The sequence below is a fragment of the Quercus lobata genome, unplaced genomic scaffold (assembly GCF_001633185.2).
Source record: "Quercus lobata isolate SW786 unplaced genomic scaffold, ValleyOak3.0 Primary Assembly Scq3eQI_257, whole genome shotgun sequence".
NCBI classification, from domain to species: domain Eukaryota; kingdom Viridiplantae; phylum Streptophyta; class Magnoliopsida; order Fagales; family Fagaceae; genus Quercus; species Quercus lobata.
Genome location: NW_022154832.1, coordinates 1 through 52,410, shown reverse-complemented (window position 1 = coordinate 52,410; position 52,410 = coordinate 1). Strand labels below are relative to the sequence as shown.

At 36.6% G+C, this 52,410-nt stretch overlaps 3 protein-coding genes, 2 long non-coding RNA genes and 2 pseudogenes across 7 annotated transcripts; 5 read left to right on the top strand and 2 right to left on the bottom strand.

The window, feature by feature from the left end:
* The first annotated feature begins 18,004 nt into the window (after positions 1–18,004).
* Positions 18,005–22,109, top strand: LOC115973464 (annotated as a pseudogene).
* A 709-nt stretch (positions 22,110–22,818) lies between these two features.
* Positions 22,819–23,171, bottom strand: LOC115973467. The gene is made up of 2 exons (XR_004087722.1): positions 23,081–23,171; positions 22,819–23,013 (listed from the first exon to the last, which is right to left on the bottom strand). It is a non-coding gene; the product is annotated as an uncharacterized LOC115973467 (long non-coding RNA).
* On the top strand, positions 22,960–26,226 carry LOC115973460 (purine permease 21-like). The gene is made up of 2 exons (XM_031093727.1): positions 22,960–23,032; positions 24,895–26,226. The coding sequence occupies exons 1-2, from the start codon at positions 22,996–22,998 to the stop codon at positions 26,085–26,087; spliced, it is 1,230 nt and encodes a 409-aa protein (XP_030949587.1). The 5' UTR covers positions 22,960–22,995; the 3' UTR covers positions 26,088–26,226.
* Positions 26,227–32,742: 6,516 nt separating this feature from the next.
* Positions 32,743–37,079, top strand: LOC115973462 (probable purine permease 10). Of its 2 annotated transcripts, none has more exons than XM_031093729.1 (2): positions 32,743–32,891; positions 35,757–37,079. In XM_031093729.1, exons 1-2 carry the CDS (start codon positions 32,855–32,857, stop codon positions 36,902–36,904), a joined length of 1,185 nt encoding a protein of 394 aa, XP_030949589.1. In that variant the 5' UTR covers positions 32,743–32,854; the 3' UTR covers positions 36,905–37,079. The 2 variants fall into 2 exon arrangements, with proteins under 2 accessions (XP_030949589.1, XP_030949588.1); XM_031093728.1 differs by having other exon boundaries at positions 35,754–37,079.
* Positions 37,080–38,016: 937 nt separating this feature from the next.
* LOC115973465 (probable purine permease 10) lies at positions 38,017–41,332 on the top strand. Its single transcript, XM_031093730.1, has 2 exons — positions 38,017–38,108; positions 39,994–41,332. The coding sequence occupies exons 1-2, from the start codon at positions 38,072–38,074 to the stop codon at positions 40,998–41,000; spliced, it is 1,044 nt and encodes a 347-aa protein (XP_030949590.1). The 5' UTR covers positions 38,017–38,071; the 3' UTR covers positions 41,001–41,332.
* Positions 41,333–41,426: 94 nt separating this feature from the next.
* LOC115973466 lies at positions 41,427–51,784 on the bottom strand. Of its 2 annotated transcripts, none has more exons than XR_004087720.1 (3): positions 51,649–51,784; positions 51,475–51,564; positions 41,427–42,611 (listed from the first exon to the last, which is right to left on the bottom strand). It is a non-coding gene; the product is annotated as an uncharacterized LOC115973466 (long non-coding RNA). The 2 variants fall into 2 exon arrangements; XR_004087721.1 differs by lacking the exon at positions 41,427–42,611 and adding an exon at positions 43,843–45,013.
* On the top strand, positions 45,777–51,468 carry LOC115973461 (annotated as a pseudogene).
* Positions 51,785–52,410: the final 626 nt, after the last annotated feature.

Here is a 52,410-nt window from a genome sequence, read left to right as displayed (position 1 = left end):
CTAGGATGGGTGACCTCCTGGGAAGTCCTCGTGTTGCAACCCTCTCTTTTTCTTCGGATTTTTTTTGTCGTTTACGTCGGTCCAGGACGCTCGCTTCGTAGGCTTAGTCTGCCCCAGGCCAAAAATACGAGCCGCCGATCTCGTTTTGGGTGCTAATTTGGTGGCGGCGATCTCGAAATGCCCTCGGGCTGCAGCTCCCTGGTGTTAGAGCGCATCGCTGCATTCGGATCCTTTATAAGGAATTAACGCGCTTATGCTGATGGGTGCGATCATACCAACACTAATGCACCGGATCCCATCAGAACTCCGCAGTTAAGCGTGTATTTCCGACACAATTCCCACCCCAACCCCCACCCCCCCCCCCCACCCCCTCCCCCCCCCTATGACCTGAAGGCTTTGATCCAGGCTGTTCCGTTTTCAACTATGACTAGGGGAAGTGATAAGTTGGCTTGGGCAGGCAACCCGAGGGGTTCTTTTGATCTAAAGAGTGCTTACTCTATGTCTTTGGCGGATGATAATAATCCTAGGCTCAAATTGGGGTGGGTTTGGAAGCTAGAAACACTCCCTAGAATCAAATCTTTCATATGGCGTTGTGCCCATAATAGTATAGGGGTGAAAGGGTGTTTGGTGAGAAGGGGTATGGGGGAAGATGATATTTGCCCCATTTGTCGAGTGGATCCCGAGTCTATTCTGCATGCTATTAGGGACTGTGCAAGGGTTAAGGATGTATGGATTCAACTGGGCGTTGGGTGGCAAAACCGATAGTTTTGGAATGAAGATTTGTAGGATTGGTTGAGCTCCAATGGGAAGGATAACAGTAGCCTTGGGGGACTTCAATGGAGGATTTTATTTCCTATTGCTGTGTGGTGCATCTGGAAGTGTAGAAATCAGTGTGTTTTCAACGGGAAAAGCTATAATCCAAGACTTGCTGCTTGCATTCATGATCAAGCCTTTGAGTTTCTGTATTATGTTGTTCCGCCTAGACAAGCTGTGTGCAATGTGATTAAGAGGATTCGTTGGGAGAGGCCTCCAATTGGTTGGAAGAAACTTAACACTGATGGCTCTAGTTTGGGAAGCAATGGTCAAGCTGGTTGTGGTGGCACCGTGAGAGATGAGCATGGGAGGTGGCTAGTTGGTTTCTCTAAGTTTATCGGTTCAGCAAGCGCCTTTGTAGCTGAAATGTGGGGTCTTAGAGATGGCTTAGTGCTGTGCAGCAACCTTAATATCCAATGCCTTTTAGTTGAAGTTGATTCCAGTGCTCTTGTTCTTGCCTTGCTTAATCCCAAGTATGATAACTTGGTAGTTTCTCCTTTATTGGATGATTGCAGACATCTCTTGAGCTGTTTCCTTCAGGTTCAGATTAATCATTGTTTCCGGCAAGCAAATCGTTGTGCTGACGTTATGGCTAGAATGGGTTCAGCCCAGTGTTTAGATTTTTCTGTTTTTCAAAGTCCGCCTGTGGACGTTTTGGAAGCCTTTGAGGCTGATCTGAATGGTTTGTGTTTTGACAGGTCTTGTCCTGTTCGTGATGTAGCTCCTTAGTTTTTGTTTATTGAATCGTCTTTTATACCAAAAAAAAAAAAAAAAAAAGACATTGAATAAACCTTTTAGCATATCACGTGTGCACCATAGTACAAAACTATACAATACAAATGTTCAAGAAACAACACGTCATAGTGCCGAACAAATTGTGGTGGTTCGAGATTTATTTGGACCATGATACTCGTTGGTGGAATGGTCTCACTTTTACAACAACTCTTTGATACAAGAGATAAAGAGTAAATAAATATATAGGCTGTGCCTGTAGGAAATTTATCCTCTTCTTAGCACCGAGTTATTTGGGTGAAGAGTTCTATGGAAACTGAACGTTCTTAATGAGTGCAAACATCTGTTATGCTAAGCTTGTACTAACTCACTACCAACCATGGCAAATTTGCATCGGAGAAGACTTCGAGTACCAAGGAAAGAGCAACAAACTCTGAGACTGAAGCTCTTGCCGTGGCATTGGTTATGGGGTTGAGATGGATTACTACGATGGAATTAAGAGTGATAATTGCGGAAGGTCATATTCAGAGTCACGCCAGTGCCATATGCTTTCAAGATCACCATGTCTTTCATCTTTTGGAAACTCGTTGGAAGAGGGTAGAGGATGTGCCATGCTGTTCGTGAATTTGCAATGGCAATGGCAATTAATCTAAAAAAGGGCCAATAGTTGGGCAAGAACTTCAGCACATTATGCCTTTTGCATTGAAGAAATGGAACAAAGTCTATTAGTTAGAATAGCTGGTAAGCTTGAACTGCTAAACTTTTGGTGGAGTAAATCTAATAACATTCCATGATGTCCCCCACATTCAAATTCTCCTGATTTTTAGTTCTAAATTAACATTTTCTGCTACATTTTGATCAAGGATTGCCTCAAAACACTTGCCTTGAATATGAACCAACGCCGCAAACCCTGCTGGCTGCCAACTTTAGTTTCCTCCATTGTATGTATTCAATAGGAAAATTTAATTGTAAGCGATTCTTTCGTGTATTCATGCAACACAATCCTTATATTTATTTCGAGTTTGTGACGTTAGTTTCATATTTTTCGATTTTTATTCCAGTAGGAAATTAAAGAAAGCTGGGAAGTTTGTTTTCCTTGGGGACCAAAAGCATGGCAGTTTGATGCTTCACACTCTTAATGCCGCTTGTGAGCATTTTTGGTTTTGGTTTACTTATTAGCACCGTGAGCATATTTCAAACCCTAAATAGGTTGCCAAAAGTTGTAGCAAAGTAGTCAAAACACGGATTAGGATCCGGTGCAATACCCTTCATTCATCTCCTCTTACAAATTTTTTTCACTTGTCACCTTTTTAGCTTTCACTTTTTACCTTTCTTATTTATTTTTTTTTTTTTAAGTTTTTTGAATTAATAGTTGAGATTAAAAGTTGCCTTTTGCAACTATCAATTACAACCATTCATAGGAATTGCATTAGGTGAAATACTCTAGGTATTGCAATACCCTAGGCATTGCACCTGATCTCAATACTCAAAACATGGCAATGTTTATGTCTTTTTATAAATGAAAATTACTAAAAGGAGCAACCAGCTTGGAAAACTCATCAAGGTTGCCAATATTATCAAACCCTAAATAGGTTTCCAAAAGTTGTAGCAAAGTAGTCAAAACACAGATTAGGATCCGATGCAATACCCTTCATTCGTCTCCTCTTACAAATTTTTTTCACTTTTCACCTTTTTAACTATCACTTTTTACCTTTCTTAATTATTTTTTTCTTAACTTTTTTGAATTAATGGTTAAGATTGAAAGTTACTTTTTGCAACTATCAATCTCAACCATTTATAGGAATTGCATCAGGTGCAATACTCTTGGTATTGTAATACCCTAGACATTGCACCTAATCTCAATCCTCAAAACATGACAATATTTATGTCTTTTTATAAGTGAAAATTACTAAAAGGAGCAACCAGCTTGGAAAACTCATCTAGGTTGCCAATATTATTGTGCGTACCCAAAATTTATGGCTATTGGGCTTAACTTCTACTTGGGCTCACAATCTATTTGTTTTGTGGGCTTTAGGGTTTCCTACTGAGGGTGGTCCTATGCTCAGCAAACCTAAATATACTTCTATTTCCTCGCACCTTTTTCTTTTCCTAACAGAATCACTCCCTTGCTCTCTCGAAGTGTTTACTCTCTTTTCCTAGCACTCTTCCCAGAATTACCAACCCCTTTTTCCTCACTCTCTACTCCTATTTATAGGCTAGGATGAGTGGAGGAGTTATGATTACTTCTCCCTCTTAGTGCAAATAGAGGTCCAATTCCATCATCTCAAAGTGGATGTTTCATCAGAATTGTGGGAGTGGTATTAGAATTGATTCCCACTTTTGACGTCTACTTGGTAGTGACGTTTGTTAAATGCACGGCCGGGCGGCTGGGCATGGTGCGCCTCCAAGCAAGGACTCTCCCATCCAGGTCAGAAACGATCGGGGGAGTTTGCTTGAAGTGTGCATTATGGTCTTATATTGGGTTCCCGGGCCCAAGTTGTGCTCGGAGGAATCTGGGCCGAGGCTTAGGGTCCAAGTACAAGGACGGTTGTATGACATACTATGGGGCTTAGTCCCGAGGAACATGGGTTCAAGGGCCCAAGCCCTATATCAGGGGCCCAATTCCCATATAATACCCCCCTTTGATTCGTGCCCTGTTACCGAGAATGAATCAAGGACAATCAAGCGGTGGTAGTGGTTTCCTAAGAATCTTAACCGTCAGTTGGTAAGTGATACAAATGCCCATCAATGCCACCTTAAAAGAAGCGTCGCGCCAGACTATCACGTTTCAGCAGTAATTATGAATTGCCGGTTCGTGAACCGTCTGATGGTTCCTAAACTAAGCCCACGCGTGTGGGAGTTATTTAGAGGGATAGGAGAGGTTTTCCTACCTCTTTTGCATTAAATGCTTTTTATTCCTTCGTTGGCTCCTATAAATAGTTCTCTCTGAATCTCTACTTTACTTTTACATTCTTCATTCTCCAAACTATCTCTCTGCCGAGCATATTGTTTTCGTGCGCTCATCTTCCAGCCCAAGACACCATTCCTTCCTAGAGTCCCAAAGTAAGTCCTCTTTGCCTTTCCTTTCATATCCTCTTCTTCTTTTAATCTTAGTTTGGGAATGGGTTTTTCTCACCTTCTATTTTCAGAGGCATCTTTGGCTAGCTTTTGGGCAACCTACAACGTCCCTAGAGACGTTTATATCGCCTACTTTCATGAGGGCGATATCAACCTCCGTAGGCGTACCAGCGTAAACACCGTCCTTTTTCCCTTTGATAGCTATTCTCGAGGGTGGGGTTGGATTCCCAGTCGACCCTCTTGTTATAGGCACCCTTAAGTTTTATGGTTTATGTCCCAACTAACTCCCCCTAATTTTTACCGAGTGGTGAGTTGTGTGAGTAGGTTAAACCACATATTCGATCTAAAGTTAAACCACCACAATATTAACTTTATGTATAATTTGCGCGGAAATATTAGGTCTGATTATTACCTAAAAACCAGAGATATGCGGGTACAGCTGATATAATGCCTTCCCGATTCTAACAGAAACTCGGCAGGGGAATTCATCCAGGTGAGCGGCAATTGGTTTGCCGACGAGCTCCCTTACCTGTTCTCGTTGTACGATGTCGGTCAATACTGAGAACTCTCATCTACTTTAAGTTTGCATCTTTTAATTAGTTGCTCATGTATTGAACTAATCAGTCTTTTTTGTTGATCTGCTGCAGAATCAAAAAGGTTCCAACCATATCTCCGAGTTATACATGTACGAGAATTTTGTACTTAGATTAGAAATTTTTGTTCATATGGACGGATAGCTCCGAGCATCCCATTTGATACTCGGGGTCGACCTTGTATATTTGACTTGGCAAGCATTCAACTAGGCATTGCTTGTAGATAGCCTACTTCTATCATACATAGACGTCCAGCACGCAAACTTCCTCTCGCCCTCTTTAACCACTAGTGAAGCTCAGGACCTTGGCCTTAGGTATATCACCGCAAAGGACCGTGCGCCCGTACGAGACGAATCGGAGGAGCGTGTATCCCTAAGCCGTAAAGTCCACGTGCCTATTAAAGCACCAAACGCCCCCGCCCAAGTAGCCGAGCCAGTAGAAGCCAAGATTGATCAGGACACGGACATGGTGACTAGAAGGAAGATGATAGTTGATCGTTTCATACCCGGCAGCCCCAAGGTAGGGACCATGCTCCCCCCACCCCGCCACCCCCCGCCGCCAGCCGTCCTAAGAAGAAACAACGGGTTGGTGATCAACCCCCCAAAGTCCCTAGCGATGCTCCGGGAAAGACTCCTTCCCGAGGAGGGATTATGATCTAAGAACCAGTGGGTGATTCCCCAGCCTCCTACCAAGGGTAGTAAGGACGTGGTATCCTCATCTTAGTCTATGGACATCTGGCAGCCCACTTTCAAGTTTGGTGATGGGCCTCTGCCAGCGTCGGCCAGCATCAAGGTTTGGGCACATGGCCAAGGGGGAAGGGTAGCCAAGAGCTTGGTGCATGGCCTCTTGCTTCCCGAAGATGTCCATTTCTTCTCAGACGGGACTAAAGATTCCTTAGCACGGCGACTACAGTGGCATACCGTGGCGGTAACTTTCTTCTCCTTTACTTCTTGTTCATTTTAATGCATAAATAATTTCTTAGCCCTTATATTCATTACTTTTGTCACCAGTTCACTTAGTTGACTCATCCTCAATGAGAGAATGAAGGAGCTCATCAAGGACGCTGATCGAGAGAAAGCGTTGAAAGATGTTGCCAATGCCACAGCTAAGGAAAAAAAGTAAAGCTGCCGAGGTCGCCGAGAAAAAGACTCAGTCCTCGGAGAAAGCCCGGTTAGTTGCAAAGGAGAAATTAACCGATGCAGAGGACAGACTGGGGGGGTGTTGAGCTCAAATTGGCGAAGGCAACCAGCCTAAACCTGGCCCAAGCCGATGAGATAGCTAACCTAAAGGTGGCCCTTGAAGCCTATGAAAATAAGTGGTATGACAAAGGCTTCGTGGATGCCTAGAAATTAGCAAAGCCTGTTGTTCATCAACCCAAGTTTCAAGGGTTCAATGAGGGATGGCTGGCAACCCTCCAGGCAATAGAAGTGCCCGAAGATTCCCTATTAAGGAATCTAGAGCAAATACCATACCCGGCTCCCCTTCCCCCTGTTTAGAGCAAAAAAAATGCTGCCGATGAAGAGGACACCCCCAGTATGAGGGAGTTGGTGAAGGCAATCGATGCCCATGTTCACCCCGAGGTCACCAACCACCCTAACATCGCCAAAGACGTTCACTTCTAGTAGCCACTAGCCGAGGACGTGCTAGAGTAGCAGACTGATGACATAACCCAACTCTTACCTGCTGATCCCACTATCTGATACTTATACTCTTCACTAGTTTCTTTTATATGTTTTTATCCGCGTTTACTTTTCCTATATTGGTTTGTTTTGCCTAAAGTCATTGGGTTGTGGTGACAGAACAATATTTTTATTTTTCTAAGTTTTATTTCCCTATAGTTGCTAGGTTGTGGCAACTAAAAATTGGTTTAAACTTTATTTTATTGTTTCAATTGCGTTTATTAATGTTTGCTACTAAGTTATTTCTTCAGTCATGCTCTTTGATTGTTTTTATCTTTTTATCTATATATTCTAGACGGCTAGGTATGTTACTTCCTGGACCTTCCTGGAATAGGTCACCTATGTCTAGAAAGAATTGACCTTTCGGCGATAAGTACTAGATTTGACATGTGTTGATTCTTTAAGAAGATGCAGGGCAATTACCTTCCTCGTGATTTGGTGTTGTATCTGAGATTGTGGCTTTAGCCCTCCCTAAATGGTTTAACGTACTCCCTGTGTGCCTGGCGACTAGAATAGAGTTGAAGAGCTTGTTTCTATTCTTAGAATAGACCACTATATGGTTCATGTCCGTCTGGGAACCGGCCTTCTGCCTTCGAATAAAATTTAGGATTAGGTTTCAACCTGCCCGGCCATTATGGTCAAACCCTGGAAGTGGGTTTCTACCCTTAGAAAAATTTGGTGTACGGTTTCCATCCGCTTGGTGATGAAAATCAAGTCGAGAATAGGCTTCTATCCTTAGAAAAATTTGGCGAAAGGTTTCTATTTGCTTGGTGATGAAAATCGAGCCAAGAACAGGTTTTTGTCCTTAGAAGAATTTGGCGTAAGGTTTTCACTTGCTTGGCGATGAACATTGAGCCGGGAACAAGTTTCTGTCCTTAGAAAAATTTGGCATACCTACTTGGCAATGAATATCGAGTCGGGAACAAGTTTCTATCCTTGGAAAAATTTGGTGTAAGGTTTCCACCTTCTCAACGATGAACATCGAGCCAAGAACAGGTTTCTGTCCTTAGAAAAATTTGATACAAAATTTCCTCGTGTGCGTTAACCGGAGCTTAAAGAGTTAATAACGATAAAATCATAAGTGCAGATACACCTGCATGGACAAACATCGCTTTTGTATTAATTAACAGTATGCACATATAATATTACATTTAACATGTGCCCCTGTGTTCTGGTACTTAATGGTAGAATTTCTTCAATTTGTGGGCATTCCATAGTCGGGAAAGTGGTCTTTCGTTCAAATCCTCCAAGTAATATGCCCCTGCGCCTGCAATGGCAGTGACTCTATATGTCCCTCCCAGATTAGTGCTAACTTCCTTGCATTGACGTCTTGTGTATTCCCCACTACCTTCTGAAATACCAGATCTCCCGCTCCAAACTCCCTTTTCCTCACGTCCCTATTATTATCTGCAGACAAGTTTTTGTTGATATTTTGCCAGCCGTATAATCGCTGATTCCCGACGTTCTTCCAGCATGTCTAACTATTTTATCATCAACTCTGAATTCTCGACGGGACTGAATCCTGAGACCCGGGCACTACACAAGCTCACTTCTACGAGTATGACTACTTCTGCTCCGTATGTTAGGGAAAACAGGGTTTCTCCCATAGATCTTCTCGGGGTAGTTCAGTATGCCCACAGAACACTGGGTAATTCATCCATCCACCCATCTTTGGCACCTTCTAACCTCCTCTTCAACCCATTCACAATAGCTTTGTTAATGGCCTCGGCTTGGCATTGCTTTGTGGGTATGCCGGGGTGGAATACCGATTTGTGATGCCGAGGTTGCCACAAAACTCACGAAAAGCCTTACTATCAAACTGCAACTCGTTATCTGACACTAAGGATTTCGGTACTCCAAATCTTGTCACTATATTCCTCCACACAAACTTCTTTACACCCACATCTCAAATGTTCGCCAATGCCTCTACTTCCACCCCTTTGGTGAAGTAATCCATGGCCACTAGGACAAACCTTCGATTTCCTGTTACTTGGGGGAATGGACCAACAATGTCTAGCCCCCACTGTGCAAAGGGCCAGGGCCTACTAATGGGATTCAAGTTCCCAGCCGGTTAGTGGACTATAGGGGTGTGCCTTTGATATTGCTCACATTTCCACGCATACTCATTAGCATCCTTCTGCATTTGCGACCACCAAAATTCTTGGGTCATTGCCCGGTAAGCTAACGACTGGCCCCTTACGTGTGTGCCACACACCCCATCGTGCAACTCGGCCAGTAGTTCTTCAACCTTGCTAGGGTGCAAGCATTGCAGGTAAGGCCCACCAAAAGATCTTCGATATAGCTCATGATCAGTAGATAACTAGTAAGCAGCTGTTCAATGTACTTTTTATACTTCCTTCTCTTCATCGGGTACCTGATCCTCAGCTAAGAACTTGATGATTGGATCCATCCAACATGACCCAACCATTGCCACCAGTGAAACACCTGCCCCTACAATGATACTTGGTTCTGCTACCAGCTCTACCTTTATTAACTGAGGAGTTCCCTAATCGATGACGACGCTAATGTGGTCAAAGAGTCGGCATGCCGATTCTGCCCCTTTGCCACCTAAACCATTTTAATGCTCGGAAAGCGGTCCATAGTTTGCTTCACCAGCCGTAAGTATTTCATCATCTGGGGGTCCTTAGCCTCAAACCTTCCTTGTACCTGATTGACCACCAACCGAGAATCTGAATAGACTTCTACCTTCTTAGCACCCAGGTCTAATATAACCCTTAACCCGGCCAGCAAAGCCTCATACTCAGCTTCATTATTGGAGGCCCTAAAGCTTAACCTAAAGGAGTGCTCCAACTTTATTCCTTCCGGGGTGATGACTACGACCCCAGCCCCGGCTCCTAATGCGCTAGATGCACCTCTATATTGCAAATTGTCTCCTTTCCCTCCCTCAAGGAAAACTCTACAACAAAATCAGCTAAGACTTGGCCTTTCACCGAGCTCTTTGGCCTATACCTAATATCAAAAGAACCCAGTCGAGTCCCCCACTTTGCTATTCCGTGAAGTCGAATCTTTTCAACAATGACTGCAGGGGGTATTCGGTCAATACGTAGACGGTGTGGGCTTGAAAATAATGGGGTAACTTTCGCGTATCATGTACTAGTGCTAACACTAACTTCTCCAATGGCAAGTATCTCGTCTCAGCATTAACTAGGGTTTTACTGATGTAGTAGTCTGGTTGTTGTACTCCTTGGTCTCTCAAAAGTACGGTACTTACGGCGTGCTTGGATACTAAGAGATACATGAATAAATCCTTCTCGGGCTCTGGGGCTGTCAATATCGGTGCCCACACCAGATATTCTTTCAGCTCCTGAAAGGATCTCTCACACTCTTTACTCCATTGGAATCCCTTCTACTTCTTTAAAAACTAGTAAAATGGTCGGCAGCGGTCAGCGAACATGAAAATGAACCGATTAAGTGCAACCAACCTGCTAGTCAATACTTGAACTTCCTTTGGATTGCTCGACAGTTTGAAGCGTTTCACTACTTCAATCTAGTCGAGGTTAACCCCGATTCCTTGATTAGTGATCAAATACCCAAGGAATTTTCCAGCCCCTACTCCGAAAGCATACTTCTCGGCATTGAGTCGTAGTTTGTGCCATCGAAGTATGTCGAACACTTCTTTGAGGTCGCCAATGTGCTGCACTTTCTGCTTACTCTTTACCACCATATCATCGATGTAGGCTTCAACGGTGTGCGGATTTTATCTCTGAACATTCTGGTCATCATCCGTTGATATGTGGTACCAGCGTTCTTCAACCCAAATGGCATCACAATATAATGGTAGTTAGTGTCGGGCGATATAAACGTCGTCTTCTCCTGATCCTCGGTAGCCAAGGCAATTTGATGATAACCTTGAAAAGTATCAAGAAAGCTCATCCTCAGGTGCCCATACGTGGCATCTACCAGCTAATCAATTTTTGGCATATGAAACGGATCCTTCGAACATGCTCGGTTAAGGTCAGTAAAGTCAACACAGACCCTCCATTTTCCATTCTTCTTTTTTACCACTACGGTATTTGCAAGCCACCCCGAGAAAAATATCTCCTTTATAGCTTTGGCTTCCTTCAGTTTCTTAACCTCTTACCTAACGACTTCAACATGCTCCTTAGCCGCTCTTCTCGATTTCTGCTTTTTGCGAGGGCACAACAGATCCATATTAAACTTGTGAACTATAAACTTAAGGTCCATCCCGAGCACCTCATATAGGCTCCAAGCAAACACGTCTATGTTCTGAACAAGAAATAGCAGCATCTCTACCTTCTCTTCCTCAACTACACTTGCTACTATTAGAAAATTCCTGCCCTCGTCCGATAATATCCTTACTTTCACCAGATCCTTAACACCGCTTGCTCCGATCTCATTTTGGGGCTCCTGTAATTGCTACAGGGAGTCTCCTCAATCGACTCCTTTGGTTTAGCTCCCTGGTCAACAACAGCCACCAAGCACTGCCTGGCCACTTGCTAATTACCTCTTACAACGGCAATGCTTTTCTCAGTGCAGAACTTGACCTTTACATGCAGGGTGGACGGTACCACCCCCATTGCATGAATCCATGGCCTTCCAAGAATAACTGTGTATGGAGAAAACAAAGCGACCACTATGAATGTTACCATCGTCTCATTGCCCTCCATGTTTACGAGAAGCGAAATCTATCCTTCTGGGATCACCATCCGACCATTAAACCCCATCAAGGGCGTATCATACTTAGATAGGTCATCCTTCAAACCAAGCCCCCTATACAGGTCGGGATACATCACCTTAGCACCACTCCTCTAATCTATTAGTACCCTCTTTACTATGAAGCCATTTATCTGGGCTATAACCACCAAAGCATCGTCGTGCGGTTGGATTGTGCCTTCTAGATCATCATCATCATTAAAAACAATGGGCTCCCGAGTATATTTCAACTTCTTCTCAGAGGGTTAGTCGCCTGTACAACTTTCCCCCGGTGCTATGGCTAGTACCCCCGTTCTTCTAGACCTCTAGGAGCTTCTCGAAGCTGCGTGGATAACTTTTATCACTCCCAACAGGGGTGGGAGGGGATTCCCTCGCGGCCCTACGCCCTGTCTGAATTCTTGATTCCTTGGGTTCGATACAAATTCCTTTAGATATCCCACCTTCACCAACTGCTCTAGATGATCCTTTAACACCTTACACTGCTCAGTGGTGTGCCCTCTATCTCTATGGTAAGTATAATGCAAGTTTTGGTTTCTCCTGGATGGGTCTCCTCCCCATCTTGTTTGGCCACTGGAAATATGGTTCATTCTTAATTCGATCCACAATCTTGTGCATTGGTTCCTTGAAGGCCACATTCACCTTTCCCAACTATGGCCTCAGTTCTTGAATCTTCAAATCCTTCTGAAGCCTAGGTTGGAAGCCAATATGCCGAGGATGATTTGTGACTGGGGCCTTGCCTCCTTACTTTGTAACTGATCATCTTCCAATCGCTTATACTCTTCGATATACCTCAACAACTACCTCATATCCTCAGGAGGCCTCCTCGTCAACGATTCCCGCCCAGAATCCTCAGGCAACCCCATCTGAAAAGTACTTGCCGCAATCTTTTCGTTACCTCTGCCAATCTCATTGTACAGTTTCCAATATTGGCTAGCGTAGCTACGGAAGGTTTCCCCAACCCCCATTTTCATTAAAAGCAACGCATCCATGGGCTATGGAACTTGGCTGCAAGTCATGAACCGTACACTGAACTCTTGAAACAATTCAGAAAAATTATGAATTGAGCCTTTCCTCAACCCATTAAACCATCTCAAAGCAGTAGGGCCAAGGCTCAAGGGAAACACTTTACATATCAGTGCATCGTTATGAGTATGCAAAGATATCGCTTGAATGTAATGGCTTACATGTTCCACCGGGTCCGTTTTCCCATTGTAAGAATTGAACGGTGGCTGTGTAAATCTACTTGGCATAGGTGCTCTCTCAATGTCCCCTAAGAATGGTGATTAGGAAGCTCGACGTAATGCACAGCTCATAGTGTCCATGGCCGCATTCCGAGGTTGCCTCTCCTTCAGGGAAATCAAGTCCTGATATGCATATTCCTATAAGCGGTCCTGATGCCGATGAGGCCCGGATTGATGGGACCCTGTTCTATGGTGGTTGCCAACACTATCCGACCTTTCCTTCTGCTCCCCATGTTCTCTTCTCTGACGCCTGCCTCTCGCTTGCAACTTCAAATCCCTATCCAACCTTCGTAAGCGTCCTAATTCCTCATCCCTTCACTTAAGTTCTTCATCCCTTCTGTCAAAACAGTTACACCTCGAAGCGCCAGACATTGTCCGGTACGTTTGAAATGACCCTTTTCGGAGGCCAGACTGCCCTTCCTCCTCATGCTCCCTATCTTCATGCCTTTTCTGCCTCCTTTCCCGCCATGTGGACCCCCGTGAAGACCTCCCAAAGCTACTTTCAGCATAACTCCCTAGCTGTCCCTTAGACATTCTTCCATGCACGTTTTGATAGAACCACAGCTACATAGAAGATCCCCACAGATGGTGCCATTTGTGCATACCCAAAATACATGGCTATTGGGCATAACCTCTACTTGGGCTCACAATCTATTTGTTTTGTGAGTTTTTGGGTTTCTTACTGAGGGTGGTCCTATACTCGGCAGACCTAAATATACTTCTATTTCCTCGCGCCTTTTTCTCTTCCTAACAAAATCTCTCCCTTGCTCTCTCTAAGTGTTTACTTTTTTTTCCTAGCACTCTTCCCAGAATTGCCAACCCCTTTTTCCTCACTCTCTCCTCCTATTTATAGGCTAGGATGAGTGGAGGAGTTATGATTACTTCTCCATCTTAGTGCGAATGGAGGTCCAATTCCATCATCTCAAAGTGGATGTTTCATTGGAATTGTGAGAGTGGCATTGGAACTAATTCCCACTTCCGACATTTGCTCAATAGTGACGTTTGTTAAATGCACGGCCGAGCAGCTGGGCATGGTGCGCTTCCGAGCAAGGACTCTTCCATCCAAGTCAGAAACAATCGGGGGAGTTTGCTTAAGGTGTTCACTATGGTCTTATTTCGCGTTCTCGGGCCCAAGTTGTGCTCAGAGGAATTTAGGCCGAGGCTTAGGGTCCAAGTACGAGGACGGCTGTATGACGTGCTATGGGGCTTGGACTCGAGGAACATGGGTTCAAGGGCCCAAGCCCTGTATCGAGGGCCCAATTCCCGTACAATTATCAAACCCTAAATAGGTTGTCAAAAGTTGTAGCAAAGTAGTCAAAACACGGATTAGGATCCAGTGCAATACCCTTCATTCATCTCCTTTTACAATTTTTTTTCACTTTTCACCTTTTTAAATTTCACTTTTTACATTTCTTAATTTTTTTTCTTAACTTTTTTGAATTAATGGTTGAGATTAAAAGTTGTTTTTTACAACTATCAATCTCAACCATAAACACGGCAATATTTATGTTTTTTTATAAATGAAAATGACTAAAAGGAGCAACCAACTTGAAAAACTCATTTAGTTTTTGGCATGTGATTGACTCAGAAATTTTTCTTATACCTACTAAAGTTGTGGGACTCATCCAAGCGAAGATCCACAGGTAGCTCTAGACATGGCAAAACGGGTCAGAATTTTCTGACCCGACCCGACCCGACCCGAAAAATACCCGACCCGAACCCGATTTTTTTGACCCGAAGCAAAACGGGTTGACCCGTGACCCGACCCGTGTTTTTTGCTGGTCAACCCGACCCGACCCGCGACCCGACCCAAACCTGAACCATTTTTTTAAAAATTTTTTTTTGGGTAAAAAAAATAGTGAAATTAAGACAATATTGGTTTAATTGTTTATTGTGAGCTTTAAGGAAACAATTGATACATTTACATAACTGCATGCAAATTAATTGAAAAATAAATGGTTGAGCATTCTGTAATGAGTAAAGATTTTTAGATATCAAATAGCAAAGTACATGCCAAGATAATCTGGTTACAGTAAAGTTAAAAGCAGATTTAAAATTGTAGATATGTGTGAGACACATTCACAAGTGTGAAAGTAGTAAAGCCAAAATATCAAATTAGTATAAATTATGAATGTTTAGATCTATTTTTTAACAATTTATGTTCAAAATAAATGGCTTTTCAAAATAAATTATGATATTTCCTAGAGTGTGTGCTGCTTAACAATGATATGATCTTCATAAAAGAGATTAGGTATAAATAAGTAAGCAATCAAACTTTAATGTATATCTCAAATTGCAATAGAGTGTCAACCACAATTGATAATAGATTATAAAATTAATTTTTAAAATTGTAACTTTCTTATATGTTTTTATTCTTTATCAAATGAATTATCCAATAAGTTATTTGTAATTTTTTTTTTTTTGGAATGTTGATATTGTGTAAAAATAAAACTTGTATATTTGTTTTACTTGTCTTTGTGTTGTTTTGTTTTAGATAGCAATGTTAGGATTTGTATAATTTTAAAATTATTGAATAAGTATTAATAAGTTTAACTGAGTTTATTCTTGATATAAGTAGTGAATTCAAAATAATGCATTTTACATCAAGTAATATGTTGCATAACTATCCAAATGGCAAATACATATTGTTTTCTTTATAAAAAAAATTAAAAATTAAAAAAATTAAAAATTTCATGTGAAAAATACCGGTCAATCCGACCCGACCCGATTGACCCGAACCCGTTTTCAACCCGCTTAAAATGACCCGTTTTTGACCCATGACCCGTTTGACCCGTGACCCGATTGACCCGACCCGAACCCGACCCGACCCGCCCGTTTTGTCATGTCTAGGCAGCTCCCTCAAAGTGGTTCAAAATTCTAAATAGGTCCTAATCCACACTTATTAGATCCTAATCACGGGACCTAAAACCGTTGAATATGTATGGGTAGTGTGAACTGAGTTGTCAATATTGGCCATTATTAACCCCTGTGGAGTGAGTGAGTGAGTAGTGATGTGACCATTAATTTCATGAAATGAGCGTCCAAAGTTGAACTGTTGAAGTGTCAACTGAAACTTAAATCAAGGGGTTAAAAAAATAACTTTGAAAGGAAATGAGTTGTCTTTATCTTTTTGGCTATTGTTGGAAGGCATATAATTGCTAAAACACATGAGGTAAAAATTGTACACATCATCCAGTTTATCCTTGAGGAAAGGGCTTGATGATGAGGCCAAGCTAACCTCAAAGTCTCAAACTGGGTTGCTTGAGCCTAGATTCTGCACTTTGTCTTTGACTCAAATCTTCTTTGGCCTCTCTCGTTTTGTTTTGTTTCCAAGCAATGCTGCTTCTTCTACTTCTCTTTTTGATGGCCTTTTTTTACGCAACTTGGGAGGACATATTAGTATATCACTGAGGGCTTCTCTTTGGTTCAATTAGAGTCGTTTTTACTATCAATTTCACCACTGAAATTTTATTCCTGAGGAACTGCCTTGGGTAAATAGAGCTCTGATTCATGATACTATCAACTCTTATTTCCCTTCATTTTTTGATTTCTTTAATCCATCACGGAATTGTTCTATAAGCAAAATAAATTGTCACAACATTTTCATAACAACTTAAGTGTTAATGCTACCTCAACTGAAAATAAGAGATGTGAAAATGTTGAGATACTTTTTTTGTGTCTCTAGATTTTTTTTTTTTTTTTTTTCATCACATGGTTAAATTATACTTTTGCGTGCCTTATTAACAGAGTTTTGAAGTTTTCAACACGCTAACCCAAAAAAAAATAAAGAAAAAAGAAAAAGCATATAGGAATTTTGTGCGTGACATTTAGGGAATGAAAAAGCTGTAATAGGTTTTATTTTGTTAGTAGTACTATATGTAGGCATGGTCCGCATGGATATATTTGCACTTTGAGATCACATTATGCACATACATCCACTTACAAACCATGCACATTCACGAAATTAAGAACTGAATTCTCTTCGTCGATTAAGAGAAACAGGCACAAGAAAAGAAAGAACAACAGCTGATAATATTTCGATAATCAAGTGCCACTCCAGCACCAGAGTTTCTACAGCAATTGTCAAAACTCAAAACCCTAAATGATTGAATGCAACTGTAGCTGGCAGCTGATATAATATCCCTCTAGCCTATATACGCTGAAAATCTATACAGCCACCTTGACGTGGAACCACCAGACAACACACACACACACACACACACATATATATATATATATATATATATGATATGGCACTATTGCTACGTAATAGAGACAAAGCAGGTATTGCTATCCCATAAAGTAATTTTTTTTTATATCTTTTTGCATTGAATATTCTCACCAACCCTTTAGAAATTGGTTGAGCTAGCCTTTGCAAATAATTAACCAATGTGATCCATATGAAATCTAGTTAAATAACTACCCAGAGAGCATTTGTATTGGTGCAAGCATTTTGCTAAAATGATAAATTTACCATCAAAATGTAGCAAAAGTGGGCAGCATCAGTGGAGCAAATCTAATATTTTATTAAAATATATATATATATATATTATTTTATTTTGTAGGTAGTAATGGTTGTTGTTTATTGTAACAGATTGTGTTGTTTATATTATTTTATTAAATGCTAAAATAAAATCACTAATGATGGGTGTTTTGTAAAATGATGTGGTAAAATAGATAAAGTAGTTTTTTGTAATGCCATATTATTACATTTTTGGCACCACCAACACTGATGCTCTCATAAACATGAAGAAGTGAAGGTTATTAATTAGTTTATATTAAATCTCTTCTTTTTCATCTTTTTTTTAATCACTTCCCATAAGGTGATAATTAACAAGTTATTCCCCTAATGGGACAAACAACAACAAGCAACAAACAAACAATTAAAAATCATTATAGCCTTATAGGACAACTTAATATTGATTTTTCTAGGAAATTGATAGCCATACAAACATTTAGTGGAGTTATGGCAACCGAATTTGACATCAACAAAATAATAATAATAATAATAATAATAATATTTTCAAATATATCCTCACCGCTTTGCTCCAATGATTTGTATGGACTTGGCTCTCCCTTGAATATTTGTCAAATGATAAGAAGAAACGGTGACCATAGAGCAACAAAATTGATTATTGGACTGCGACACCCATTTACTGCCAGAATAGAAGTTATAAATGTACAAGATTCACTTATTGTGTACACACACTCTCTCTCCATCTCTAACTCTCTAAAACATCTTTGAACTCATTCAACTTCGACATGAAAGAAGCTCAAGAACTTCAGCTCCATATCATGAGTAAGTCATATTTTCATAAATTTATTACCAAAGAGCAAGAAGTTTATTTTTTGTAGTCTTTTAAAGGTTTTTTATTTTTATTTTTTAAAGATAATTACAAAATGCTGTTAATTCTACCGTTTCAACTCTTTTCCCTCTAAACCACAAAATACTTTGTGCATTAGGAGTATTAATTAAACTACAAAGCTCTTGACCTTGTAATAGTCAAAGTTACAAGAGATAGAGAGCGATTTAATTTGATTTTGGTAGAGAAGTTTGTTTCTGTAATTCTGAACTTACTTCTGCTATGATAGCAACTAACAGATATTTTAAAAACTATCCAGCAGTAAAATAGTTGAACTTGAACATGATACATCACCTTTGAAGAAATCCTTATGTCTTAAAGAACAATATATGGTTATTTTCTCTTATATTGATGGAATTCTCTCAGGAAAAATCACATTTCTGTAATAGAATATCTCTAGGATGTAATTATAGGTATATATATATACTATGCATGCCTATAATCTATATTCATAGCGACGAAGGTGCCACCTATGCTAAGTGAAGAAGCATCCTAGGCAGGGAAGGAAGTATATTGAGGCCAAGGGGATCATGGCCCCGGCCCCAAGGATTTTTTTTTGAACAATTTATATAGTTAAATTATTTTATAGTATATATAATTAAAACTTGAAGTTTAGCATTCCAAAAATGATATCTAGGGATCTGTTTGGATAGAACTTATTTTGCTGAAAACTCAAAGCACTATAGCAAAATAATTTTTAAATGTGTGAATAGTACGATGGGAAATATTTTTAATGAAAAAATTGCTAAAAAGTAGAATTTGTAAGTCCGTGAACAGTGCACGGATGTGCAGAAGAATAGTCAAAAGTTGCCGCTACTGTTTATGAACAGTGCATGAACAATAGTCGTAAGGCCAGTAACTGCTCAAGTCCCACTGAAACGCGGCTTGAAAAAAAATATATATAAAAAATAAAAAAACGCAAACGCAAAACTCGTATCCAAACCCCACCCTAATTCTCTCTTAAAAATTAAGTTGGCCCATAGAAAACCCAAAAATGCAAATTACCAAATATCTTACACTCAGGGCCCTATAATAAAAAACCTTTTTAATTTTTTTTTTTTTTTTTGGATAGATTAAAACTTAAAAGACCTTTTTAGTTAATAGATACCTAAATATATGTGGTGCTACAATATTGAAGCCTTCAATTAACTTAATTAAGTGTTGTTAACTTGTTAATAAACTACCAGTTCCTCCAGGTCTTTCAATCTACCTGTGATACTGATTGAGACAAGGGCTCTCAAGTCTCACCCCCATATGTCTTCACTCTCTCTCCAAAATTAATTTTAAAAAGAAAAATTTATTTAGATCACTATTATGAATAATTTTGTTTTCTTGACTACAAAATGCTATAACTTTGGGTGTGAAAATACTTATATTGTTCTCTGTTTTATTTTTATTTTTTTTCCTAGTTGAATTACTAAATTTAGTTATGAGAATAAAAACTATGTATATGCTAACTATATATGTTTGTATGTTTGGATCTTGATATTATAAAGAGAGCAGATAACAAATCATAATTTGAAAATTATCTGGTGAGTAAAATATAATATTAAGTATTTTCGATAAAGCCTAATTGAATGCACTATTTTTGTATCAAAATGATTGGTTTTTGGATTTTCTCAAAGAAATAATACTTTCCTCTTGTCATATATAGTCATCAATTTATCTTTTTTTTTTTTAATTCTCAAAGTTTTATATATATATATATATATATATATATATATTGGGTTTTCAAATTCTTTTTCCCTAACATTTTAAATTTTTTAGATTTGGAATTAAGTGCCATATAGGATATGATAACGTAATATTATTTGTGTAACTTCCATTATTAAACGTTGAAAAGAATAATCGTACTCTAGGCCCACAAAGATGATATATCCATTCCTGCTGTGGGCAAGTGGGCATCCATGGCTTGAAACTTTTTTTTTTTTTTTTGGCTTGAAACTTATTATATGCATATAAGACCTCTCCTCTCTAACCATTATTAAGAAAAAAATAAATAAATTAGAAAGGGAAATCAAGAACTGTATGTCCTTTCTTTTCTGGTTAGAAAAAATAAAGTGTTTTATTAAAGGTTGAATGAAAGACCTTTTCAAGAACCAGATCATACACAAAATTGTAAAATTAGCTACATTACATTAGATTCTCCAATTAAATTCAAACGTTTAGTTATTTTGACCAATAAGACATAAATAGTGTTATATTTTTGAGGGATATTAAATTTTTTATATATATAACCAAGTGTTTAAATTCAATTAGAAAGCCTAGTGTATTACACTTAAGATATTTTGTATATAAACTTGTGTAATTTACGTTTCATATAATGGTGGATCTCCCCTTTATGTGAGAGGGCATTCGTATTCGTATGATTCCATATGCTATCTTTTAGAAGAGAGGATCAATTTTATTTTATTTTATGTGGCTTAACAAAATAAACTAAAAATAAAGAGTAATAAAAAAAGATCACTTTTTTTAACACTTGCTAAACTCACAAAGATAGCTTTTTCCAACTATAATTGTCCTTTCAATGTGATCTTAGCAGCTCAGCTTGAAGCGAAAGAAGCAAACTCAACAACAGAGGATATAAATGTCACCAGCCAATCAACTCAGCCTAGAAATTATGGATGGTGGCTCCGAATAAGCATGTACACACTCTTTCTCCTCTCTGGCCAGTCAATATCAATACTCTTGAGAAGATTATATTATGACAAAGGTGGAAAGAGCAAATGGTTGGGAACGGTTGTGCAACTCATAGGCTTCCCTGTCCTTCTTCCCTATTATTTCATCCCATCACTCAAAAATCTCAAAACAAACAGTACTGCCACCACTATCCACACTAAACCACCATCCACCTTGGTACATGTATCAGTTTATGTATCACTTGGTCTACTTATTGTTGCAGATTGCTTCTTGTATTCAACTGGGCTAATGTACCTTCCTGTGTCTACTTACTCTCTCATTTGTGCATCACAGTTGGCCTTCAATGCTTTTTTCTCCTTCTTCCTTAACTCACAAAAGTTCACTCCTTCGATAGTCAATTCTCTAGTCCTTCTCACTATATCCTCCATCCTCCTAGTTTTTGAAACAGACCCTTCTTCAGACTCCTCCAAAGTTTCTAAAGGAAAGTATGTAATTGGGTTAATATGCACTATTGGTGCATCTGCTGGATATGGTTTGGTACTTTCACTTACACAGGTTGCCTTCAAAAAGGTTTTTAAAAAGGAGACATTTACAGCGGTCATGGACATGATAATCTATCAGTCTCTGGTTGCAACCTTAGGTGCTTTGGTGGGACTTTTTGCTAGTGGAGAGTGGAAAGGTTTAAAAACGGAGATGGGAGGGGTTTGAACTAGGAAAAGTATCCTATATCATGACTTTGGTTTGGACAGCTTTAATGTGGGATGTTTTTGCTATAGGTTGCGTAGGTTTGATTTTTGAGGTGTCTTCCTTATTCTCCAATGCCATAAGTGTTTTGGGTTTGCCTATTGTTCCGGTTCTAGCTGTAATTTTTTTCCATGACAAAATTGGTGGAATAAAGGTGATCTCCATGGTTTTGGCTATTTGGGGTTTTGTTTCGTATGTCTATCAACAATACCTTAATGATCTCAAGTCCAAGCAGCATGAAGATAGAAATGCAAATGAAGCTTCCAATGCCTCCTCACTACAACAGGTTAATGGATCATGAAAAAGATTTGCCTAGACTACAATAATGAATGCATAAGATAGGCTTAGATCAATGTAAGGCTAATTTTCTACAAAAGAAGACTTTCGAATCATTCTACTTGTATGGAATGGCTAATTAAGTAGTATTAGTCAAGCAGATAAACTGGTAAGACTTATCTCTACCATATCTCTCAATCTTCTTCCTTATTTATTGTGTAATTTTTCACTTTGTAGTTAAGTGGTATTATCTAATCTGATTTATTAATAATGAGAATTAGGATACAAATTCCCCTACCCACTTATTGTAACTATTATTAAAAAAATATATAAATAAATAAATAAAGGCTAACATGATTCAAATGATATGATGACACCATTCATATGATATAACCATTTCAAATATTATTAGAAAGAAAATGTTTTAAATGTGCAATAAGGGGTTAGTTATGGAATAAGACTGCACATTATATTATTATAGGTACTGGAAACCCATCACCAACCATGCAAGTTGCATGCAATCCATGTACCTACTAAGTTTTCAAGTGTATAAACTCTCTCTCTCAAATTTCGTTTCCCACATTTAAAAAGCTTAAGATCTTCAACAACACGTGCCTATCTAAATAGATCATGGGAGTTCTAGGGTAAATTAATTCTCATGTAGTCCTGTAATTGAAGCATATATTCAATTGAAGCAAATCAGGCAAACTACCAATTTTTAAGTGAAATTGGCAATTGCATTGATGATTTACATACAAAAAAGTTACTGCAAAATGGTATAATTTTGACAAAATCCCAACATAGTTTAATGATATGCATCGTACTACCTACAAAAAGTAAAATAAAATGAAATCCATACAACTTAAAAACTCATTCCAAGAAATATAAATCATCGAATTAAACCATATCTATCATGATATTGGATCACGATTGTGATTGAGCCCATATTATTTTGCAATTGTTGAAAAGCTATAAATGTTTAAAATGATGCAATAACGTGTTAATTATGGAATAAGACCTTACATCACTCGAGTTGGACAACCATTACAGCCATAAATTGCATGCAGTTCAAGTACATGCTTCAATTTATTTGTGCATAAAGGCTCTCTCTCTCTCTCTCCCCCCTATATTCACCTTCAACATGGGGCAAGCTCAAAATCTGCAACTCCAAGTCACGGGTAAGTCAAATTTCTGTTTCCCAAGATTAGATAAGAAAAGCAGCTAACCTGTATATTCTTCTTTTCTTTTTTGTTCTTTTTGCTAAATATTCCAGTCCATCTGTATATTCTTTCTTTTTTCCCTTCTGTTTTTGTTCCCCTCCAAATTATAAGGAAGAAATATTAAAATCGTTTTTCTACAAAAGCTTTTCGTAGATCTCTCTTAATTTGAAATTGGTAGCATAGCAGTTGATGGATATGAATGAAAACTGTATAGCAGTATTGTAACACACTAATCAACTCACAATGTAAGTAACGGTAAATTTTGTTGAACACAGCTTATCACACACTGCCATAGACACTCCATTGAAATGTGAAATGTAAAATACAATTTTTAAATTTTTAAACACAATTTCAGCCCTTGTTGTATGGTATATACGTACACACTGTGTACGATAGTCATTACCCGTTAAGAAATAATTTATACAGGAAGTGCAAACTCTATAGTCTCAACAGTAGGAAAGGCATTAGTAAGTGTCCTCTATGTGATGAGCTGATGACACAATCCTGCTGTCATAGCTCATCTGGGGAGTTCTGAATTACATTCTAGAAACACAATGCTTACTAGGACGGTCTCACAATCATATTGGCATTCAAGATGCAAATTATCAAATTTTTAAGTAACATAAACTATACCAAAAAACTAATAATAAAAAAGTAAAAATAGTTATTGGGGAGTTGTAGATCAAGAGAAAAAAAATCATCAGATAATTTTTTTCATAAAAGGTTTATACTAATGTGTTTCTTTACTAACGTAGAAATTTCGAAGTAATATTTAATCAATTTTAGTTTGAATATTCACTCTACGTATAGATGTAGATGCTTATTATTAGTAGTTTAGTAATTAGTACTCTATTGCTTCAAAATCAGCATTTCTTTCACAAGCCATACTCATGCTTCATGCTTCTTAGTTAAAGCACATATAATTAGGGGGGCTGTGCATGGGTGGGCTGGGTTTCGAGTATTTTTCAATCTAATTCTACTTTCTCAATTTGAGAAATATCTAACTCAACTCAACTCAGGACAACTTTAAAAACCAAACCAATTTGACCACAGGGATTGAGTTGGGTTGGACTCATTTTTTTATACCTAATAAACAAACAAAAAAAATGTTTTCATTGAATTATCTAAGACCATTATTATATAAATGATTTCAATTTACACAATTAGGAATAATATTTCAATTTTATCAAAACTAAGTCTCAAATACCAAAATAAATTCAACATATATAAAATAAGTCCCAAAATCCAAATGAATTAAAAATAAATAAACTTAAAATAAATATAGGTTTTATAAACTATTAATTGCATGAGTTTGGCCAAGTTACTTGGGTCAAATGTTTTGCCAAACCAAACCTGACCCAAACCAAGTTTTGAAAAAGTTTTAGAACGCAACCCAATCTATCAACACACGAAAAAACCCACCCAAGGCATTGAGTCGAGTTGGTGCACATCCCTAACTAATAACTAGAGAGAGCAATAAAATGGGAATAGAGCCACATGAAATGTTATAAAATAGTTTATATTCTGTACATTATACATCACTAGTTTTGAATCTTTTGATAAAGATAAGGGAGCCAGAAAAGTACAAAACATAAAGAGTTAACAAAGAAAGCACAATACACTTCAGTGGAAGACCTTCAATTTTTCAGAATAAAAAGGACCCTATTAATAGCATAGATTGAGTGTGTTTATTGATGCTGCTAAAAATAATGCTTGTTGACAAACTAATTAGTTAGAAAGCAATACACATCAAAATTAAAAAGGAATTCATAAGATAGCAAAGTTTCTCCTCTAGTAATCCCTTTACATGTTCTTACCAGTTCAAGAAGCTGAAGAAGCAAACACACCTGGTCATATCAATGCCACCAACCAATCAACAATCTCACAACCCAGAACCTTTATGCAGTGGCTCCGAATGACCATCTTTACACTCTTTGTCCTCTCCGGCCAGTCAGCAGCTATACTCTTGGGAAGATTCTACTATGACAAAGGTGGAAAGAGCAAATGGACAGCAACACTAGTGCAAATTGCAGGATTCCCAATCATCATTCCTTACTACTACATCTCTCCACCTGAAAAGACTACTACAAACAGTATCCACAGGAATGAGCCCTCCACCTTAATCCTTGCTTTGATATATGTCTCTTTAGGTGTACTTCAGGCAGCAAACAGCATGATGTATACGGTTGGGCTCTTGCACCTTCCAGTATCTACTTTTGCACTTATTTGCGCATCCCAGTTGACCTTCAATGCTTTCTTCTCCTTCCTTATAAATTCCCAGAAGTTTACTCCTTTTATAATCAATTCTCTAGTCCTTCTCACCATCTCCTCCGCCCTGCTGGTATTTCAAACCAATTCTATGAACCCCACCGGAAACTCTAATGTGATTTATGAAATTGGACTCTTTTGCACTGTTGGTGCATCTGCTGGATTCGGATTGATGCTTTCCCTTACAGAGCTCTCCTTCCATAAGATTTTAAGAAGGGAAACATTTACAGTGATTTTGGAAATGATAATCTATCAGTCACTGGTAGCAACTTGTGCTACACTGGTGGGGCTCTTTGCTAGCGGAGAGTGGAAAGGTCTAAAGAGAGAGATGGACGAGTTTGAACTGGGGAAGTTTATTTATGTCAGTACTTTGATTTGGACAGCTATAGCTTGGCAGATTTTCAATATTGGCGCAGTAGGCTTGATACATGAAGTGTCTTCCCTGTTCTCCAATGTCATAAGTGTGTTGGGTTTGCCTGTTATTCCAGTTCTAGCCGCAATCTTCTTTCATGACAAAATGGATGGGGTAAAGGCGATTTCCATGGTGTTGGCTATTTGGGGCTTTATTTCATATTTCTATGAGCACTACCTTGATGATTCTGAGGCCAAGGCTGAAAAGAGAGATGTCAAGGAAGAAACTTCAATGCGTCCCCTGTTGAAAGAGGTTACCGACGAACAAGATGGGCTAAAGAATATTTATCAAAAAATTCCACTTTCCACAGAAACAAAATTTTATGAGCACTGAAGCTATTCCTCTGTCTTGATTCCTAGAATGGTTTACAAACTCATATTTCCAAACTTGTAGGTAAACCCCATGCCATTGTTTCTCCACATGAAGTGTAAATCATGGTCTTGTTCATTCCATTTCCAAAAATATTTTCAGACTCCAGTAACTATAATTGGGTCATTTTTATTTTGTCTAAACTACTCATCCAATTTGGGTATCGCACTTGGTAGCAAGTCTTGTGCATATTGCCATGTTAGACCATCAATCTGGCGAATTAAAGGGGCCTAAACCCCTTCCCCATAAACCCCAACAGCAGAACCACCCCATTATTGTATAGAAGGGGTGAACATGAACAATGTCAAAGTGATGGGCAATAAGAATAAAGGGGGCAAGCTCAGGAGAAACAGCTGAGCTGTCCTGAGAACCCATGAATACAACATGAAAGAGAGGTTCTGTTCAGGGTCCTTCAAGGGCAAAAGGAAAGCCAGAACTGACAAATGAGATAGAACCAATGCAAAATATGTGGTAGCATATATGGCCAAAGGTAAAGCATAACACTAGAATATGAATTTTCAAGCCAAATTTAGGATAAAAATTTATTGAATTCTTCATCAGAAATTATAACTACTACAACATATAGCTATCACTGTGTTACATGCATTTTAAGTAAAAGTGAGTCTTCTTCCGAGGTTGGGGCTTTTAAGACAAAAGCACCAAAAAAATAAAAGAAAAGAAAAGAATATTTGACACTGTTTTTTCCATTATTTAACAATCTCAAGACTTGTTATTAATATGTGAAGCCCGTTGGTAGCCAAAAAATTATACCCCAGTCAAAGAATTTTGAGGGGAAAATGTTTGAATTGTTTATTGCAATTACAGATACTCAAATTTTGGCAGAGAAGCAATTTGACTATAAAATGCTGATTATAACTACCAACTAAAAAAAATACCCACAGATTTGTCATGTTGATACAGAACTATGGTACCAAAAAAATAGCATTTGTAGATATCACAAGCCCACATATTTGATCTATGATGCTGAACCACATATACTAATGGGCTAATATATCTCTAACACATGGTTTTAAAGTAGCAATTTTTTTCCCTATTGAGGTATCTTCCATTGTCAAGACATTAAAAAACGATATTGCTGATCAGTTCTCTCTCTAATACGTGCTCAAATCAAAACCAACGCAACAAATTGTACAAGCAAATGAAATGACCCATATGATCTTAAAGAATTTAGTGCCTTGTAAATACTCCTAAAAGTTCTCACAAGATGTCAAGATGTACATACATGCAAATAACAAATGTAACTGTAGCTTTAAGTGGTGAGGGTACTTACTGGAGCTAATAATAAGAGGTTTTCCATGACCAGAGTAATTGTAACTTTCGAACCCCCCTTTCTCCATTGTTAGAACTGAGAAGGACTTGGGTTGTGGCGTAGTGGAAGAAGAAGAAGAAGAAGTAGAAGAAGAAGAGTTGCTTTGAAGAGCGTTGATGGATTGGGTTGGGCCCATTAGGTTAGGTGGGCGCATATATTTACTCAGATCTTGGCCCACTTGCATCTGGGCTCTCCATAAAGTGTCCGTTTGACACACAAAATAAAAAAAAAAAATTCTGATTTTCTGAATATACACGTGATTAATGTAAAAGTGATGCCGTTTTGCACTTTTGCACTACTAACTAGAGTATGTTTTTAGAAATATGCTTTTAGATCTGGATTTTTATGCTTTTGTTATGTTTTATGTGTTTTTTACAGTGAAAGTATATAGGTGGGTTACAGAAGCCTAAGGAAGTAAACCTTAGATGGGTAGAGTGCCAACTTTTAAATCATAGGTAAATAACTTAAATTTTGGCCAAATAATAAATGGGTAAGTTGTAATTTACCCAAAAATAATTGAACAAAGAGAGACATCACTTAGGGTACTGAATGCTCCCTCTCTTCTCAGTCACCTAAGTTATTTGACATAGTGGACATAACACCTGTAAACTCAAATTTTAATAATATTTAGGAGGAGTTTGGATTCAGCTTATCTTGCGTCCACGTTTGCCTTCAACGCGTTTCAGGCTTCTTTTTTTTTTTTTTTTTTTTTTGGAAGCCGCACTTTTTGACTTTTCCATAGTGAACAGTGCATTTGTGCACTGTTCATGGACCCACAAATTACACTTTTCAGCAACTTTTTCATTAAAAATGGGTCCCACGGTACTATTCACACATTTAAAAATTATTTTGCTACAGTATTTTCAGTTTTCAGTTTCAGCAAAATAAGTTCTATCCAAACAGACCCTTAGTTTAAAGACTCAAAAGATTCAGAGAAAAATAACCAAAACTTGGAGTCTCTTATTTGAAAAACAAAATTAGATCAAATGTCTCCTACACATAATGGGGTTGCTAGGCCTACGCTGCCACCATTTTGATCAAAAGCAAAATACAAATTGATAATTTTAAACTCATGATTGTTCAAATAATGATAATTAAATTTATATACTTTTTTGTTTCGAAAATTACAAATATAAAATCCAAAGACTTTGAACTTGTAAAGTTTTAAAAGAGAGTTTTGGAGATTTCGTTTTTTTTCTCCAGAGTCTTTGGAGTTTCTTTTACGCTGTGCAAAACTTTTCAATTTAGGAAATTGTTTCTTATAGTACCTAATTTTCCACACCATTTTTTTTTTTAAAGAACACTAAGATTGCCTATTGAAATGTATCAATTTTTCTTTTTAAATAGCAGTAACGGAGGTGATGTCTTGGCAAGGTATGGTAAACTAGTTTCATCAATGTAGAGGATCTTTTCAATAATTAGGCAAAGCAGAGGTGGTGTCATGGCAAAGTCCTAGGATTGTGCTACTTGTCTCAATATGTCTACCACACCAAACACCAAAAAACTGGGCCAAATTGTAACTATTACCAGTGAAAAGTCTCACTTTTCAATCTCAAGTGGTACTTATTAACAGGTCAAAATCATATTGTGAAGTTTTTAAGTTTTTCCTACTGACCAATGAAGCCACAAAGACCCCAAATGAATTATGTTAAAAAAAAAAAAAAAATGAGGGGGAAATGAAACGTGAATATGAGCAGAAAGATATCCTAATGTTGTTCATTGCAAATAGAACATCTGCCAATCACAAAAATTGGCCTATTGTGATTGTATTTGCATTAGCTACTTAAGTACTTCAACAAAATTTGCTCACCATAAAGCAATGTCTTGTTACTATAGGTGGAGCTTGTAAAACGCCTTGTGGCTTGTTCTTTCGCTAATCGTGTCTTTTTCTCAAACTGAGGGACAGAAGCTAACGAAGCTGCTATCAAATTTGCAAGAAAGTTTCAAAGATTTTCACATCCTGATGAGAAACAGCTAGCAACACAGTTCATTTCTTTTACAAATAGCTTCCATGGGAGAACTATGGAGGCCGTTGCTTTTACAAGCAAAGAGCATTACCGGTCACCCTTTGAGCCCGTCATGCCTGGACTCACATTCTTGGAGTATGGTAATATACAAGCTGCAACGGAACTGATTCAGTGTGGAAATATTGCTACTGTATTTGTTGAACCTATCCAGGGTGAAGGTGGCATATATAGTGCAACAAAGGAATTTTTATATTCCTTGCGTGGAGCTTGTGATGATTTTGGTTCTCACCTGGTTTTCGAAGAGGTAAGCAGCTGTTCATTTTGAAAAGATACTCTATTATAGATGCTAGTTTATGTGGTCCAAATCTCTTGTTTGAAAACCCAAATTAGATCAAATGTCTCCTAAACAGAATGGGGTTGCTACGCCTACACTGCCAACATTGTGATCAAAATAAAAATTGATAATTCTAAACTTATGATTGTTCAAATAATGATAATTCAATTTATATACCTTTTTGTTTTGAAAATTACAAATATAAAATCCAAAAACTTTGTACTTGTAAAGTCTTAGGAGAGTTTTGGAAATTTCATTTTTTTTTCTCCATAGTCTTTGAAGTCTCCTTTGCGCTATATAGAACTTTTCAATTTAGAAAATTGTTTTTTATAGTACCTAATTTCCCACACCATTTTTTTTTTTTTTTTAAGAACATTAAGATCGCCTATTGGAATGTATCAATTTTTATTTTTAAAATAGAAAATGTAGCCACTAAGAGCTTTACATTGTGATCGTTGGCCATCAGGCATAAGCCACAAAACCACGCAAATCCTCTCTCTCTCTCTCTCTCTCTCTCTCTCTCTCTCTCTCTCTCTCTCTCTCTCTCTCTCTCTCTCTCTCTCTCTCTCTCTCTCTCTCTCTCTCTCAACCTTTTAATTTACTTGCCATCTATTTTAACAACAATCATGCTTAAACATTGATAAAAACAAAAAAAAAAAAACAAAAATTTGTCATTCCAAATACCCTTTTCAAAAGACAGCTACTTATGATTGAGACCCATGTCAGTGAAGTAGTAGCATCCAGTACAGTAGAGGAACTGGGTTCAAGCCTAACTCTAAATCAGGAAAAGCATAGCCATCCATAAAAAATTCTATGAATTTAACAACACAAAAAGAGTAATCAAATGTAAGAAATAAAAAATTATATAGCTTGATAAACGGTATTTAATAATCACATGGTTAAATTATACTTTTGCGTGCCTTATTAACAGAGTTTTAAAGTTCTCAATACACAAACCCAAAAAAAAAAAAGTAAAGAAAAAAGAAAATGCATGTAAGAATTTTGTGCGTGACATTTAGGGAATGAAAAAGCTGTCATAGGTTTTGTTTTGTTAGTAGAACTATATGTAGGCATGGTCCGCATGGATATATTTGCACTTTGAGATCACATTATGCACATAAATCCACTTACAAACCATGCACATTCATGAAATTAAGAACTGAATTCCCTTCGTCGATTAAGAGAAACAGGCACAAGAAAGAACAACAGCTGATGATATTTCGATAATCAAGTGCCACTACAGCACCAGAGTTTCTACAGCAATTGTCAAAACTCAAAACCCTAAAAGATTGGATGCAACTGTAGCTGGCAGCTGATATAATATTCCTCCAGCCAATATACTCTGAAAATCAGTGCCGGCTGAATGTTAGAGAAAAAAATGCAGTCGCTTAAGGCCTCAAATAAAAAAAATGTTAAGAAGATCAAACAAAAGAGTAAACCTGAAGCAGTGATGAATAAAGGAAGATTGACTCGTGCAAGAAGAACTAAAGAACAAAAGAAGAAAAGGGGATTAAACGACAGTAGCAACAATAGCATCAGTATATTACTGAGAAAGCTACTTGTAGCATTAAAAGGAGTAAGTTAAGCACGAGAGATGCACATGGGGTATCTGTGGAGCTGTTAGTAGACAGATGGCTTAAGGTTATTGGAGGAGTGGAATTTGGGAAGTTGTTACAGGTAGTTAGAGGAGGTTGTTAGTTTTCCCGCTCTTTTATTTTTCTGGTACAGTAGTGATTTGTAGTATAAATGTAAAGGTATACTTTGTAGTTCAATTCATTCTTTGTAATCACAATTCAGAGCAATAAAATCTCTCTCTCATTCAGAAAATTTTCTCTCTTCATTGTTGAAGATTCTCATAGTTTCTTTGATATTTTCTGCTTGATTGTGATGCTCTGTTTTTCATTTCTGATCTTTAACAGGCCCCTAAATTTTAACTAATAGGATTATTTTTAATCAATAAATAAAATAATATATTTTTACCAGATAAAAAACAAATAAAAGAGAGAGAAAAGTCCACAATATTTTTCACAACATTTTTATAACTAATGTTAAGTAGTAGGTTGTTATTGATAACAAAAAATAATAATTATAGTGATATTTTCAAATAGAAAACAAAAAACAACCTAAAACCTAAGATTTGTTATAAAAAATATTGTGAATGTTGCACTTCTAAAAAAAAAATAATAATAATAAGAGTTGAGTTTGCAAACTTTTACTAGTTCTCGTCTAAGGCTTCCACTAACACCGTTTTTTACTTACCACTATCAATCTGCCACAACAAGTATGAAAAATTTTGTCAAACTTTTTCTATTTATAAAACTTCTAAAAAAAAAGAAAAAATTCTACGTAATTCATATTAATTAGTATAAATTTTACATCTAAAATAAGATAATCAATTTTCACTTTAGGCTCCCAAATACATCAAGCCGTCCTGCTGAAAATCCATACAGCCACCTTGACGTGGAACCCACCAGACAACTATTGCTACGAAATAGAGACAAAGCAGGTATTGCTATCCCATAAAAGTTTTTTTTTTTTTTTTTTTAATATCTTTTTGCTTTGAATATTCTCACCAACCCTATAGAAATTGGCTGAGCCTTGAGCTAGCCTTTGCAAATAATTAACCAATGTGATCCTTATGAAATCTAGTTAAATAACTACCCAGAGAGCATTTGTATTGGTGCAAGCATTTTGCTAAAATGATAAATTTACCATCAAAATGTAGCAAAAATGGGCAGCATCAGTGGAGCAAATCTAATATTTTATTAAAATATATATTATTTTATTATTTTGGTAGTGATGGTTGTTGTTTATTGTAGCTCATTATGTTGTTTATAAATAAAAAATAATATTTTCAAATATATCCTCACCGCTTTGCTCCAATGATTTGTATGCACTTGGCTTTCCCCTAATATTTGTCAAATGATAAGAAGAAATGGTCACCATAAAGCAACAAAATTGTTTATTGGTCTGCGAAGCCCATTTACCGTCAGAATAGAAGTTATAAAGTTATAAATGTACATGATTCACTTATTGTGTACACACACTCTCTCTCCCTCTCTATCTCTCTAAAACATCTTTGAACTCATTCAACTTCGACATGAAAGAAGCTCAAGAACTCCAGCTCCATATCATGAGTAAGTCATATTTTCATAAATTTATTACCAAAGTGCAAGAAGTTTAATTTTTTTCAGTCTTTTAGAAGTTTTTTATTTTATTTTTTTAAAAATAGTTACAAAATGCTGTTAATTCTACGGTTTTAACTCTTTTCTCTCTAAACCACGAAGTACTTTGTGTATGGGGAGGTGTTAATTAAACTACAAAACACTTGACCTTTCAATAGTCAAAGTTACCAGAGATAGAGAGAGATTTAGTTTGATTTTGGTAGAGAAGTTAGTTTCTGTAATTCTGAACTTACTTCTGCTATGATAGTAACTAATAGATATTTTAAGATCTATCCAACAATAAAATAGTTGAACTTGAACATGATACATCACCTTTGAAGAAATCCTTATGTCTTAAAGAACAATATATGGTTATTTTCTCTTATATTGATGGAATTCTATCAGGAAAAATCACATTTCTGTAATAGAAAAATCACATTTCTGTAATTGAACACTATTCTCTCTCTCTCACACGGTGAATTTTCTTTCTATTCTTATTTTTCTCATCTTTCTTCACCGGTCAAGTTTTCTTCTTTTGCCCCTTTCTTCACCGGAAAACTCCATTAATATACCAGAAAACTCCATAAACAAACCAAAAAACTTCACTTCAACACAAACCCATGTCAATCTAAGTCCATTTGGGTTGGATCTAGCGATGGCAGCAAGGCAGATGCGGCGGCGGCAGCAAGGTAGATCCGGTGGCAGCAACAGCGGCAGATTTGACTGATTTCCATTGGGTTTTTCATGTGGATTTTGTTGGATTTTTCATATGGGTTTTCCGTTGGATTTAGTTTATCTCTCACGCCTCTCATCACAGCACCTAGTCCTTCTTCGTCCTTTTTCTTAGTTCCCTTTTTTTTCTTCTTTAGTTCAAGATTCACAGGTTACTTTTTTCTTTTATCTTTTTTTTAAATTAATTTTTTATCTTTATTCAAATACGCATTTGAAGGTTTTATGTTGCAAGGTCTGTGAAGTGAAATTGCTTTATATTGTGGTTTTGAGTTTTTTTTTTTAGTAATATTGTTGTCTATGTTGTTCTTTGTGGCTTGGGTATTGCAAGATTGAAGTAAAATTGCTAGTTGAAACTGCTCCATCAATTGCTTCAGGCCTCTGGAAAAGTGAGGGGGATGGGAAGAGGAGAGATAGGAAGAGAGAAAGTATTTTTTTAATATTTTGCTGACCTGTTAGGTCTGGATTAGCTCGCGTAAAACACCTATTTTACGATACACCTTTTAAGTCTCTTTTAATTTTTTCATTTTTTTTGGATAGGTTAAAACTTAAAAGACCTTTTTAGTTAATAGATACCTAAATATATGTGGTGCTACAATATTGAATCCTTCAATTAACTTAATTAAAGTGTTGCTAACTTGTTAATAGACTACCAGTTCCTCTAGGTCTTTCAATCTACCTGCGATACTGATTGAGACAAGGGCTCTCACCCCCATATGTCTTCGCTCTTTCTCTCCCAAATTAATTTTAAAAAGAAAATTTTATTTGGATCACTATTATGAATAATTTTGTTTTCTTGACTACAAAATGCTAAAACTTTGGGTTTGAAAATACATATATTGTTTTTTTTTTTTCCTAGTTGAATTACTAAATTTAGTTATAAGAATGAAAATTATAACTATATATGTTTGTATGTTTGGATCTTGATATTATAAAGAGAGCAGATAACAAATTATAATGTAAAAAATTATCCGGTGAGTAAAATATAATATTAAGTATTTTCGATAAAGCCTAATTGAATGCACTATTTTTGTATCAAAATGATTGGTTTTTGCATTTTCTCAAAGAAATAATCTTTTTCTCTTGTCATATAAGTCATCAATTTATCAATTTTTTTTTTATTCTCAAAATTATATATATATATATATTTATATATTGGCTTTTCAAATTCTTTTTCCCTAACATTTTATGTTTTTTAGATTTGGAATTAAGTGCCATATAGGATATGATAACGTAATATTATTCGTATAACTTTCATTATTAAACGTTGAAAAAAATAATCGTACTCTAGCCTCTAGGCCCACAAAGATGATATATTGGTTCCATGCCTGCTGTGGGCAGCTGGGCATCCGTGGCTTGAAACTTATTATATGCATATAAGACCTCTACTCTCTAACCATTATTAAGAAGAAGAAAAAAATTAGAAAGGGAAATCAAGAACCGTATGTCATTTCTTTTCTGGTTAGAAAAAATAAAGTGTTTTATTAAAGCTTGAATGAAAGACCTTTTCAAGAACCAGATCATACACAAAATTGTAAAATTAGATACACTACATTAGATTCTCCAATTAAATTCAAACATTTAGTTATTTTGACCAATAAGACATAAATAGTGTTATATTTTTTAGGGGTATTAAATTATATATATATATATATATATATATATATAACCAAGTGTTTAAATTCAATTAGAAAACCTAGTGTACTACACTTAAGATATTTTGTATATAAGTTTTACCCCGCACAAAATTAATTGAAAAATATAAGAACATCTTGATATTATGCCAATTAATTTGTGCGTTGGGATCGTTTTGGAGATTATTTATTTATTGCAGTACTCTAGAAAAAGAAAAAAGATATCGTGTAATTTCTATTTTATATAATGATGAATCTCACCTCTATGTGAAAGGGCTTTCGTACACATATAATTATAATTCCATATGCTATCTTTTAGAAGAAAGGATCATTTTTTTTTTTTTTTTATTATGTGGCTTACCAAAATAAACTAAAAATAAATAATAATAAAAAAGATAACTTTTTTTAACCCTTGCTAAACTCACAAAGATAGCTTTTTCCAACTATAATTGTCCTTTCAATGTGATCTTAGCAGCTCCGCTTGAAGCGAAAGAAGCAAACTCAACAACAGAGCATATAAATGTCACCAGCCAATCAACAATCACTCAGCCTAGAAATTATGGATGGTGGCTCCGAATAAGCATGTACACACTCTTTCTCCTCTCTGGCCAGTCAATAGCATTACTCTTGGGAAGATTATATTATGACAAAGGTGGTAAGAGCAAATGGTTGGGAGTGGTTGTGCAACTCATAGGCTTCCCTCTCCTTCTTCCCTACTATTTCATCCCATCACTCAAAAATCTCAAAACAAACAGTACTGCCACCACTATCTTCTCTAAACCACCATCCACCTTGGTACATGTATCAGTTTATGTATCACTTGGTCTACTTGTTGTTGCAAATTGCTTCTTGTACTCAACTGGGCTAATGTACCTTCCTGTGTCTACTTTCTCTCTCATTTGTGCATCACAGTTGGCCTTCAATGCTTTTTTCTCCTCCATCCTTAACTCACAAAAGTTCACTCCTTTGATAGTCAATTCTCTAGTCCTTCTCACTATATCGTCCATCCTCCTAGTTTTTGAAACAGACCCTTCTTCAGACTCCTCCAAAGTTTCTAAAAAAAAGTATGTAATTGGCTTAATATGCACTATCTGTGCATCTGCTGGACATGGTTGGGTGCTTTCACTTACACAGGTTGCCTTCAAAAAGGTTTTTAAAAAGGAGACATTTACAGCGGTCATGGACATGATAATCTATCAGTCTCTAGTTGCAACCTTAGGTGCGTTGGTGGGACTTTTTGCTAGTGGAGATTGGAAAGGTTTAAAAACACAGATGGATGAGTTTGAACTAGGAAAAGTATCCTATATCATGACTTTGGTTTGGACAGCTATAATGTGGGAGGTTTCTGCTATAGGTTGTGTAGGTTTGATTTTTGAGGTGTCTTCCTTATTCTCCAATGCCATAAGTGTTTTGGGTTTGCCTATTGTACCGGTTCTAGCTGCGATCTTTTTCCATGACAAAATTGGTGGAATAAAGGTGATCTCCATGGTTTTGGCTATTTGGGGTTTTGTTTCGTATGTCTATCAGCAGTACCTTGATGATCTCAAGTCCAAGCAGCATGAAGATAGAAATGCAAATGAAGCTTCCAATACCTCCTCACTACAGGAGGTTAATGGATCATGAATAAGATTTGCTTAGACTACAATAATGAATGCATAAGATAGGCTTAGATCAATGTAAGGCTAATTTTCTACAAAAGAAGATTTTCGAATCTTTCTACTTGTATGGAATGGCTAAGTAGTATTAGTCAAGCAAAACTGGTTAAGATTTATCTCTACCATATCTCTCAATCTTCTTCCTTATTTATTGCATAATTATTCACTTTTTAGTTTAGTGGTATTATCTAATCTAATTTATTAATAAGGAGAATTAGGATACAAATTCCCCTACCCACTTATTATAACTATATTAAAAATTAAAAAAAATAAAACATGATTCAAATGATATGGTGACACCATTCATATGATATAACCATTTCAAATAATATTGGTAAGAGAATGTTTTAAATGTGCAATAAGGTGTTAGTTAAGGAATAAGACTGCACATTATACTATTATAGGTACTGGAAACCCATCACCCACCATGCAATCCATGTACCAGCTACATTTTCAAGTGTATAAATTCTCTCTCGCTCTCAAATTTCTTTTCCCACATTTAATAAGCTTAAGATGCAATCCATGTACCAGCTACATTTTCAAGTGTATAAATTCTCTCTCACTCTCAAATTTCTTTTCCCACATTTAAAAAGCTTAAGATCTTCAACAACACGTGCCTGTCTAAATAGATCATGGGAGTTCTAGGGTAAGTTAATTCTCATGAAGTCCTGTAATTGAAGCAAATCAAGCAAACTATAAATTTTTAAGCAAAATTGGGTAATTGCATTGATGATTTACTTACAAAAAAGTCACTGCAAAATGGTATAATTTTGCCAAAATCCCAACATGGTTTAATGATATTCATCATATTACCTAAAAAAAGTAAAATAAAATGAAATCCATACAACTTAAAAACTCATACCAAGAAATATAAATCATCGAAATAAACCACATCTATCATGATATTGGATCATGATTGTGATTGAGCCCATATTATTTTGCAATTGTTGAGAAGCTATAAATGTTTAAAATGATGCAATAACGTGTTAATTATGGAATAAGACCTAACATCACTGGAGTTGGACAACCATTACAGCCATAAATTGCATGCAGTTCAAGTACATGCTTCAATTTAATTGTGCATATAGGCCAGGCTCTCTCTCTCACTCTCTCTCTCTCTCTCTTCACCTCCAACATGGGGCAAGCTCAAAATCTGCAACTCCAAGTCACGGGTAAGTCAAATTCCTGTATCCAAAGATTTTAGAAGAAATGCAGCTAGCCTGTATATTCTTCTTTCTTTTTTGTTCTTTTTGCTAAATATTCCAGTCCATCTGTATATTCTTCCCTTTTTTTCCCTTCTGTTTTTGTTCCCCTCCAAATTATAAGGAAGAAATATTAAAATCGTTTTAGTGCAAAAGCTTTTCGTAGATCTCTCTTAGTTTGAAATATGAAGTATAGCAGTTGATGGATATGAATGAAAACTGTATAGCAGTATAGCATTGTAACACATTAATCAACTCACAATGTAAGTAACGGTTAATTTTGTTGCACACAGCTTATCACACACAGCCATAGACACTCCATTGAGATCGTGAAATGTAAAATACAATTTTTAAATTTTTAAACACAATTTCAGCCTTTGTCGCATGGTATATACGTACACACCGTGTATGATAGTCATTACCTGTTAAGAAATAATTTATACAGGAAGTGCAAACTCTCTAGTCTCAACAGTAGGAAAGGCATTAGTAAGTGTACTCTATGTGATGAACTGATGACACAATCCTGCTGCCATAGCTCATCTGGGGAGTTTTGAATTACATTCTAGAAACACAATGCTTACTAGGACGGTCTCACAATCATATTGGCATTCAAGATGCAAATTATCAAATTTTTAAGTAACATAAACTATACCAAAAAATTAATAATAAAAAAGTAAAAATAGTTATTGGGGAGTTGTAGATCAAGAGAAAAAAATCATCAGATAATTTTTTTCGTAAAAGGTATTTACTAATGTGTTCCTTTACTAACGTAGAAATTTCGAAGTAATATTTACTCAATTTTAGTTTGAATATTCACTCTACGTATAGATGTAGACACTTATTATTAGTAGTTTAGTAATTAATAATTAGTACCCTATTGCTTCAAAATCAGCATTTCTTTCACAAGCCCTACTCATGCTTCATGCTTCTTAGTTAAAGCACATATAATTAGGGGGGCTGTGCATGGGTGGGCTGGGTTTTGAGTATTTTTCAATCTAATTCTACTTTCTCAATTTGAGAAATATCTAACTCAACTCAACTCAGGACAATTCTAAAAACCAAACCAATTTGACCATAGGGATTGAGTTGGGTTGGACTCATTTTGTTATACCTAATAAACATACAAAAAAAATGTTTTCGTTGAATTATCTAAGACCATTATTATATAAATGATTTCAATTAAACAATTAGGAATAATATTTCAATTTTATTAAACCTAAGTCTCAAATACCAATATAAATTCAATTGACATATATAAAATAAGTCCCTAAATCCAAATGAATTAAAAAAAATGAACTTAAAATACAAATATGTTTTATAAACTATTAATTGCATGAGTTTGGCCAAGTCACTTGGGTCAAATATTTTGCCAAACCAAACCTGACCCAAACCAAGTTTTGAAAAAGTTTTAGAACACAACCCAATCTATCAACACACGAAAAAAAACCCACCCAAGGCATTGAGTTGAGTTGAGTTGATACACATCCCTAACTAATAACTAGAGAGAGCAATAAATTGGGAATAGAGCAACATGAAATGTTATAAAATAGTTTATATTTTGTACATTATACATCGCTAGTTTTGAATCTTTTGATAAAGATCAGGGAGCCAGAAAAGTACAAAACATAAAGAGTTAACAAAGAAGGCACAATACACTTCAGTGGAAGACCCTCAATTTTTCAGAATAAAAAGGACCCTATTAATAGCATAGATTGAGTGTGTTTATTGATGCTGCTAAACAATAATGCTTGTTGACAAACTAATTAGTTAGAAAGCAATACACATCAAAATTAAAAAGGAGTTTATAAGATAGCAAAGTTTCTCCTCTAGTAATCCCTTTACATGTTCTTACCAGTTCAAGAAGCTGAAGAAGCAAACTCACCTGTTCATATCAATGCCACCAACCAATCAACAATCTCTCAACCCAGAACCTTTATGCAATGGCTCCAAATGACCATCTTTGCACTCTTTGTCCTCTCTGGCCAGTCAGCAGCTATACTCTTGGGAAGATTCTACTATGACAAAGGTGGAAAGAGCAAATGGACAGCAACACTAGTGCAAGTTGCAGGATTCCCAATCATCATTCCTTACTACTACATCTCTCCACCAGAAAATCCTACTAAAAATAGTATCCACAGGCATGAGCCCTCCACCTTAATCATTGCTTTGATATATGTCTCTTTAGGTGTACTTCAGGCAGCAAACAGCATGATGTATTCAGTTGGGCTCTTGCACCTTCCAGTATCTACTTTTGCACTTATTTGCGCATCCCAGTTGACCTTCAATGCTTTCTTCTCCTTCCTTATAAACTCCCAGAAGTTTACTCCTTTTATAATCAATTCTCTAGTCCTTCTCACCATCTCCTCCGCCCTGCTGGTATTTCAAACCAATTCTATGAACCCCACCGGAAACTCTAATGTGATTTATGAAATTGGACTCTTTTGCACTGTTGGTGCATCTGCTGGATTCGGATTGATGCTTTCCCTTACAGAGCTCTCCTTCCATAAGATTTTAAGAAGGGAAACATTTACAGTGATTTTGGAAATGATAATCTATCAGTCACTGGTAGCAACTTGTGCTACACTGGTGGGGCTCTTTGCTAGTGGAGAGTGGAAAGGTCTAAAGAGAGAGATGGACGAGTTTGAACTGGGGAAGTTTATTTATGTCAGTACTTTGATTTGGACAGCTATAGCTTGGCAGATTTTCAATATCGGTGCAGTAGGCTTGATACATGAAGTGTCTTCCCTGTTCTCCAATGTCATAAGTGTGTTGGGTTTGCCTGTTATTCCAGTTCTAGCCGTAATCTTCTTTCATGACAAAATGGATGCGGTAAAGGCAATTTCCATGGTGTTGGCTATTTAAGGCTTTATTTCATATTTCTATCAACACTACCTTGATGATTCTGAGGCAAGGCTGAAAAGAGAGATGTCAAGGAAGAAATTTCAATGCATCCCCTATTGAAAGAGGTTACCGACAAACAAGATGGGCTAAAGAATATTTATCAAAAAATTCCACTTTCCACAGAAACAAATTTTATGAGCATTGAAGCTATTCCTTTGTCTTGATTCCTAGAATGGTTTACAAACTCATATTTCCAAACTTGTAGGTAAACCCCTTGCCATTGTTTCTCCACATGAAGTGTAAATCATGGTCTTGTTCATTCCATTTCCAACAATATTTTCAGATTCCAGTAACTATAATTAGGCCCTTTTTATTTTGTCTAAACTACTCATCCAATTTGGGTATCGCACTTGGTAGCAAGTCTTGTGCATATTGCCATGTTAGACCATCAATCTGGCAAATTAAAGGGGCCTATACCCCTCCCCCACAAACCCCAACAGCGAAACCACCCCCCTTCTATACCCCCTTTACAGTAGGTGAACATGAACAGGGTCAAGATGATGGGCAATAAAAATAAAGGGGGCAAGCTCAGGAGAAATAGCTGAGATGTCCTGAGAACCCATGAATACAACATGAAAGAGAGATTCTGTTCAGGGTCCTTCAAGGGCAAAAGGAAAGCCAGAACTGACAAATGAGATATAACCAATGCAAAATATGTGGTGGCATATATGGCCAAAGGTAAAGCATAACACTAGAATATGAATTTTCAAGCCAAATTTTGGATAAAAATTTGTTGAATTCTTCATCAAAAATAATAACTACAACAACATATAGCTATCACTGTGTTACATGCCCAAAAAAAAAAAAAAAGATTGACACTGGTTTCCCCATTATTTAACAATCTTAAGACTTGTTATTAATATGTGAAGCCTGTTGGTAGCCAATAAATTATGCCCCAGTCAAAGAATTTTGAAAGGGAAATGTTTGAATTGTTTATTGCAATTACAGATACTCAAATTTTGGCAAAGAAGCAATTTGACTATAAAATGCTGATTATAACTACCAACTAAAAAAAATACCCACAGATTTGACAGGTTGATACAGAACTATGGTACGAAAAAAAACAGCATTTTCAGATATCACATATTGGATCTATGATGCTGAACCACATTACAGTTGAATTGCTTACCTATTGAGGTATCTTCCATTGTCAGGACATTAAAAAACGATATTGCTGATCAGTTCTCTCTCTCTCTAATACATGCTCAAATCAAAATCAACACAACAAATTTTACAAACAAATGAAATGACCCATATGGTCTTAAGTAATTTAATGCCTTGTAAATACTCCTGAAAGTTCTCACAAGATGTCAAGATGTACATACATGCAAATAACAAATGTAACAGTAGCTTTAAGTGGTGAGGGTACTTACTGGAGCTAATAATAAGAGGTTTCAGGTTTTCCACGACCAGAGTAAATTGTAACTTTCGAACCCACTTTCTCCATTGTTAGAACTGAGAAGGACTTGGAAGTATAGAGGTGAGTTACGGAAGAGTGGAAGCTAATGAGTAGTTCTGAATAAGAAGACAGGCAGCTTAAAACGATGTCGTCCAGTGTCAACTTAAAAGATCCTTCAGTATAACAAAACGTCACCGTTTATATTTAATTTAAGTAAATATGCAACTTAAATTTCAATCAAACTATATATGGGTAAGTTGTACATTCATCAAAAAATATGGGTAAGTTGTAATTTACCCAAAAATAATTGAACAAAGAGAGACAGTGCTTTGGGTACTGAATTCTCCCTCTCTTCTCAATCACCTAAATTATTTGACATTGTGGACATAACACTCATAAACTCAAATTTTAATAATATTTAGTTTAAAGACTCATAAGATTCAAAGAAAAATAACCAAAATTTAGAGTCTCTTATTTGAAAACCCAAATTAGATCAAATGTCTCCTAAACATAATGGGGTTGCTACACCTACGCTACCACCATTGTGATCAAAATCAAAATACAAATTGATAATTTTGAACTCATGATTGTTCAAATAATGATAATTCAATTTATATACCTTTTTAAAAAAAAAAATTACAAATATAAAATCCAAAGACTTTGAATCTATAAAGTCTTAAAAAAGAGTTTTAGAGATTTCGTTTTTTTTATTTATCCAGAGTCTTTAAAATCCCCTTTACGCTGTGCAGAACTTTTCAATTTAGAAAATTGCTTCTTATAGTACCTAATTTTCCACACCATTTTTTTTTTTTTTAAGAACACTAAGATCACCTATTGGAATGTATCAATTTTTCTTTTTAAATAGCAATAACGGAGGTGGTGTCATGGCAAGGTATGGTAAACTAGTTTCATCAATGTAGAGTATCTTTTCAATAATTAGGCAAAGCGGAGGTGGTGTCATGGCAAAGTCCTAGGATTGTGCTACTTGTCCCAATATGTCTACCACACCATGAATTGTTGATAATGAACTTTAATTTCCCAAAATGGACATTTGATAGTGTTGAGCTACAAGAATTTTGATAGTGTCAATCAGTTTATTATACATGGAGTAGTATAGGTATCTTTGACCTTTTATATTAGTTGTTTTGGTTTAAATTGATTTATATACTCTTAATTAAATTTAAAGATTTTGATTGTGGTTTTCCTAAATTACAGATGGATTTGGTGGAGCTCTTCTTCGTTTTAAGAAACCTTAGGTAATTTGCAAGGGTCTGGTAGAAATAGCTGTTAATTTTTTTAAATGGGTGTTGTTTCTCTAATTTACTTGGTTGAAAATGAAATGCTTATCTTAATACTTTCTGAAGAAGAGAATGAGCAGTACAACCAGACCTCCTAGGCATCCAGTTTAACTACAATTCAATAGTATTGACATTGAATAAACCTTTTAGCATATCACGTGTGCACCATAAATACAAAACTATACAATACAAATGTTCAAGAAACAACACGTCATAGTGCTGAACAAATTGTGGTGGTTCGAGATTTATTTGGACCATGATACTCGTTGGTGGAATGGTCTCACTTTTACAACAACTCTTTGATACAAGAGATAGGGTAAATAAATATATTGGTTGTGCTTGTGGAAAATTTATCTTCTTCTGAGCACCGAGTTATTTGGGTGAAGAGTCCTATGGAAACTGAACATTCCCAATGAGTGCAAACATTTGTTATGTTGAGCTTGTACTTACTCATTACCAACCATGGAAAATTTGCATCAGAGAAGACTTCGAGTACCAAGAAAAGAGCAACAAACTCTGAGACTGAAGCTCTTGCCGCGGCATTGGTTATGGGGTTGAGATGGACTGCTACGATGGGATTAAGAGTGATAATTGCCGAAGGTCATATTCAGAGTCACGCCAATGCCATATGCTCTCAAGATCACCATGTCTTTCATCTTTTGGAAACTCGTTGGAAGAGGGCAGAGGATGTGCCATGCTGTTCACGAATTTGCAATGGCAATGGCAATGGCAATTAATCTCAAAAAGGGCCAACAGTGGGGCAAGAACTTTAGCACATTATGCCTTTCGTATTGAAGAAATGGAACAAAGTCTATTAGTTAGAATAGTTGGTAAGCTAGAACAGCTAAAACTTTGGGTGGAATAAATCTAATAGCATTCCATGATGTCCCCCACATTCAAATTTTCCTGATTTTGTAGTTCTCAATTGACATTTTCTGCTACATTTTGATCAAGGTTTGCCTCAAAACACTTGCCCTGAATATGAACCAAAGCCACAAACCCTGCTAGCTGCCAACTTTAGTTTCCTCCATTGTGAGCTGATGAGACCTTTCCATTCACAGTACTGACTATCATTGCTGATCCGAGGTACATATTTAAGCAACAGAGGACCAAGATGCCAACTAGCCTGCCAAAGATAAGTACAATTCCCATCTTCATAATGATATTTGAGAAATTGTCCACCTAAATTGGGGCCTAAAAAAGTGTAAAACTTCCATTTGGTCTGTCCCAAGTAAGAGTCCAGATCCCCTTAAAAGTACATTTTCACTAATGCTCCCCTACAAGCACAATCATGATTTTAAACGAATAACATTTCTCTAAAAAAAAGAACCATCCAGTTTTAGATGTCTTGAAACATGAGGGAAACACTGTTGAGAGATATGTCATTTAGGAGAAAGGTGTAGTAAATTAACTAGCATTTGGAAGCCATGAGAAACAAAAACTTAGCAATAAATTTACTACTGTATAAAAATATTGTGTATATTTAATTAACATTTTAAATTTTTTTTTGAAAAGCTTTAAAATCAAGATCCAAGGTAATTGTTTCTTTATGAAATTATAGAAAAATAACAATGAAAATATTCTCCTTAAACATCAGAGGCTAGATTTGGCATCGGAGGAGAAGTAGACTGCAAAAATAGCCAAACTTGTGCAATCTAGGCTTCCTTCTTAGTTACTGGTGGCAAAGAATCCACCAAATAGCCTTGGAATTTGTTACAAAGAATACAATTAATTTGCTCACTTATGCAAAATCTTCTTGTCTTTCATTGAAACTTTATAAAGAGATCACTAGGAGATTCTAAAGAGAGCTAACAGGATAGCTGAATGAACACTTGGCTCGTCATGGATTGCCTTTGAACAAAAAATTGATTTTACGCTATTAATCTATAGGGATTAAATGAAATTATGAAGTTAATTGCCTTTGATGTTTATAAGAATAAACACCACGTGCATACATGCCAATGGAGTGAATATAGATAATAATAATAATAATAATAATAATATAAGTTACCCAGCAAAAAGATTATATAGAAATTTTTGAAATATTAATAAATATTATCACATGAGATCTACACTAAATATTTCAAAGACCATTATTAAATGAATGATTTCAATTTACACAATTAGGAATAATATTCCAATTTCATCAAAACAGAGTCTCAAAATACCAAAATAAATCCAACTAACAAATATAAAATAAGTCCCAAAATCCATATAAAATGAAAACAATAAACATAAAATACACATATGTTTCAAACTATTAATTGCGTTAGTTAGTGAGTTAGTTCAAGTTACTTAGGTCAAATATTTTGCCAAACCGAACTTGACCCAAACCAAGTATCGAAAAAGTTTTAGAACAAAACCCAATCTATCAACACACGATAAAAACCCACCCAAGGCATTGGGTCAAGTTGGTGCACATCCCTAACTAATAACTAAAGAGAGAAACAAAATGGGAACAGAGCAACATGAAATGTAATAAAATAGTTTATATTTTGTATATTTATACATCACTGGTTTTGTATATTTTGATAAAGATCAGGGAGCCAGAAAAGCACCAGACATAAAGAGTTAAGAAAGCACAATCCACTTAAGTGGAAGACCCTCAATTTTGCAGAACAAAAAGGACCCTATTAATAGCATGGATTGAGTGTGTTTATTGATGCTGCTAAACAATGGTGCTTGTTGAAAAACTAATTCATTAGAAAGAAGTACACATCAAAATTCAAAAGGAATTCAGAATATAGCAATGCTTCTCCTCTAGTAATCCCTTCACATGTTCTTACCAGTTCAAGAAGCTGAAGAAGCAAACTCAACTGGTCATATCAATACCACCAACCAATCATCAATCTCTCAACCCAGAACCTTCATGCAGTGGCTCCGAATGACCATCTTTACACTCTGTCCTCTCTGGCCAGTCAGCAGCGATACTACTGGAAAGACTCTACTACGACAAAGGTGGAAAGAGCAAATGGACAGCAACATTAGTGCAAGTTGCAGGATCCCAATCATCATTCCTTACTACTACATCTCTCCATCCGAAAAGCCTACTACAAACAGTATAAACAGGAATGAGCCCTCCACCTTAATCCTTGCCTTGATATATGTCTCTTCAAGCAGCAAACAGCATGATGTATTCAGTTGGACTCTTGCACCTTCCAGTATCTACTTTTGCACTTATTTGCGCATCTCAGTTGACCTTCAATGCTTTCTTCTCCTTCCTTGTAAATTCACAGAAGTTTACTCCTTTTATAATCAATTCTCTAGTCCTTCTCACCATCTCCTCTGCCCTGCTGGTATTTCAAACCAATTCTACGAACCCCACTGGAAACTCTAATGTGAATTATGAAATTGGACTCTTTTGCACTGTTGGTGCATCTGCTGGATACGGATTGATGCTTTCCCTTACACAGATCTCCTTCCATAAGGTTTTAAGAAGAGAAACATTTACAGTGATTTTGGAACTGGTAATCTATCAGTCACTGGTTGCAACTTGTGCTACACTGGTAGGGCTCTTTGCTAGCGGAGAGTGGAAAGATCTAAAGAGAGAGATGGACAAGTTTGAACTGGGGAAGTTTATTTATGTCCGTACTTAGATTTGGACAGCTAAAGCTTGGCAGATTTTCAATATTGGCGCAGTAGGCTTGATACATGAAGTGTCTCCCCTGTTCTCCAATGTCATAAGTGTGTTGGGTTTGCCTGTTATTCCAGTTCTAGCCGTAATCTTCTTCCATGAAAAAATGGATGGGGTAAAGGTGATTTCCATGGTGTTGGCTATTTGGGGCTTTATTTCATATTTCTATCAGCACTACCTTGATGATTCTGAGTCCAAGGCTGAAAAGAGAGATGTCAAGGAAGAAATTTCAATGCTTCCCCTGTTGAAAGAGGTTACTGACGAACAAGATGGGCTAAAGAATATCTATCAAAAAGTTCCGCTTTCCACAGAAACAAATTTCCAAAATTGTGAGCACTGAAGCTATTCCTCTGTCTTGATTCCTAGAATGGTTTACAAACTCATATTTCCAAACACCATGCCATTGTTTTTCCACATGAAGTGTAAATCATGGTCTTGTTCATTCCATTTCCAACAATATTTTTCAGATTCCAGTAACTATAATTGGGCCCTTTTTTTTTCTTGTCTTAACTACTCATCCAATTTGGGTATCGCACTTGGTAGCAAGTCTTGTGCATATTGCCATGTTAGACCATCAATCTGGCAAATTAAAGGAGCCTAAACCCCTTCCCTACAAACCCCAACGGCAGAACCACCCCTTCTATACCCCCTTTACAGCAGGTGAACATGAACAATGTTAAGGTGATGGGCAATAAAAATAAAGGGGACAAGCTCAGGAGAAAAAGCTGAGATATCCCGAGAACCCATGACTATAACATGAAAGAGTGGTTTTGTTCAGAGAGGTGTTACGTTCACAAAATTTTCACAACATTTCATAGGTGGTTAGTTGTTATTGGTTCTAATCTGAACCTACCGCTGAAATTACTTTTCTACCCCACTAATAACAACCCGTAACAACTTGCTACATAGGATTTGTTGTGGAAATGTTGTGGACATAGTATTTCTCTTTTGTTCAGGATACTTCAATGGCAAAAGGAAAGCCAGAACTGACAAAAAGATAGATCCAAGAAAAATATGTGGTAGCATATATGGCCAAAGGTAAAGCATAACACTAGAATATGACTTTTCAAGCCAAATTTAAGATAAAAAGTTGTTGAATTCATTATCATAAATAATAACTACTACTACAACATATAGCTATCACTGTATTACATGCATTTTAACTAAAAGTGAGTCTTCTTCCAAGGCTGCGGCTTTGAAGACAAAAGCACAAAATAAAAAATGAATATTTGACACTGTTTTCCCCATTATTTAACAATCTCAAGACTCGTTATTAATATGTGACGCCTGTTGGTAGCCAAAAAATTATATCTCAGTCAAAGAATTTTGAGGGGGAAATGCTTGAATTGCTTATTGCAATTATAGATACTCAAATTTTAGCAGAGAAGCAATTTGATTATAAAATGCTGATTATAACTACCAATTAAATAAATACCTACAGATTTGTCAGGTTGATACTGAACTATGGTACTAAAAAAACAGCATTCTTAGATATCACAAGCCCACATATTAAATCTATGATACTAAACCAAATTACAGTTAAATGTCCTACAAACTATTAATATTTTTTGTTTTTTTTTTTTAATTCGCAATGAATTTTCTAAATTGTTTGCACCATACAAAACATATGGAAATTTACCTTCAAAAAAGCGAAGGGAAAACAGATAGCCCAAAGGACACACACACACATATATATAAAATTAGAGATAACTCACTCGAGGCAGTTTTACTTTACTTACCCATGATTTTAAAGTAGCAATTTTCCCTATTGAGGTTTCTTCCATTGTCAAGACATTAAAAAACAATATTGGATTCTTTCTTTTCTTTGTCTCTTCTATCTTCACCAGCTGATCAGTTCTCTCTCTAATACATGCTCAAATCAAAACCAACACAACAAATTTTACAAACAAATGCCCCATATGATCTTAAAGAATTTAATGCCTTGTAAATACTCCTTAAATTCTCACAAGATGTCAAGATGTATATACTAAAAAATAATAAATAAAAGAACGAAAGAGTTAGCCCCAATATGCCGGCAAGAATCATGTTCACCTGCTGCCACCACTAACTGTAAACCACCAAACCTAGATGAAGTCAATATATGCTAATGCTCACATTATAAGTACCCACCAACACATGCTGGATCCCACCAATTTGATTCTTTACTCAAATTTTAATTATTGATAATCCAATAAATTCCACATAATCCTAATGCATAAAAAGCTCCACTCATGGAAATAAATTTCCAAATTCAAACTTTTTTGATAAGTAATTTCCAAATTCAAACTAAAGCACCATATAATCTTGTAGTCTTGTTGCTGGTGACACACTTCATCTTCTTGTACCCTAATCTTCCAATCAACAATGTATACCTTATCGAGATCCATACCTCTGCTGAAAAAATGATCCAACCACAGGCACCCTCCACCCCTCAAAAGGCTATCTACATCATAAATCATAAACTCCATAGCTGTCACAGGTATCCACCTATCCACAGCATGTCACCTGCACCAAATGCACCACCCTGTCAAACACATTGTAGAGCTTCATTCTTGCAGCCAAAATCCCGGTCCTACAAAACCCTCAAAACCATCACCCCTCTTTGAATTTTCACATTATGCCCAACCTTAAAATTGACCTTGTAGGATACTTTGCATGGATGATTTCTAGCACCAAAGTACTCATTAGAGGAGAGAGAAGAGATTTCCAAACAATTTATGCCCATCCTTTTTTCCAAACAACATTTCACTTATAAGGGAAAGAAATCATAATTAACAAAATGATTTATAAGTGCCAAAGATGCTGGATCTTTAAACCTCCTTATATGTTGCTGTAGGATGAGTTTCAACCTTCCAGCAAGGAAGTATGTGGTTGAAATAAGGCAGCTGTGATGATATTTATTTGACTTGCATAAGGGTATATCTTTATACCAAGTTATTGCTTATGTGGGTGGAGAAAGGTTTTGCAGCTTATGAGTGAAGTAAGGCATTTGGTGAAGCCTAAAGTGGGAATGGGGAAAAAGTTTTGTTGCATGCTGCTAGACATCCTGATGGCTCCCATTTGCAAAAATTATGGATTTTATGTGATTTATGATGCTGTAAGCGTTGAGTAAGGTCAACCATGTTGTGTTATTTTGAACAGTCATTGGAACTGGCCTCATGTTATGTCTAATGACTTGGTGGCATTTTAAGTTAAGCTGGCTGAAGTACCAATTGGGGAGGAAGATCAGGTGCAATGCTTGGCTGTGGCTCACTGTTGGTTTACTTGTAAGGACACCTGGCAAGTGATAAGAGAGAAGGGTTGAGGTTATTTAGTGGAAGATTGTGCAATTTCCTCAAGTTTTTCCTAAGCATGCATTAGTTAGCTGCTTGGCAACGAGTACTAAGCTATGTACTTTTTGCAGCAATAAATCGGGAGTCTCGTGACCATTTGCTTTTTGCATGCCGTTTTTCTAGTAGGATCTGAATAGCAATCTTGAGGAACTGCTTGTTCAATAAGCAAATTTGTTGCTGGTCGTATGAGCCATTAAAAAGGTTAAAGGAAGAGAGTGGCAGCATGTTATCTGCAAGACTGCTCATGCAGCTATCATTTACATATTTGGATTGACCGAGGTGCTAGAATTCATGGTGAGAAAGTAAAGTCTGATATTGAAAGTGTCAAAGTAGTTATGCAGGAAGTTAGATATAAGTTATCTCTGTGTAGCAATATTAGAACGTCTTTACAAAATAGAACACATCATAATCTGTGGAACATTTCATTTTCTGTTTCGAGTAGTTGATAGGCGTTTTCTGCACCTTAGCTGCTTACAACAACAGCCACCAATCCATAGTGCTGAAATTCATGCGAGGCTATGAATCCTCAACACACTAGTCAAGGTCGCCTCTACTCAAATCAAAGAATTAGTCATCCTCGGTTATTTACCAACTAGTTAAGAGCAAATAAATGCAGAGTAACGTACTGCTAAAATATTGATTAAACAATCAAACTCACCATTTTCTAATAGCATGTGGTCCTAAATTCACCATTTAAAATGTTAAATTCATAATTTTCTACTAGGGTTTCGGGACAATCGGTAATTTGATCAAGTTCAGTTAGGGTATGTACCTCGGAGTCGTCGAGTGCGCGAGCTTTTTTGGAAGGCTCATGGTATCAGTAACATCGACAACAGATTAAGCATCTCTGCTGTATGAACCCCTACATTAATAAAATAACAAATGTAACAGATTCATTATATGAATGGAAACGAGGATAGTAGCTTTAACTGGTGCGGGCACTTACTGGAGCTAATAATAAATCAGGAAATTTTAACTTTCGAACCCACTTTCTCCATTGTTAGAACTGAGAAGGACTTGGGTCGTGGCGTAGTGGAGGAAGAAGAAGAAGAGTTGCTGTGAAGATCTTTGATGGATTTGGGTTGGGCCTGTTAGGTTAGGTGGGCGCATCTTTACACAGATCTTGGGGCAAAAATGGCCCATTACCATCAATTTTGGAAATAATTTGCTCAGAAACACTGTTTCCGAACTATATAGCAATCTACCACTTTTTCGGGCCTATAGCGGCGTTTTCCTGAAAATTTTTTTTATAAGTCCCATAACAGGTTCAAGGGGCCCTATAGTGACGTTTTTAAGTCCTATAGTGACGTTTTTGGGCCCTATAGCGGCGTTTTTCTGCAAAATTTTTTGTAAGTCCCATAACAGTTTCAAGGGGCCCTATAGTGGCGTTTTTAAGCCCTATAGTGACGTTTTTGGGCCCTATAGCGGCGTTTTCCTGCAAAATTTTTTTTATAAGTCCCCATAACGGCCCTATAGTGGCGTTTTTTAAGCCCTATAGTGACGTTTTCGGGCCCTATAGTGACGTTTTCGGGCCCTATAGCGGCGTTTTCGGAAAAAGTGGTATTTCCCTAATTATTTCCGAAACAGTGCTCTGTTGCTAAATATTTCAAAAATTAATGCTAATGGGCCATTTTTGCCATTTTTTTGTGTGTGTGTTGCAAACGGACACTTTGTGGAGAGCCCAGATGCAAGTGGACCAAGATCTGGG

What these genes read in the sequence shown, in the direction of transcription:
- LOC115973460 (XM_031093727.1), top strand. Translation starts at nt 22,996, where the DNA reads ATGGGGCAAGCTCAAAATCTGCAACTCCAAGTCACGG. An exon ending in TCTGCAACTCCAAGTCACGG is followed by an intron (nt 23,033 to 24,894) that starts GTAAGTCAAATT and finishes TGTTCTTACCAG; the next exon opens with TTCAAGAAGCTGAAGAAGCA.
- LOC115973462 (XM_031093728.1), top strand. Translation starts at nt 32,855, where the DNA reads ATGAAAGAAGCTCAAGAACTCCAGCTCCATATCATGA. An exon ending in ACTCCAGCTCCATATCATGA is followed by an intron (nt 32,892 to 35,753) that starts GTAAGTCATATT and finishes ATGTGATCTTAG; the next exon opens with CAGCTCCGCTTGAAGCGAAA.
- LOC115973465 (XM_031093730.1), top strand. Translation starts at nt 38,072, where the DNA reads ATGGGGCAAGCTCAAAATCTGCAACTCCAAGTCACGG. An exon ending in TCTGCAACTCCAAGTCACGG is followed by an intron (nt 38,109 to 39,993) that starts GTAAGTCAAATT and finishes TGTTCTTACCAG; the next exon opens with TTCAAGAAGCTGAAGAAGCA.